This window comes from Podarcis vaucheri (genome assembly GCF_965113315.1).
Source record: "Podarcis vaucheri genome assembly, chromosome: 13".
NCBI classification, from domain to species: Eukaryota; Metazoa; Chordata; class Lepidosauria; order Squamata; family Lacertidae; genus Podarcis; species Podarcis vaucheri.
Genome location: NC_138751.1, coordinates 13,449,597 through 13,521,235, shown reverse-complemented (window position 1 = coordinate 13,521,235; position 71,639 = coordinate 13,449,597). Strand labels below are relative to the sequence as shown.

Below are 71,639 nucleotides of genomic sequence, written 5' to 3'. Positions count from 1 at the left end.
ACCTGAATAAGGGGAAAAGTTGTAATACCAGAAAAAATATATGTCACTCCCCGTGTCTGACATACACATCTACACCACTGATATCCCAAAGCCTCTGATGGGAGAGTGGGCTTCTACCTCACCAGCGGTTTTTAGTTATGTAGCAATTTCTGCTTAGTGAGGAGGGTATCCAAATTGAGTTGCTGTTGGAAACGGGAAATTGCTTGCAATTTTTACATAGCCAGATGATGTCTAGGCGATCTGCTGTTTGGGGCATGGTATGTAAGAGTAGTTAGCAGCTGATTCACTAGTGAAATAAATGTTCATAAATAAAATCTGAGAAGAATCAGCACAGTTTTGCTGTGTGATGGGGCATGTGCATCATGAAGAAGAAAGACGAAGTTCCAGAGAAGAAATGTGCATCTAACCCAAGTTGCAAATCTGACAAAGCCAGATAATGTCTAGGAAATCTGCTGTTGGGGGCATGGTATGTTCCCCCATTCAGTTTTATCTATTGTACAAGACCCTGCCAAATTTTACAATGACATAAAAAAAATCTTTGTTTTGTTTTTTAATAATAATAAAAATAATTTATGTATACCCCACTCATCTGGCTGGGTTTTCTCCAACCACTCTAGGCAGCTTCCAACAAAATATTAAAATACAATCATCCGTCAAACATTAAAAACTTCCCTAAACCATAAAATAGACACAATGACAATGCCCTGCTTTAGTCATCAAAGTGTTAACAAGATTTATAAATAAAATAAAACAAACCAAACACAGTGCCCCTCTCCAGTCATCAAATCAAAGGTTTGAAAACCAGAAATGGGAGATAATCCCAGTTTTCAGCCCATCTGCATGTTTGTGTTTTGTATATGTGAGAGAGAGCCACACAAACCCCAAAACATTGGCAAAGGCCATATTTGACTAACAGGGTTCTCCACATAATGATTATGAATACTGTGAAAGAACTCTTCTCTTCCTCCATTTACTTTTTAGCTCATTTATGGCTCTGCTCCAGTGATGAATGATAAAAGCCCAGGGCTTCCCTTCTACCAGATGGCAGCCTCAGAAGCCCTTCAGTATCAGGGAATTCTCTCTTTGCTTCTGCATTTCAGGTGGACGTGGATTGGAGTCATTGCAACGGACAATGAGAATGGAGAAAGATTTGTGCAAACTATTTCCCCCATGTTTACCAAGAGTGGTGTCTGCTTTGCATTCATAGAAAGAATCCCCGATTTCAGTTTTATTTCTGAAATGTATGGCTTGCTAGAACGGGCGGCCAATATACAAGACAAAATATTTAGCAGCAAAGCTAACGTAGTGGTGACCTCTGGAGAGTCTTATTCCATGGCAAATTTTAGATGGCTTCCATACCTATCAAAACATGATGACTTGATTAATAATGTAAAAAGTAAAGTATGGATAGTAACGGCCCAGGTTGAGTTCTCATCATTTGTCTTTCAAAGGAATTGGGATTCAGGAGTATTCAATGGTGCTATAGCCTTTGAAATTCACTTTAGAAACCCACCAGGATTTCATCAGTATGTTGTGCACAGAAACCCTTCCAGCACAGATGGGGACGGTTTTATCAGGGACTTCTGGCAACAGGCCTTTGGATGTGTATTTCCAGATATCACTACAGACAAAGTGGAGGGGAATATTTGCACCGGAGAAGAGAAGCTGGAGAACCTTCCTGGGTCATTTTTTGAAATGAGCATGACAGGGCACAGTTACAGCATCCACTGTGCTGTTTATGCCATGGCCCATGCTTTACATGCCATGTCCAGATCCAGACTCAGACACAGAGGAATGGTGTATGGAGGGAGAGGGAAGAAACTGAATCCACAGGTAAAGGTTGTACATCCTCAACAGTGAGAGCTCTGTTGCTTCCTCATAATCAGAATTGTGCCCAACACTGGGGGAGGAGGAGTGCATGACATCACAGTTGACCTATCATCCCCCCCCCTACGTCTTACCTCCATGAAAGGGATGCACTAGGGCAAAGATGCTTCATTCTGGATAGTTGGGGAGGTCTTGGTGTGATCAAAGCATGTGTCTGGGTAGAGCTAGGCTTGGTACGATTCTTGCCACTGGCCCCTCCCGCCCCAGAGCTCTTGGGCTTCTGGCCCTTCCTGCAGTTCTTCTGCAGGTAGCCTTCTTTCTCACACTTCCAGCAATTTCACTCCTCCGAGGCTGCATTTTGTGATTAGTGCAAATCACACAGTCTTTTTGTGAGGAAGCGTGAGAACTGGATAAAGCTGTATGTATTATGTGATGTACTTTCACGTTTGCCTGGATGAGAGAGAGTCCATGTCCATGTAATATAGTGTAAACAAATAGTAGTTTATAACTGTGATGCTTCAGTCTTCTTGCTGTGTTAAGCCAGAAGATTAGTGTGCATAAACCAAGCTGGTTTATGTCGCTGGAGCGCCATGGAGAGGAAGGGGGTGCCTTTTCCAGAGCAATGCTCACCGGAGGACACTCAGGGAAATGGGCGTGGGGGGCTGCTGATAGCCTGGAGGGTTCTCCCAACAGTCTTCAGTCTGGCACATCCTTTTGAGGATTACGGTTTTATTTTGGAAATATTATATGGCACTGGGCACCCACCCCACCCCACTCTGTTGAATATGTATGGGTTCACAAAATGCTGTCACCTTAGTCTTTCCTCTCAGAGTTCAAACATTTGGGCAGAGTCCAGAAATGAATCTATAATTCTGCTGACAGAGAAGAAGGCATTGATATGCAGAAGCTAGCAAGGCTGTTCCCAAGCCAGAACAGCGAGACAGAGGGCTCTGTCTCGCTGTTCTAGCTTGGGGACGGTTGCGCGCACAGCCTCTCCAGGGCAGCGGGGTGTCTTCACCCCGTTGTCCTGCAGAAGCTAGCAAGGCTGTTCCCAAGCCAGAACAGTGAGACGGAGGGCTCCATCTCGCTGTTCTAGCTTGGGGATGGCTGAGCGCAAACCTCTGCAGGGCAGCGGGGCGCTGCGCTCCAAAGGCTTCAGGGATCTTTGAGGCTGGCGGTGGGGGAAAGCAGCGCTTCGCTCCACCGCCAGCCCCACAAGCTCTGGTGATTGTACCTTGAACACACCTTGTTTTAGAGGGGGAGAACAAGAAAATTTTTTTCCTGTTCTCCCCCTCCTATGGTCCGGTGCGTCCTATGGTCCGGTGCGTCCAATGGAGCGGAAAATACGGTAAACGGTGCTTCCGTGCACTGCTCTGGTTCGCCAGAAGCGGCTTAGTCATGCTGGCCACATGACCCGGAAGCTGTACGCCGGCTCCCTCAGCCAATAAAGCGAGATGAGCGCCGCAACCCTAGAGTTGGTCATGACTGGACCTAATGGTCAGGGGTCCCTTTACCTTTACCTTTAGGCATATTGACAAATAAATCACATCTCTCAGAAATCATTTTCATCATATTTAGAAATATTTTGTTTGATAACACTTGTTTCAACTCATAATGTGCCAGAAAACGTTTGGTACATTTCTACAGCTACTTTGCAAAAGCCAGTACAGTGGTACCTGGGTTAAGAACTTAATTTGTTCTGGAGGTCCGTTCTTAACCTGAAACTGTTCTTAACCTGAGGTACCACTTTACCTAATGGGGCCTCCCACTGCTGCTGCACCGCTGCCACTGCAAGATTTCTGTTCTCATCCTGAAGCAAAGTTCTTAACCTGAGGTACTATTTCTGGGTTAGCAGAGTCTGTAACCTGAATGTCCAGTTTGCATGTCATTATAAAGTTTATAATGAATGTGGAGATTGCTCCAGCCTCACTCCTCTGTTAAGATGAGTAAACAAACCATGGTCCCTGACTTTGTGATAAATCCAAGCCAGTGATTTTCATTTGGTGTGCTCAAACAAACCACAGTTAGTAAGCCAAGAAGAAATTGTGGCTTCATAGTGTAGTTTGTTTGCTCCAGAATGAATTAAGTACTTAACCTGAGGTACCACTGTATACCCTGAATTTCCTTGGTAAAATTTGTCCTTTCCTAGTGAAACTTGTAATATTATTTAGGTTCCTTAATTAAAATGGGTCTGAGGAAAGCATAGTTGGAGACAACACTAAAGTTGTTGCCCTCTGTTATAGTTTCAAACAGTCTAGGAATGACCTCTGTTTTACACACTGCAAAGACATTTCTTAGCAACAGAGCAATTCCTGTGGATATTTCTTCTAAGTCTTAAAGGTAATGCAAAATAAAGCAATCCTAAAGACCAGGTGAAGAAGACAAAGCCACAGTCAACTTGATCATACAAGTCACATATTCTCAGTACAAAAAAATGAACTTGGGATGAAAGGTTTGTCCTTAAGATATGCCCAACAGAAAGCCACAAAAAGTGAAGATGCTTATTCCTCGTATCAGAGAATAAGCATGATTCCTTCACACTTCTCATATTTTCCTACAACTTGTTCTGAGGTGACTGGGGGGTAATGTCTGTGGGTCAGTCATGCATTAACAACAGTAGTATCAGCTGAATCCAGCATTACAAGGCTTAGGTAGCGTCAAAGTTTTCCAATACATTGTTTAAAATAGCAAAAGTTGGCAGGACTGAAAACTTCTGTCACCGTTTTTAAAAAATCACGGTATATTGTGAAGTTATGACATCATCAGTTAACCTCAAGAAAATGAACATGGAATTTAATATTTTGGTCCAATTCCCCATTCCATAACATTAAACAGTGGAAGCGGAGGTAGACAGGGAGAGAGAGACTATCAATAATTTGGGTAAGAAAAGGAGACTGGCATACTTGTGAAAGAAAATGGGATGGCTGTCTCCATGCTTGGACCTGACTCCACTCACAGTTGCCTAAATCACCACCCACCATTCACTGAGTGCTCTGCACACAGGAAAAAAGGTTGCTCGGCCCTGTATTAGACTGTAGTCTTTTCTAAATACCTGTCTTTTCTGTTTTCAATCCAGCTCCATCACTTTCTGAGAAGTATCTCATTTAACAATACTGCAGGAGATGTGGTCTTCATCAACCAGAATGGAGAGGCAGCATCTAGCTTGGATATTGTCAACTGGATCATATTCCCCAACCAAAGTTTGCACAGAGTGAGAGTTGGGAGGATAGATCCACAAGCTCCTCCAGACCAAAAATTAACCCTCGATGAAGACGCCATAATATGGCATAGATGGTTTAATCAGGTAGGTCCACATTCTTATCTACTGTAATTCAGAAGAGATTCAATATAGCTTAAGCAATATTTATCCCCCTGCCTTTCTAATCACTGTCTTTTGAACTGCAAGTTACTGATTAGTGGATGGCCAAAGCAGAGTCAACAACTTGAATAAAATATTGGGGAGGGGCAGGTAAGCCCACCACTGCTTCTATGTAACTTATGTCTCCAGCTTGTCTGCTCCCTCTATCTTCTCTATAGGCCCCATGTGGGATCCAGAAACATTCTGGAGAAAAGTTAAGGAGCCACTAGATGCCACTCTACAGTCACTTTGGCTCCATCTTCAGTTTAAAATGCAAAATTCATTTCATTAACAAAAATAATTGAAAATGGTAGAGGAGAGGGCCTGGGCATGCACCAATGAGCTGTATGAGGTTGCCATGGGAATCCCAGGCTTAAAGGTTTGGATAAAGCGCTTTATAAATAAACAAGCCAACTCACCATGTATATCCCTAGAACAGTGTTCCTTGTGGAACACCCTCCCTCCAGATGTCAAGGAGGAAAAAGACCTACACAACTTTTAGAAGACCTCCGAAGGCAGCCCTCTGTCGAAACAAGGAATAAAGGCAAATATTTCATTAAGGAGGTTACATAACAGAAGAACCCTTTTACTATAAAATACAGTTAAGCAAGACTAACAGTGTAAACTTACCTTGGGGAATCTGATTGAAACGAAAATAGCGAAAGCTAGGTCGTCTCACCCTAATCCCAACCCTTCACAGACCCCCACCACAAGCTTCATCCACACAAATGTGATTTTTACATCACACTATCTTCATCTGAATGTGGATCAGTAGGCCCAAGTCAAATACCAGTTTTTCTATGAAAAGGCCTAGACACAGGAGGGCATGTTTTCTTTCAGCCAATCACGGCCTTGGCATACACTTTCCATGCACTAGAGGGTGTACATCTGAAAGACCAATTAGCTATCCAGTGGATTTTTGCATGGTCATGTTGACCTTGAAACATTCTTACATCAAACAGTGCACACAGGAGGTCAGTTGGACTAATTAAATAGGTTCTTTTTTCCCCTCTGAAAGACTGCAACCAGAATCCTAAGTATATAAAGAAAATAATTGCAAAATAAACCAAAGAAATTGGGATTTCTTTATAAATATTAAATACTGGTTTTGAACTGAGTGAAAGACTATGTATGAATTGATAAGCCCCATGATTTTGCCTTTTTGCGAGAAAAGTGGAGAAATGAAGTGGTTGGGAAAAGGAGGGAAAAAGTGAAAACAGACAGCAGCAGCAGGTTCAGGATACCACTAGTCTTCTAAGGGAGCCAGTGGAAGAGGTGGAAGCAGGAAAAGTGGTGAAGATACAGAAAGTGAAGGAGGGGGCTGAGAGCAAAGGTGTGAAGAGCATAGGGAATGGATGCATCAGTCTGAAAAAAGAGAGGTATCTCAAAATATGTATTGTAAAGTATATTTTCCCCTTAACATGCTCAGTGCTAAATCTCTTGGATAGCATCATTCCAATTCATGTATTTGTCCATAATTTTTATTTTATTTCTGTATGAGAACTCATAAAGAACACATTCCTCAAAAACCCCTTATTTGGAACTATAAGGAACTCTTCCCCAGACAGCATCTGATGGGTCCAAGAATAGGTGTAGCCACCAACACCAAATCAATTCTAGAGATGTCTACCTAGTGGACAAAATACTAAGAAGTAACGGTTATAACAAGATTAAAAGGGACACTAGAGTAACTTCAAAATGTGCCTCCACAACCCAGAACAATAGAGGAGATATTACATCACGTCAAACATTACTACTACTAAAAAGAAAAGTAGCAATTGCTCTTAGTAGAGGCATTCTGTGTCAGTGTAGAAACATAGAGACGATCCTTAGAACCTGAAACATTCTGAAGTCATTATTCTCTCGATGATTCTTCTGCTCTTCCATTTATGCATTAGACTCAGCCTCTTTCTGTCTGTACTGAGAGATGTCTTCCAGGATCCAGCAAGAAAGTGAAGGAGGGACAGCCCCCTTGCTGCTATGATTGCATCCCATGTCCAGAGGGGAAGATTGCAAACCAGGATGGTAAGGGAAAGAATTTGATCAAATGGGTCCATTTGACTGAAAGGTGTCAGGATGGCTGAGGTTAAGTTTCAAAAGAAGATAGAAGTTATTGTATGTGTGTCCCTGCCTCATTGTCCTTCAGATATTGGTGGTAGTAGCAGTAGTAACAATAATTTATATTCAGTCTATGTGACTGGGTTGCCCCAACAATGCTGGACAGCTTCCAACAAATTAAAACATCAACCACAGTAAAACTTCAAACATTAAGGGCTTCCCTATATAGGGCTGCTGTCAGGTGTCTTCTAAAAGTCAGATTGTTGTTTATATACTTGACATCTGATGGTCAGACATTCTTAGGGTGGGCGCCACTACAAAGGAGGCCCTGTGCCCAGTTCCCTATAACCTCACATCTTGCAATGGGAGAACTGACAAAAGGCAATCAGAGCTTAATCTCAGCATACAGGCTGAACGATGCGGGTATGCAGGGTCAAAATTTAGAGAGAGAGTTGGAATATGTTAATCAAATGAGAATAAAATTGCATTGAGAGTAGCTAGGTGGTATGTGGTTCAAATCATATCCAGACTGGTCCTTGCCACTACTTCTAACTTACATAAGCTGCACCCAAGCTAGTGTGACAATACATTCAAATATCATGAGGAGGAATGGCCTTGCCTGTGTCGATTATAGGACACTCTGAACCACAAAACAGAGTACTGGACATATGTTTTATTTTGAGCTGAGCTCTTTTCTTCTCAGACAAAAAGTAAGCATTTCAGCAAGCTGGCGTTAGAGCTAAGGACCATATCCTTGTTTTTTCCAGATATGAATGACTGTTATAAATGCCCAGACAATGACTATCCAAGCAAGAACCGGAATGCATGTCTGCCCAAGGATATAAGCTTCTTGTCTTATGAAGAACCTTTGGGCATCAATTTGGCGTCTTTCTCTTTTTTCCTTTCCTTGATCACAGCCCTGGTACTAGGTATATTTATGAAACACCACAACACACCCATTGTCATTGCAAACAACCGAAACCTCACCTACACTCTCCTCATCTCTCTCCTGCTCTGCTTCCTTTGTGCTTTGCTCTTCATTGGCCGACCTGACAAGGTCACATGTCTCCTCCGGCAACCAGCTTTTGGTATCATCTTCTCAACCGCTGTTTCTTGTGTCTTGGCAAAAACCTTCATGGTAGTTTTGGCCTTCATGGCTACAAAACCAGAATCCAGGATGAGGAAATGGGTGGGGAAAGGACTAAGCCACTCCATTCTCCTTTTCTGCTCCATAGTTCAAGCAGGGATATGTACTGTGTGGCTGGCAACCTCACCCCCATACCCAGATGTGGACATGTACTCAATGACAGAAGAAATTATACTAGAATGTAATGAAGGGTCTGTAACAATGTTTTACTGTGTCCTCATCTACATGGGCTGCCTGGCCAGTGTAAGTTTTGCTGTGGCTTTCCTCGCCAGGAAGTTACCGGACAGTTTCAACGAAGCCAAGTTTATCACTTTCAGCATGTTGGTCTTCTGCAGTGTTTGGCTGTCCTTTATTCCTTCCTACCTGAGCACCAAGGGAAAATACATGGTAGCTGTGGAGATCTTCTCCATCTTAGCCTCCGGTGGTGGGTTGCTGGGTTGCATCTTTTCCCCCAAATGTTATATAATTATTCTGAGGCCTGAGCTGAACAATAGGGAACAGCTAATAAGGAAGAAAAATTAAAGAATTAATAAACCTGCCCTTTGCTGTCTTTCGTGCTTTTCTCTGTGAACAGTAGAATATTTGGAAATATAAGTTCAGCTGCTGCCTTTTATAATTTTTTCTAGAGTCCAGATTCCCATAGTTGAAAATTCATTTGTAAAATTGACTTATTTGCTTTGAGGAAAACAACCATACTTTTACACATACATTACTGTCTTGTAGCATGTGCTGACAAGAAGACTCAAAGCAATTCTTGTCAAAATATATGCAAGGAAATCTTTATCTGTCCTTAATTCTGAATGATCAAACTTGTCTTACAGCTTTCAGCATAATGGAATATACAAGTACTCATTTATGAATTATTGTTCTGTTCTGCTAACAGTCATATTTCACCATCAACCTTTCCATACCCAAGAACGTATAAATGGAAGATGATCCTCTTGAAGCAGGTCAATGGCTCATCTCATCCAGCAGCCTGTACTCTCACTGACCAACCAGATACCTGTGGGAAACCTTCAAGCCATACCCAACTGCAAATGCACTTTCCCCACCATTGTTTCCTGTGTCAGTGAGTTCCATAGTTTTTCAATGTACTGTAACATACTCACCATTGAATTGGGTTTCCCTCCCCACAAGATTGTTTCTGAATCATGAATTCTACCCTCTCATTCTTGGAAATGATGGCAGCAAAGGACCATGCAGACCTCACTGTGCAACGCATTTGACAGGTTAGTAAAGGTAAAGGGACCCCTGACCATTAGGTCCAGTCATGAACGACTCTGGGGTTGCGGTGCTCATTTCGCTTTATTGGCCGAAGGAGCTGGCGTACAGCTTCCGGGTCATGTGGCCAGCATGACTAAGCCACTTCTGGCGAACCAGAGCAGTGCACCAAAATGCCGTTTACCTTCCTGCCGGAGCGGTACCTATTTATCTACTTGCACTTTGACATGCTTTCGAACTGCTAGGTTGGCAGGAGCAGGGACCGAGCAACGGGAGCTCACTCTGTTGTGGGGATTCAAACCGCCGACCTTCTGATCGGCAAGTCCTAGGCTCTGTGGTTTAACCCACAGTGCCACTCGCATCCCGTTATTTGACAGATAGGGAGCTACAATTGAAAAGTTTTATCTGTGGAAAACCACGGGGCTGTCCCTGAATAAGTCTGGCCCAACCCATAGCCGTGGACATGCCTTGGACCTGGTGTTTACCTCTATGGATGTTGGTGATCTGACACTAAGTAAGAGTGAAACGAAAGAAGTGCCATGGTCAGATCACTTCCTGGTGCAACTGGACTTCTCTGCGACCCGTCCCCTCTGCAGGGAGGTGGGACCAATTCGGATGGTCCGCCCCGCCACTTAATGGATCCAAATGGTTTCCAGAGAGTGGTAGGGGATGCTTTATCCCATGTTGATGGCCTTTCAGCTGATTCCCTGGTGGCCCGCTGGAATGTGGAGTTAACCAGGGCTATTGACTGTTTGGCTCCGAAGCGCCCTCTCCGATTGCATGGAGCCTGGACAGCCCCGTGGTTTTCCACGGATCTGAGGGCAATGAAACAATCGTTGAGACGGCTAGAGCGCCGGTGGCGGATAACTCATTCCGAATCTGACCGGACACAGGTTAGAGCTCAACGTCGAGCCTACCAAGTGGCGATAGCGACGGCGAAGAAGAATTTCTTCACCGCCTCTATTGCATCTGCAGAAAACAGCAGCAGGAGACTTTTTCAGGTGGTTCCCAATTTAGTGGAACCACCTGCAACATCGGGGCCCAGTACGGGCCACATGTTCTCCTGCAATGATTTTGCAAAGTTTTTTGCAGATAAAATAGCTCAGATTCGGGAAGAAGTAGACTCCACCGTGGGAGCAGGGCCGGGGCGGGAGAGTGCTAGAGTTCTGTCTAGTCAAGTTGAGTGGGATCAATTCCAATCTGTTACCTCCGAGGATGTGGACAGCCTGCTTGGACGAGTGAAACCAACCACCTGTCTCCTGGATCCTTGCCCATCCTTGCTTATAAAAGCTAACCGGGAAGGACTGGGTGATGGGCTTCGTGGGGTGGTGAATGCTTCCCTCTGTGAGGGAGCCTTCCCAGACCCGCTGAAAGAGGTGGTTATTAAACCGCTTCTTAGTGCTCGCTTCGGCAGCACATATACTAAAAATATTAAACCGCTTCTTAAAAAAACATCTTTAGATGCGGCCACGATGGCCAATTATCGCCCAGTCTCAAATCTTCCATTCCTGGGCAAGGTGATTGAGTGAGCGGTTGCCGAACAACTCCAGGCACACCTGGAAGAAGCGGACCATTTGGATCCATTCCAGTCGGGATTCAGGCCTCATCATGGGACTGAAACTGCCTTGGTCGCACTGGTTGATGATCTCCGGCGGGCTAGGGACAAAGGTGAGACCTGTTTCCTAGTTCTGCTGGATCTCTCAGCGGCGTTTGATACCATCGACCATAGCATCCTTCTGGACCGTCTTGAGGGGCTGGGAGCTGGGGGCACTGTCATACAGTGGTTCCGCTCCTTCCTCCTGGGCCGTGTTCAGAAAGTGGTGGTGGGGGATGAGTGTTCAGACCCCTGGGCTCTCACTTGTGGGGTGCCTCAGGGTTCTGTACTCTCCCCCATGCTTTTCAACATTTACATGCAGCCGCTGGGAGAGATCATCAGGAGGTTTGGGCTGGGTGTTCATCAGTATGCCGATGATACCCAGCTCTACCTCTCTTTTAAATCAGAACCAGTGAAGGCGGTGAAGGTCCTGCGTGAGTGTCTGGAGGCGGTTGGAGGATGGATGGCGGCTAACAGATTGAGGTTGAATCCTGACAAGACAGAAGTACTGCTTTTGGGGGACAGGAGGCGGGCAGGTGTAGAGGATTCCCTGGCCCTGAATGGGGTAACTGTGCCCCTGAAGGACCAGGAACGCAGCCTGGGAGTAATTTTGGAATCATAGCTGTCCATGGAGGCACAGGTCAAATCTGTGTCCAGGGCAGCTGTTTACCAGCTCCATCTGGTACATAGGCTGAGACCCTATCTGCCTGCGGACTGTCTCGCCAGAGTGGTGCATGCTCTGGTTATCTCCCGCTTGGACTACTGCAATGCACTCTACGTGGGGCTACCTTTGAAGGTGACTCGGAAACTACAACTAATCCAGAATGCGGCAGCTAGACTGGTGACTGGGGCCGCCACCAAGACCATATAACACTGGTCTTGAAAGACCTACATTGGCTCCCAGTACGTTTCTGAGCACAATTCAAAGTGTTGGTGCTGACCTTTAAAGCCCTAAATGGCCTCGGTTCAGTATACCTGAAGGAGCGTCTCCACCCCCATCATTCTGCCCGGACGCTGAGGTCCAGCGCCGAGGGCCTTCTGGCGGTTCCCTCATTGCGAGAAGCAAAGCTACAGGGAACCAGGCAGAGGGCCTTTTCGGTAGTGGCGCCCGCCCTGTGGAACGCCCTTCCAGCAGATGTCAAAGCAATAAACAACTACCTGACATTCAGAAGACATCTTAAGGCAGCCCTGTTCAGGGAAGTTTTTAACGTGTGATATTTTACTGTATTTTTGGTTTTTATGGAAGCCGCCCAGAGTGGCTGGGGAGGCCCAGCAATATTATTATTATTATTATTTACCAATACTTGTGATGTATCAGAACACTCTATACTTAATACATATACGTATCATATATGTGACAAGTATATTGTTGGATATTCCACTGACTGTTGGAACCCTTCATCAAATGTTTGATGAGCAGATAAAATTGATTAGATCTAACCATGATGAATGGAGAATGCAAGTAAACCAGAATAAGCCCCATTAAACCTTAAAACATTTATTTCTCTGTGGACATCTGTGGACTATGCTTGTTAAGTATTGTCTGTAAGATTATGCCCTCCTTGCAGAAGGTCCAGGGTATTCAAGTGGAGACGGAAATGGAAGGAAGTAGGAATAATAATAATAATAATAATAATAATAATAATAATAATAATAATAATTTTATTATTTATAACCCACCCATCTGGCTGAGTTTCCCCGGCCACTTTGAGTGGCTTACAGCAGATATAAAAACAAAGGCAAACATATTATTTATTTTCTTATTATTTGCTTTTAATCCCCTAAAGTTTGGCTGGGAAGCCTATAGTCCTCCAGATATTGCTAGACTACAGCCCTCATCATTGCTGACCATTTTCCATACTGTCTGGGGTTGATTGGTTTTGGAAGTGCCACACATCCCCAACCCTTGCCCTAGTGGAAGTGAAGCAGAATACATATTTAAAAAATAAAATGCAGAAGTTTGCAGAAGTTTGCAGAAGAAGCCAGAGATATCAGCATCACTGAATGAAGGTGGACACTGAATTAAATTCACCCAAAAGGCTAGAAAGTCAGGATCAGCAACTTTGGGAATCATGACCACCCACAGCTGCACCTGGATGAACTGTGGGGTCTGAGAGATTTCAGGAATACTTTTTCTCCCTAAGTTTCTAGCTCATGGAGGCTGACAGAATCAAGAGAGATTTTACACAAGGCTCTATAAAAGGAGTCATACAGCAGGACCTGGAGCACCAACTCAACCTCTCCAGAATCACAGGGGCATTTGCCCTTGAGGGTTTGGGCAAACATGCATTCCCAAGGCACACGGGAAGGAGGCTGAGAGCCAGTGGACACAACTGTAATCCTACAGAACAGCAATGAGCAGCCATTCCAGTCATGCCAGATGCTCATGTGACTCCAGGTCCACTCAGCCAAATTCCAAGATGCTGACTGCACCATGCTACATGTTGGAGTCTCCATTGGCTATAAGGTCTTCTATTATGAGCTTCTAACTTCTAATTTCACCCATACACCACTGGTCTATTATTATCTAATGAAAGGGAAATTAAAATAACAGTTCTGAATATTTTCTTCAGCAATTTTCTTCAGCAATTCCACAGGGAATCCCGAGCATGGGATGAACAACTACACTCCTGCTTGGTTATTAACAGGGGTATAATTAATATGCTGCTCCTCAAAAATCCCTGTGTATTTTCTCTGGCCCCTGGCAACATAACACAAAGGATACTACAGCTTAACCAGAATTATATAAATAGTGTCTGGGATCAGCAAGTCTAATTTTGGATACTTCCGTATTGTGTCCCGTCAGGAAATTAATCTACCATTTAAATGAGACAATTTTTACCTATTTTAGTATTGCCAGAAAAAAACATAGTTTCTGCATAAAACAAAGAGTTGCCTTTGTATTAAGGATGGTGTTTTTAGTGTTCTTGCTGCTGGAACTGATTTCTTACAATGTATGTGAGGCTCACATAGCAAAATGCAGGCTCCAAGGTCCACACCATCCACTTCACACGTATCATCAGCCAGGAGAGTTCCTCATTGGTGGCATAGTTTTCCATGGTGGCTTCCTCGCCTCTCCAGCAACATTCACTGAGGAACCCCCACCAGCGCTGCCTGAAGAGCTCGTGTAAGAACTAAGCCACTCATTTTATTACATCAGAGGAATGATGAAACCTAGAGTTGCAGCCTCAGAATAATGAGTCAGGCAGCAAATGTTTACCTTTTTATCTGGGGGAATCCACTTTAGATATGAATGGGACTTATGCTGGGGCAAAAAAAAAGGAACAAATGCCTTGTGAATTAAGAGTATATAGGAGAAATTCCCATTTCTGGATAGAGAAATGAATATAAATGTATTGAAATGTATGTATGCATGTTTGTGTGTGTTTGGGAGAGGCCGTATAAGCAGCCCATTTTGCTAGACTTTATCTGAACTACTAGACTATTAGTAAGAATGTATTTTTAAAAACCTGTTCTGAGGCTGAATGTCCGTATGCTTTCATTTTCTGAACTTAGACTAAGCTTTGTTTCAGCACTGAAAGGTACTTATTATGAAGTATAGAATGACCAGCACTGACTCACGAAAAGGAAGTCACTGCAGAGAGAGACCAGAGAGACCAGAGACTTTGTAAGTGTCAGAAAAAGACCTCAGACATGTGAGGGAAGATGTCCCATGAGCCCCACATTAGCAACCCCTACTATAGATACTACTGAGTTTAAAATATTTAAAAACTTGGACAAAAGTAAGAGCGGTACCTACAAATACACAAATCTAAGATGATAATAACTTGGCTTGCCAGTAGTACATGTGGAAAGGGTCAAGAGATCTGCATCAGCAGAAGTATAGTGTCCTGATGAAAGGAAATAATAGTCCTGCTCTATTCTGCCTTGGTCACCTGAAGTCTGTGTCCAGTTCTGATCACCACAATTTAAGAAGGATATTGACAAGAAGAAGAAGAGTTTGGATTTGATATTCTGCCTTTCACTCCCCTTCAGGAGTCTCAAAGCGGCTAACATTCTCCTTTCACATCCTCCCCCACAACAAACACTCTGTGAGGTAAGTGGGGCTGAGAGACTTCACAGAAGTGTGACTGGCCCAAGGTCACCCAGCAGCTGCAAGTGGAGGAGCGGAGACACGAACCCAGTTTCCCAGATTACGTGACTACCGCTCTTAACCACTACACCACACTGGCTCTCAAACTGGAACATGTGCAGAGGAGGGCTACAAAGATGGTCTGGAAACCAAACCTTATGAGGAACGGATGAGGGGGTTTGGAATGTTTATCTATGATGAGATTGAGGAGAGGAATGATAGCCATTGTAAAATATCTCAAGAGCTGTCACCAGGAAGATGGAACACACTTGTTTTCTCTTGCTCCAAATCAGGGTATTCAATTGACAAGAAAGGAGATTTCAAATAAACATCAGAGAGAACCTTCTATTGATAATAGCTATTCAATAGTGGATCAGACTGAGAGTTAACCCCACTGAACTTCATATGATTAACTACTCTGTTGATATGTAAAAGAATACTTATTCTGAAGTTCCTGCTGATACATTTGCAACTCTTATTCTAGGGTGCTGCCTAAGAGTTACCAGCACATTATGGCCTTGGGATTTGCAGTCAAGCAGATCAACGAAGACCCTCACATCCTACCCAATCTCACCTTGGGCTTCCACTTATATGCCAGCTATATCAGTGCAAGGAGCACATATCTTGCCACACTGCTGCTTTTATCCATGGAGGAAAAAACTGTCCCTAACTATATATGTGATGTTGAAAATAGTCTGACTGGGGTCATTGGGGGACTGGATTCTGAAATCTCCTTTTATGTGGCAACTATTTTGGATATCTTTAAGATTCCGCAGGTAGGACACTCATGATCAATACCTCTATTAGCTTGCATAGAGAAGGAGGCAGGTTCCTCAGCATCAGTTCTGGGTGAAGATGAAATTGCAAGGAGAACCATGTACACCACCTTGAGTTCCTTTGAAAATAAAGGTGGTACATAATTGTAATATAAGCAAACAACAGACAGACAGACAGACAGACAGACAGACAGACAGACAGACAAACCTGAATAAAGGGGAAAGTTGCAATACCTGTGGGGGCGCGGGTGGCGCTTTGGGCTAAAGCACAGAGCCTAGCGCTTGCCAATCAGAAGGTCGTCGGTTCGAATCCCCATGATGGAGTGAGATCCCTTTGCTCTGTCCCAGCTTCTGCCAACCTAGCAGTCCAAAAGCACGTCAGAGTGCAAGTAGATAAATAGGTACCACTCCTGCGGGAAGGTAAATGGCGTTTCCGTGCGCTGCTCTGGTTTGCCAGAAGTGGCTTAGTCATGCTGGCCACATGACCCGGAAGCTGTACGCCGGCTCCCTCGGCCAATAAAGCAAGATGAGCGCCACAACCCCAGAGACGGTCACGACTGTACCTAATGGACAGGTGTCCCTTTACCTTTACTGCAATACCTGAAAAAAATATGTAACTCTAATGTCTTACACACAAATTTAGATCACTTACAGTATATAACAAATGCCTCTGATGGGAGAGTGGGCTTCTCTCTCACCAGCAGCTTTTGGTTATGCATCATTTTCTGCTTAGTTAGGAGGGTATCTGAATTGAGCTGCTGAGTAAAGGGGGGAATTGCTTACTGGATAAAAGAAATAAGACTTTAGGCGCCAGTGGAAAAATTAGTGAGGAGGGCATGTCAAATAAGCTGGGGAAGTGGGGAAAATGCTTACAGCTACAAAAAACTTACAGGTAGGAGCCAGTACAATAACTATTCCTCTTTAGCACACCCAACATAATTAAAGATACAGAGAAGTTATGTCAAACTGCAGATACAATCCAGTTCCGCAGGCGAACAGTGAAAGTAGTTAGCAGCTGATTCACAAGTGAAATAAATGCTCATAAATAAAGTCTGAGAAGAATCAGGACAGTTTTGCTGTGTGATGGGGCATGTGCATCATGAAGAAGAAAGACGAAGCTCCAGCGAAGAAATGTGCATCTAACCCAAGTTGCAATTCTGACAAAGCCAGATAATGTCCAGGAAATCTGCTGTTTGGGGCATGGTATGTTCCCCCATCCAGTTTTATCCATTGTACAAGACCCTGCCAAATTTTGCAATGACATAAAAAAACTTTTGTTTGTTTTTAAGTGAAGTAGACACAATGCCCTGCTCCAGACATCAAGTGTTAACAAGATTCATAAAAATAGTAAAAAACAGACACAGTGCCCCTCTCCATTCAGCAAAGCACAGGTTTCCAAATCACAAATGGGAGATGATCCCAGTTTTCAGCCCATCTGCATTTATGTCTTTTGTATAACTGAGAGAGATGCACCAAACCCTGAAATGTTGACAAAGGGCATAATTGACTAACAGGGTTCACCACATAATGTATATGAATACTGTGAAAGGAATCTACTTTGTCTCTTCTCTTCCTCCACTTACTTTTTAGCTCATTTATGGCTCTGCTCCAGTGATGAATGATAAAAGCCCAGGGCTTCCCTTCTACCAGATGGCAGCCTCAGAAGCCCTTCAGTATGAGGGAATTCTCTCTTTGCTTCTGCATTTCAGGTGGACATGGATTGGAGTCGTTGCAATGGACAATGACAATGGAGAAAGATTTCTGCAAACCATCTCTCCAATATTTACCAAGAGTGGTGTCTGCTTTGCATTCCTAGAAAGAATCCCCAGTTTAAGTTTTATTTCTGAAATTTATGGCTTGCTACAGCAGGAGGCAATTATAATTCATAAAATTTTTAGCAGTACAGCTAATATAATAATTGCCTATGGAGAATCTTATTACATGACAATTTTGAGATGGCTTCCATACCTATCAGTACATGATGACATGATATACAATATAAAAAGTAAAGTATGGATAATAACGGCCCAGGTTGAGTTCGCTTCATTAGTCATTCAAAGGAACTGGGATGCAGGAATATTCAATGGTGCTATATCCTTTGAAATTCACTTCAGAAACCCACCAGGATTTCATCAATATGTTGTGCACAGAAACCCTTCCAGTACAGATGGGGACGGTTTTATCAGGGACTTCTGGCAGCAGGCCTTTGAATGTGTGTTCCCGGATATGACTGCAGACAAGGTGGAGGGGAATATTTGCACCGGAGAAGAGAAGCTGGAGAGCCTTCCTGGATCATTTTTTGAAATGAGCATGACAGGCCACAGTTACAGTATCCACTGTGCTGTCTATGCCATGGCCCATGCTTTACATACCATGTCCACATCCAGACTGAGGCACAGAGAAATGGCATACAGAGGGAGAAGGAAGAATCGGAATCAACAGTTTTGGCAGGTAATAGGCTAAACATCCTCATCTGGAAGAGGCCTGTTATTCCCCCACAAGATATGGGTTTCCAAAATGTTGTCAACTTGCTCATTCATCTCAGACAAGGAAAATCACTTCCATGGTAGAAGTTTGCAGACCACTAATATGTTACTGCATTCACAGATAATAAGCAGCGGTAATGATCGAGAGAGATGTTCAGCATTCTCTTTATCCCATATACACAAAATCCTCCCTCAGAGCATGTGGTTGCACACCACTGTGGTGTCTCATGAGATGAAGAAGGACAGAGGGAAAGTGGTGTGGGGAGGGGGAGATAAAGAAAGGTTGTTAAAGCGAAGTGAGGGATGTGGGAGAGAGAAAATTGGTGGTCTCTCCATCCTTGGACCTGACTCCACACACAGTTGACTGTATCACCACCCACCACTTGCTGTAGGTCCTGCCCACAGGATAAAGATACCTTAGCCATGTATTAGAACTGCAGCCTTTTACAAACATGCTTTGTCTGTTTTCAATCTAGCTCCATCACTTTCTGAGAAGTATCTCATTTAACAATACAGCTGGAGATGTGGTCTTCATCAACCAGAATGGTGAGGTGGTATCTAGCTTGAATATTGTCAATTGGATTATATTCTCCAACCAAAGTTTGCAAAGAGTGAGTGTTGGGACGATAGATCCACAGGCTTCTCCAGAACCATCATTCATCATTGATGAAGATGCCATAACATGGAACAGTTGGTTTAATCAGGTAGGATTGTATAATTAGATAATTCCAAGGAGATTCATTCTTGCATACGCAATGAATATTCACCTGCATGTCTACTCATTGTCTTTTAAACTACATGTTACTTCAAAGGAACCCACTAACGGGCTCCGGAGCGAAGGGGGGGAAGTGGCGCGGTGCTGAGAGTCAACTGCTTCTTCCGTGGAGTGAAGCCGCACTGCCGTTGCCGGAGAGCGCTGCCTTTTTCCTGGGACAATTTAGCTTCTAAAATAATCACCTGTGAGTACTTAAATCTCGGACAATTGGACTTTAAATAAGGACTTGCGAGCAGAAAGGAAAATTGGACTTAAAAGTTTACTTCAGTTTGGCACTGAAACGGGAAGGTCTAAACAGGAAGTCAGCCTTCTGTTTCTTTGTAGATAGATTGATGCAAAGACATGGCAAACTAGAGCTCAGAAAATCGCTTGTAAAAGGTTAACTTTCATCATTTAAAATTGTTGAACCCCCTTCGGAAGCAGGAGAAGAGGGGGGATTTCTTTCGGACTGTTTAAACCTGCAGAAGTGAGTGGAAAATAAAGTAACTTTCCACCGTCTTGATTCTGGAGTGGGGTGTCAGGACTGACTTTTTTGAAGCTCATTGACCAGAGACAAACGTCTTTGACAGATAGCTAAAAGAAGAGAAACATAGTGATTCCATTGTTCCCGTTCACATTTTAAAGGAACAAATATTGACAAAATATCTGAAAAAGGAAACTTTGTTGTCAGACTTGTCTTTAAAAGAAAGAACAAATAGAAGTTTCCCCCCTAGAGGGAGACTGTGAAACTGTAACCAGCTTGCAGCTGCTACTGATTACAATCGTGGGAATAGACTCTTAACCTGCAGGACAATGTATTCAGAAGCTCTGTTGTGTGCTCTCTGTAAAACAAATGCCCTACTGGAACAGCTACATGAGAAGACTGACTTGATGACTGATGCGATCAGAAATTTTGAACAGGCAATGGGAAATTATATGGAGCCCACCCAGGAATTAAATCAGGAGTATGCCCTGACAGAACAGATGAGGGAAGAGGATGTTGCTGAATCTGGGGCGCCAGAGATGGAGGGAGCTGTGGCCCAGCAGGATCATGAGCTTTTGGATTTGACAAATGAACTTGGAAAAAGCCAGATTTGGAAAGATAAAGTTTGGTTTTGTTTGGAAATGGGGGGTTGGATAGACCCCCCCCCCCATGCAGGGATATTTGGACTTTTCAAGTCTGGCAATGGGTCATGAGATGTTTGGGGTTGTGGGGGCTCTTAACTTTGGAGGGACTTTGAAACATGTTCTTAAATACCATATGGAGTTTAGTGTGGACTATGGAAAAGGGGCTGATTTGTCGAGAAGGGTCAAAAACATTGTTAAGCTGGAGTTCCCACGAGTGAAAGGAGCAGGAGACAAAGGAAAATACAGTTATAAATATGAAGAAGAGCCGCGGAAGGGACATGGAAGAGACTTAAGGGCCTCAGATTCAAGATTGCCAGGTTAACACGCTAGATTGATGAGATAAAAAGGACTGACAAAACCCGGGACCAGGAGGAAGGGACGTTGGATGAAGATTGGATTGTCTTTATTTTCTTTTTATTACTAGGATTGTCTCATAAAATGGATGAATGTTAGAAAAATGTTGGAACGAAATTACTTGGCTTTGGCAAAAATGTTTCAAGAATTATGTAAGAATATCATGGTTATGAGAAGTTGGTAAAAACAAGACTTAAGTTTTAAACTTTAAGATTTTTTATAATAAGATAAGATTAAAATAGATTAAGGTAATGTAATGACAGAATATTATGAAATATGGAAAGGATTTGCTGCGACAATTAATAAGCAGAATACAAAAAAAGGGAGGAGGAGGAGGTCAAAGAAAGAAGGTAATGACAGTTGAGGATTTGAGAATGATGGATTTGTTTTTGAGTGTTTGTGGTGTATTTCTGTTTTTTGAATTCGTATTGTTTGATGTGGTTTGTTTTTTCTTGTTTTTTCTTTCTCTTTTTCTGCCTTGTTTTCTATTGTAATTCTAAAAAAAAAATTCAATAAATATCATAATAAAAAATAAATAAACTACATGTCACTGTGTAGAATATGACCAAAGCATCCAAGTACCACATAAAGAGCAAAAAGCTTACTGCTTGAAGTCACTCAAGGAATAAAGGCAAATATTTTATTTTATTATATTTATGAATATTTTATAAATATTTCTTAACATTATAAATTCTGATTTTAACTGAAGAAAAGAGGATTGATAAGCCCCAAGATTTTGCCTTTCTTGCTAAAAAGTGGGGAACTGCTATGTAATCACAAAACCTACACATCCCAGAAGAATAGAGGGAGTATGACATCACTTCAACCATTACTACTACTAAAAAAATATAGCCATTCTACGTATTGCTGAAAGGCTGACTCAGCTTTGCATCATAGAGAGGGGCCCAGGAACATGAAGATTTCCAAACTCATTGTTCTCTTGCTGATCCTTCTGCTCTTTCATTTACGTAATAGACTCGGCCTCTTTCTCTCTGTACTGAGACATGTCTTCCAGGATCCAGCAAGAAAGTGAAGGAGGGACAGCCACCTTGTTGCTACGATTGCATCCCATGTGCAGAGGGGAAGATTGCAAACCAATATGGTAGGGAAAATAAATAGATTAAATAGATCCAGACTCAAAAGTAATAATTGAAAGGTGTTGTAAGGACAGTTGAGTTTACGTTTCAAAATAGATGATCTACTGTGTGTGTGATCCTGCCTCTTTCTGATCATTGCCTTTCATATAGTTTGAATATGCTAATCAAATGAGAATGACCATGCATTCAGAGTAGTTGGATGGTATTTGGTTCAAAGCATTTCTTCTTCTTCTTCTTCTTCTTCTTCTTCTTCTTCTTCTTCTTCTTCTTCTTCCATCACTCATAGCTGAATAAGATTGTCTTCCATAAACACAGTTTTAACAATGAGTCTGTAAGTGACTGTGGAGGTCAGTTCTGGATCCACACGTCCTTCCACAGTGGGGACATTGGTTTCCGGAACAGAGTTGATCATTATGTGGATTGGCCAAGCGTGCCTTTCTCTTTGCACATTTCTATCTTGCGTCCTGAGCATATCTAGAGTGGGCCTTGGCACTCCTTCTGACTTGCACAGGCTGCACCCAGGCTAGTGTGCATAAACATTCAGATGGCAATGGCACTGGCTGTAGCCATTGTTAATTTGTTCTGGTGTCCGTTCTTAACCTAAAACTGTTCTTCACCTGAGGTACCACTATTGCTAATTGGGCCTCCCGCTGCTGCCATGCTGCTGCCGCACAATTTCTGTTCTCATTCTGAAGCAAAGTTATTATCCTGAGGTACTATTTCTGGGTTAGCGGAGTCTGTAACCTGAAGCATCTGTAACCTGAAGCATCTGTAACCCAAGGTACCACTGTACAGAGAATCATACCATATAAGGTTTTGACATACTGAGTATGCTCGGACTGTGGTCAGACTATAATCAGTAACTGGAGTGAAATACAATACTGAGGTGAAATCTAATCCTGAAATAAAATTTTAGCAGACCTTGAGGAAACTCCTTTGTTTAAACTGTGATTTGGACCAATCATAAGGAGACAACAAAGTGCATTAGGAGGAAATGGGGTGAGGGAAACAAAGTGTTTCGATTGGTTAGGAAATAAAACTTGTGGATCGAGGGCCCCGACCCCGCTAAGTGAAATAAATACACAAGGACACGTGATATAAGGTTAATGGGCAAGAAAAGGCCACAACTTGATTGATTACAGCAGTGAAATGGTATTGGCTTAGGCATTGGATGCCTATAGGTGGTGGGTTTATTCAACAGTAGGTGGAGCCTGTTGATGCTCATCCAACTATAGGCTCACCCCCTGATGTCACCGAGGGTCGTGCCATGGCCTCCCGTCAAGCAGGCATCGGACGGAATACACGACCGCCAGATTCCTTTAATGGAATAACCCACAGTAGATAGCATAGGCGACGGCCACACATGAATCCAATGCCTAACCTACCCACCAATACCACAAAGGTTGTGACGATTGCTACGAGGTAGGCGAAAAACCAAAAAGCCTAATGCCAAATGGAATAATTCCTACCAGGCCCCCCAGACAACCGGGGCAACCAACCTAAGGTCCATAGAAATGCCAAAAACCTAGACCCTGAACTAAATGGGAGTGGAGGGTGGGTGACTCGCTGCAGGACGACGAGGACTGAGGGGTAGGAGAAGGTAAGGAGGGGCAGCGGCTAAGGCCCCTGCCAGGGCGGAGTCCGGGCTCCCGCCCACAACCACTCCCCTCTCTTGCAGGGAGGAGAGTCTTTAATGGAATGTGTGGAATTTATGCCAAACGTAAAAAACTGTTTGAAACTCTTTGTATGATGTTTAGTTGTTTTAGGGAGTTATCCCCAGCTAAACCTTTTGTGCAGAATTAAACACTTTGGACTACTTTTCCCCTCACGGTCTCATGTGCTTTATTCGCATATCAATGAGACAGAGAAAGCTTAGATTGCAACAATACCATATTACAGAGCATCAGACATGTGCTTTAAATTAAATAGAGCTCTTTTCTTCTCAGACAGAAAATAAACTTTTCAGCAAGCTGAAAAGTATCACCTAATATATTTATTTTCCCCCAGATATGAATGACTGTAATAAATGCTCAGACAAACACTATCCAAGCAAGAACCGGGATGCATGTCTACCCAAGGATATCAGCTTCTTGTCTTATGAAGAACCTTTGGGCATCAGTTTCGCCTGCTTCTCTCTTTTCCTTTCCCTGATCACAGTTCTGGTACTAGGTACATTTATAAAACACCATGACACACCCATTGTCATTGCAAACAACCGAAACCTCACCTACACTCTCCTCATCTCTCTCCTGCTCTGCTTCCTTTGTGCTTTGCTCTTCATTGGCCGACCTGAGAAGGTCACATGTCTCCTCCGGCAACCAGCTTTTGGTATCATCTTCTCAACCGCTGTTTCTTGTGTCCTGGCAAAAACCTTCACAGTAGTTTTGGCCTTCATGGCTACAAAACCAGAATCCAGGATGAGGAAATGGGTGGGGAAAGGACTAGGCCACTCCATTCTCCTTTTCTGCTCCATAGTTCAGGCAGGCATATGCACTGTGTGGCTGGCAACCTCTCCCCCATACCCAGATATGGACATGCACTCTGTGATGGAACTAATTATACTAGAATGTAATGAAGGGTCTGTAACAATGTTTTACTGTGTCCTCATCTACATGGGCTGCCTGGCCAGTGTAAGTTTTGCTGTGGCTTTCCTCGCCAGGAAGTTACCGGACAGTTTCAACGAAGCCAAGTTCATCACTTTCAGCATGTTGGTGTTCTGCAGTGTTTGGCTGTCCTTTACTCCTTCCTACCTGAGCACCAAGGGAAAATACATGGTAGCTGTGGAGATCTTCTCCATCTTAGCCTCCGGTGGTGGGTTGCTGGGTTGCATCTTTTCCCCCAAATGTTATATAATTATTTTGAGGCCAGAGCTGAATAATAGGGAACATCTAATAAGGAAGAAAAATTAAAGAAATAATAAACCTGCCCTTTGCTGTCTTTCATGCTTTTTTCTGTGTGTACAGTAGAATATTTGGAAATATATGTTCCCCTGCTTCCTTTTATATATATCTATTTTTAATGTACTCCAAATTTCCATAATTGAAAATTCATTTGTAAAATTGACTTATTTGCTTTGAAAAAACAATCATACGTTTACACATACATTATTCTCTTGTAGCATGTGCTAATAAGAAGACTCAAAGCAATTCTTGTCAAAATATATGCAAGTAAATCTTTATCTGGCCTTAATTCTCAGTGATCAAACTTGTTTCACAGCTTTCAGCATAGTAGGATCTGTGAAACTGTACTATTGCAGGCCATGGAATATTGGAATATTACTTTATGAATTATTGTTCTGTTCTGCTAACAGATTTTGCCATCAACCTGTCCATACCCAAGATCGTAGAAATGGAAGATGATCCTCTTGAAGCAGGTCAATGCACCATCTGGTCCAGCAGCCTGTACTCTCACTGACCAACCAGATACCTGTGGGAAACCTTCAAGCCATACCCAACTGCAAATGCACTGTCCCCACCATTGTTTCCTGTGTCAGTGAGTTCCATAGTTTATCAATGTACTGTAACATACTGGCCATTGAATTGGGTTTCCCTCCCCACAAGATTTTTACTGAATCATGTCTCCTTGAAGAAATTCAGAGTCCTAGGTAAGAAAATGTAAAGGATTTCTGCCCTCTGGTCCTTGGAAAAGATGGCAGCAAAGGACCATGCAAAACTCACTGTGCAACACATTTGACAGATAAGTAAAGGTAAAGGGACCCCTGAGCATTAGGTCCAGTCATGAACGACTCTGGGGTTGCGGTGCTCATTTCGCTTTATTGGCCGAAGGAGCCGGCGTACAGCTTCCGGGTCATGTGGCCAGCATGACTAACCCACTTCTGGTGAACCAGAGCAACGCACAGAAACGCCGTTTACCTTCCCGCAGGAGTGGTACCTATTTATCTACTTGCACTTTGACATGCTTTCAAACTGCTAGGTTGGCAGGAGCAGGGACCGAGCAACGGGAGCTCACCCCATCACGGGGATTTGAACCGACGACCTTCTGATCGGCCAATACTAGGCTCTGTGGTTTAACCCACAGTGCCACCCGCATCCCGTTATTTGACAGATAGGGAGCTACAATTGAAAAGTTTTATTTCACCAATACTTGTGATGTATCAGAACACTGTATACTTAATACATATACGTATCATATATGTGACAAGTATATTGTTGGAAATTCCTCTGACTGTTGGCACCCTTCATCAAATGTTTGATGAGCAGATAAAATTGATTAGATCTAACCATGATGAATGGAGAATGCAAGTAAACCAGAGTAAGCCCAATTAAACCTTAAAAAATTTATTTCTGAGTAAACATCTGTACTGTTATACAGCAAGCTAACTATGCTTGTTAATGATTGTCTGTACGATTATGGTCCCCTGACAGAAGGTTCAGATATTCAAGTGGAGACAGAAATGGAAGGAAGTAGGACTAATAATAATAATAATAATAATAATTTATTATTTAAAACCCACCCATCTGGCTGCATTTCCCCAGCCACTTTAGGTGGCTTATAGCAGATATAAAAACACAGTAAAACATATTTCTTTTGTTGTTATCTGCTTTTAATCCCCCTAGAGTATGGATGGGAAGCCTATAGCTCTCCAGATATTGCTAGACTACAGCCCTCATCATTGCTGACCACTTTCCATACTGGCTGGGGTTGGTTTTTTCTGCTCCATAGTTCAAGCAGGGATATGTACTCTGTGGCTTGCAACCTCACCCCCATACCCAGATGTGGACATGCACTCAATGACAGAAGAAATCATACTAGAATGTAATGAGGGTCTGTGGCCATGTTTTACTGTATCCTCATCTACATGAGCTGCCTGGCCACTGTAAGTTTTGCTGTGGCTTTCCTTGCCAGGAAGTTACCAGACAGTTTCAACGAAGCCATGTTTATCACTTTCAGCATGTTGGTCTTCTGCAGTGTTTGGCTGTCCTTTATTCCCTCCTACCTGAGCACCAAGGGAAAATACATGGTAGCTGTGGAGATCTTCTCCATCTTAGCCTCTAGTGGTAGGTTGCTGGGTTGCATCTTCTTCCTCAAATGTTACATTGTCATTCTGAGGCCTTAGCTGAACAATAGGGAACAGCTAATAAGGAAGAAAATTTAAAGAAGTGAGAAACCTGTCATTTCTGGTATTTTGTGTTTTTCTCTGTGTTTACAGTAGAACATTTGGAAATATATGTTCAGCTGCTGCCTTATATAATTTTTTCTATGGTTCAAATTTCCATAGTTGAAAATTCATTGTAAAATTGACTAACTTGCTTTGAGGAAAACAATCATACATTTCCACATACATTATTCTCTTGTAGCATGTGTTGACAAGAAGATTCAGAGCAATTCTTATAAAAATATACATGTAAATAAATCTGTATCTAGCCTTAATTCTCAATGATCAAACTTGTCTCACAGCTTTCAGCATAATAGCATCTCCAAAATTGTACTATTGCAGGCCATGGAATATTTGAGTATTCATTTATGGTCTATTGTTCTGTACTGCTCACAGTCAGATTTCATAATCAACCTATCCATACTCAATATCATAGAGATATACGATGATCCTCTTGAGTCAGGCCAATGGCCCATCTCATAAGGCAGCCTGTACTCACACTGACCAACTAGATTCCTGTAGGAAATAGAAATACTTTATTGTCAGTGTACCACTTGTTTACAGTGAGATTAAACCTTCAAGCTGCATCCAAAAGCAAATGCACTGTCTCCACCATTGTTTCCTATGGCAGTGAGTTCTATAGATTATCTATGTACTGGGAAATAATTTACCCCCCACTGAATTGGGTTCCCTCCCCCCAAGATCTTGTCTGAATCAGGTCTCCTTGGTGAAATTCAGAGAACTAGATAAGAAAGTGTGAATGATTTCTGCCCTGGTGCTTGGGAAAGATGGCAAGAAAGAACCATGCACAGTTCATAGCATTCAACAAAGCCAGAACTGAAAAGTGATGGATCAGAACACTGTATTCTTAATACAAATATGTACAGTGGTACCTAGTGTTACAGAGGCTTCAGTTTACAGGCTCCACTAACCCAGACATAGTACCTCGGGTCAAGAACTTTGCTTCAGGATTAGAACAGAAATCGTGTGGCAGCATGGTGGCAGCAGGAGGATCCATTAGCTAAAGTGGTACCTAACGTTAAGAAAAGTTTCAGGTTAAGAACGGACCTCCAGAAAGAATTAAGTTCTTAAGCAAAGGTACCACGGTATTATATTTGTGGCAAGTATATTGTTGGACTTTCCATTGACTGTTGGCATCCTTCAGCCAATGTTTGATGAGCAGATAAAATTGATTAGACCTAACCATGATGAATGGAGAATACAAGTAAACCAGAGCTTAATCAGATTGAAAGTGGAATCAAAGAGGACAGAGAGACTTAAGGTTGTATGTGTATTCCCATAACGGACCTCAGCTTTCTAGAATCCAGGCTTAACCTCTAAATTATACTTCCTGTTATACAGCTCTTAAGGGCACAAAGCCACTGCTTTCTCTTAGTTTCTACCATAAACCACAGCCTACATTGCCAGCTTGTACTCACTTATCTGGGAGTAAGGCCCATTAAATCTTAAAACACTTGTTTCTGAGTAGACATCTGTACTGTTATACAGCAAGCTAACTATGCTTGTTAATGAGTATCTGTAAGATTATGTCCCCCTTGCAGAAGGTCCAGGTATTCAAGTGGAGACAGGAATGGAAGGAAGTAGAACTAATAATAATGATAATGATAGTAATAATTTTGTTATTTATAGCCCACCCATATGGCTGTGTTCCCCACCCACTTTAACACAGTAAAACATATTATTTCTTTTCTTGTTATCTGCTTTCAATCCCCCTAGTGCAGGGATGGGAAGCCTATAGCCCTCCAGATATTGCTAGACTACAGCCCCCATCATTGCTGACCATTTTCCATACTGACTGAGGTTGGTGGGTTTTGGAATCCCTCAACATCTGGAGTGCCACACATCCCCAACCCCTGCCCTAGCCAAAGTGAAGCAGAACACATATTTAAAAAATAAAATGCATAGGTTTGCAGATGAAGGCAGAGACATCAGCATCACTGAATGTATTTGGACACAATTAAAATTCACCAAAAAGCAGGAAAGTCAGACTCAGCAACTTTGTGAATCTTGACCCACTCACCTGGGTGTGGATGAACTGTGGGGTCTGAGAGATTTCAAGAATCCTCTTAATCCCTACGGTACCAGCTGACATAGGATGACAGAATTAGGAGAGAGTTTACATAAGCCACTATAAAAGGTGTCATACAGGAGGGCATGGGGCACCAACTCAACCTCTCCAGAGTCATCAAGTTGGCTTGCATTGACACAAATCCCTTGGAGGTCATGATGGTCACCAACAGTGGAATTTTGTCACTAGTTTCTTTTATTGGCCTGCTCATCTCATATGGATTCATTCTCTAAACAATCTGCTCCCAGAGTCCCTCTGAAGGGACCACCAAGGCTGCCTCCCCATGCACCTCTCACCTCATTGTGGACACCATGTATTTAGGCTCTGTTTGTTTAATTACCTGCCTCCATCAGCCCAGTTCATGATCTGTAAAGTGTTTTCTGTCTTCCATATCTGTGTCACCCCCTTGCAAAACCCAGCCATTTATGCTTTGAAGAAGAAGGAGGTAAAGGCTGCAATCAGAAGCCTTTCAACAAGGCTTTCTGGGCAGGTTTCCACTCAGGGCCCTCCCCACCATTAGACAGCATGACGTAGCCACCTCTAGTAGCTGATTTTGGCTGTCTCAGAATGGTCAGTTATTTAATTCACTGTTTCAATGCATTTACACATGGTGGAAAAAGTGAAAAAGGAGAAGTGAATAAGGAGAGGTTTTTCCCTCTCCTGATTGTATAACCCAGGCTCATTCAATGAAGCTGAAAAGAAAGTAATTCTTTATATTGCACACTTTGGAACAATAGACTTTGCTTGGGCCAAGTTCAGGAAAGACAGGCACAGATTGTCCCATTATGGGGTGGGATACGCAGAGTGATCTGGAATTTTCAGGGTTTGAGCGGTGGGTGGAAAGGCTGCCAGGGTCTATTTCACCACCATGTTCCCTGCAGAAATTTCTGCTTAGCAGCTGGTTTGGGGGAGAATTTGATTCAGCTGGTTTCAGGGTGCTCCTATGCAAGCAGCACCCATCAGGATTCAATTCCTGTTCTCAGTTGGGAGTCGAGGAAGGGGACACATCATCTCCTTTTTTAATACATGAAATAAGACAAAAAATATAAATTAAACTTTGATTGCTGTGCACAGATTGCATTTTTAGTATAGATGTGTGTGTTATGCTATAATCAGGTTTCTAGGTCCCAGGCTGTACAGAGCTTTAGGCACCAGTGGCTGGTGAAGTCATTTGGGTAAAGGGGGCAGAAAATTGAACAAATATGACCAACTGGTTCCTTCAGATGGAGGATGAATGACACCCTGTTCAGAGATCAAGAGGTGATTAAGAAGGCCCAAAAAACCTTGAGAGACTATTTTGAGATAAATTTGAAAACTACTGTGGAAAAAAGAGTAATCTGGGACACAAGCAAAGCAGTCATGAGGGGGTTTCTGATTCAACAGAATTCATTTAAGAAGAGAGCCCAAAATGAGAAGAAGGAAAATTTTTTGGAAAAAATAAAAGAGGGCGAGAAGAAATTGAGAGTGAAACCCAATTCACAAGAGATTCTGAGAGAAATAAAGTTACATCAAGTGCAATATATGAAGATGATAAATCCTGAAATTGAATGGAAAATTAAACAAATGAGACAAAGGACTTTTGAATCGGCAAATAAATGTGGGAAATTGTTGGCCTGGCAGATGAAGAAAAGACAAAAACTTAATACCATTACTAATTTGGAAGTGGAAGGGAAAAACATTCAGAATCCAGTGGAAATCAGAAAATGCTTCCAGAGGTACTTTAAACAATTATACACACAAGGGCCCCAGAAAGAGTTTGATATAGACCAGTATTTGAAAACAAATGGATTGCAAAAATTTCCTCAAGAAAATAAGATAATGTTGAATCACAAAATTACGGAACAGGACGTAGAAGGTGCCATTCAGAATATGCAGTTGGGAAAATCTCCAGGGCCGGACGGTGTAACCTCAAAATACTACAGAACTTTGAAAGATTGGATAATTCAACCACTAAAGGAGGTTTTGTAATGAAATTTTGCAGGGGGGAAAAGCGCCAGAGTCGTGGAAAGAAGCATTTATTACACTTATACCGAAAACTGAGTCTGAAAAGACAGAACTTAAGAACTACAGACCCATATCCCTGCTGAATGTGGATTACAAAATATTTGCTGATATTTTGGCTAAAAAGCCAAAAAAGGTATTAGGGGAAGTGATACACAAGGACCAAGCTGGCTTTCTCCCAGGTTAATAATAATAATAATAATAATAATAATAATAATAATAATAATAATAAATTTTATTTATATCCCGCCCACCCCAGCCGAAGCTGGGCTCAGGGCGGCTAACAACAATCAAAATAGTTCAACAGTCTAAAACATTCATTATAAAATTAATTAAATCAAATTAAAATCAAATTAATGGCAACCATCAAGCAAAATTTTGTGCAGATTGCCAGAGGAGGGGGTCAGGCTGCGCCCTGACAAAAGGCCTGGTGGAACAGCTCTGTCTTGCAGGCCCTGTGGAAGGATGTCAGGTCCTGCAGGGCCCTTGTCTCTTGTGACAGAGCGTTCCACCAGATTGGAGCCGCGGCCGAGAAGGCCCTGGCTCTAGTTGAGGCCAGCCTAACCTCTCTGAGGCCTGGGATCTTTAGGGTGTTTTTATTTGCAGACCGTAAATTTCTCTGTGGGACATACCAGGAGAGGCGGTCTCGTAGGTACGAGGGTCCTAGGCCGTATAGGGCTTTAAACGTTAAAACCAGACCTTAAACCTGATCCTGTACTCCACCGGGAGCCAGTGCAGCTGGTACAGCACCGGATGGATATGATCTCACAGCGAGGACCCCGTAAGGAGTCTCGCCGCGGCATTCTGCACCCGCTGGAGTTTCTGGGTCAGTCTCAAGGGCTGCCCCACGTAGAGCGAGTTACAATAATCCAGTCTGGAGGTGACCGTCACATGGATCACAGTGGCTAGGTCAGGGCGAGAGAGATAAGGAGCCAACTGCTTAGCTTGGCGGAGATGAAAAAATGCCGCCTTTGTTATAGCTGTAATCTGCACCTCCATAGAGAGGGAGGTATCGAAGATTACACCCAAACTCTTCACGGATGATGCTGGCACTAATTGCACCCCCGCAAGAGACGGGAGTTGCCCCCTCAATCCCATATCGCTCCGTCCCAGCCAGAGGACCTCTGTCTTCGAAGGATTTAACTTCAACCGGCTCCCACGTAACCATCCAGCCACAGCTTCCAGGCATCTGGTCAGTGTATCTGGGGCCGAGTCAGGATGGCCATCCATCAACAGATAGAGTTGGGTGTCATCGGCATACTGATGGCAACCCAGCCCAAAACTCCGGACAAGCTGGGCGAGGGGGCGCATAAAGATGTTAAAAAGCATCGGGGAGAGAATCGCACCCTGAGGCACTCCACACACCAAGGAGTGGCGCGATGACAATTCCCCCCCAAGCGCCACCCTCTGTCCCCGACCGGAGAGAAACGAGCGCAGCCATTGAAGGACTGTGCCCTGGATCCCCACGTCGGCAAGGCGGCGGTCCAGGAGTTCGTGATCGACCATGTCGAAGGCTGCTGACAGGTCTAGAAGAATCAGCAGCCCCGACCCGCCTCGATCCAGCTGCAGGTTGACATTTGTCTGATAATACGAGGAATATAATCAACATTTTGGAGAAGTTACAAGAAGATATTAATACTAACACAGTTTTGATCTTTGTGGACGCCGAGAAAGCCTTTGACAATATTTATTGGAGTTTTATGAAGAAAAATCTTCAGGGGATGGGGGTTGGTCAAGAATTTGAAAACGGTATAAGTGCAATGTATTCAGAAGAAAAAGCTAAGCTAATAGTGAATAACGTGGTGACAGAGGAATTTAAGATAGAGAAAGGGACGTGGTGACAGAGGAATTTAAGATAGAGAAAGGGACACGACAAGGCTGCCCAATTTCCCCATTACTTTTTATTTCGGTCCTGGAGGTTCTGTTTAATATGATTAGAAGGGACCGTTTGATTAAAGGCATAATGGTCGGAGCTAAACAATATAAACTGAAAGCCTTTGCAGATGACCTAGTATTGACATTACAGGAGCCAGAATCTACTACTAAAAGAGTATTAGAATTGATTCATGAATTTGGTCATGTGGCAGGATTTAAGTTGAATAAGCTAAAAACGAAAGTTTTGAAGAAAAACTTAACAATGATTGATGCTTAAGACTAACACAGGAACACCACAGGGATGCGTACTCAGTCCGCTCCTTTATATTCTCTACACGTATGATTGGATTGTGTCGCTACTCACCCTAGTAATAGGGTTGTCAAATTTGCAGATGACACAACTGTGATTGGGCTCATCCCTGTATTCTTTTTTTTCTGTTTTTATAATTTTTCTTGGCTTTTGTATTTTGTGTTGTACATTTTAACCGCTCCTTCAGGAAAGATAATTGGAGCGTAAAGGGAAACGCCATTGAACAGACTAAGACCTTCCAATACTTAGGCATTACTTTTTCTTATAATGCCAAATTGTCAACACACTTGACCACATCAGCTATATCAGCAGGAAGAAGTGCAAATGCTATCCTTAGACTATTCAGAAGGAAAGGAGCTGGCTTCCTCCCGATGGCCCTAACAGTCTTTCAGGCAAAATCTTTAGCCCAACTCCTATATGGCTCTCAAATTAGCCCCCACTGCCAACCTTAAGACCCTTGAAACAGTACAATCTAAATTTTTAAGATCACTATTTGCTACCCCTAAGTGTACACCTAATGCAGTCTTAAGGCAAGAGGCAGGACTGCCCAGAGTGGAATTAAAAGTCTGGGAACAAGCAATATCCCTCTGGCTGAAAATCCATTTCAATCCTAAGGGACTATTACCCTGCTTCCTGGCCGCAGTTCCCTATCCTCCTTGGCTCATGCAAATAACTAACAAGATCAAACAAATTGGCCTAAACCCTGAAAATCTTTTTATTGGAACCTTGAACAAGGCAAAAGCAATTATCACTAGGAGACTTTATGATATTGAACTGCAACAAGAAGGCGCCCTACTCCTGGAGACGTATAAATGTTTAAAAGCTTTGCCTAATTTTGCAGCTGCCCCTTACTTAACTAACATTACTAACGAAGCCTATAGATGGGCTTTCTCTAGAGCCCGCTTTGAGACAATGCCCTCAGCAGTGCTGTACGGCAAATTCACGCGGGTCCCAATGCATGCGCGTCTCTGCCCCTGTATGTCTAATAAGGTAGAATCTGTCACACACATTCTTCTATTTTGCGAATTTTATAGTGAAGAACGAGTTCAACTTATTTTACCGCTTCTATCAAAATTTATACCCCTTCAATATTATTTGGAATCCTCCCCCGAAATTCTTCGAAAATACCTCCTGGAAGATTCCTCAAGCTCAATATCATATGAGGTGGCTAAATTTTGCACTTTAGTAATTAGGAAGCGTAAATCTCTTCTGTTGAATGGCACACTGCGAAGTTCCCTTGTGTAACCTTTTTTTCTTCTTCTGGGGTTGCTGTTGATTTCTTGTTGTTTGATGTCACTGGCTTTGGCCGCAATAAAACTTGACTGACTGGTATTTTGTGTTTGGACCTCGAAGTTTTTGACTGTTTGTGAAACTTTAATAAATATTATTTTTTTTTAAAAAATGAACAAATATGAGGGCTTTGCGCAGTTCCATCACCCTCAACCTGGGGTGACCCAATCAGGACTCAAGGTAATCTTGGGTGCAGGTAGAGCTAATGGGGTACCCAGAATACATCGCTCATTCGGTCCTTGGTGAGGTGCTACTTCACCCAACGCTTGAAGACTGGGATTGCACCTGTGGCGATCACACAGGGCCCCCGGACGTTTCACGGGCTATTGACCCTGTCCCGCCACTGCGGTTGCTTTCTTCGCTGCCACCACCCCGCTGCCACCACCCCGTCCAGACAGTTGTTAACGTAAACTAATAATCAAGTTTATTTTTATGTGCAGGAATAAGCGTATGGTGTCGGGTTTTTTTGCTCGTCAGTTTCTTAAATCTTAGTTCCTACAACTTCAAACTGAATTATTCCCAACTATCTATCTAACTCCCTAACAATTCCTCTCACTCCCTCACAATACAACTCAACCAATCCACTGCGTATTCCACCCTCTTCCTTCTCCAACGCCCAAGCCTCAACTCCCAACTGACAAACGTCAACTCACAACTCCCAAACCTCCTTTCAAAACCTCCCACTCTATCTTTTACTCCCCCCTTGCATTCTCACTGGCCAATCACATCACACCCATTTTAACCCTTTCCTTGACCCATCCTGGGAGGCAAACGCCACAGCAACCAATGACTTAACCACCAAAAGTTTTGAAGTTTTGCTACAATGAAGGCAAAACCTATGGCCAATTTGTCTACAGGCAAATTCCTCCCCATCTCCGAATATGGCAACCGTAAGCAACCATAGTAAGGTCAGCAGGTAGAAGAAAAATAAAGTGGTTAAACGGAATGACGCTTAGGGAGAAAACCTATTTTAGATAATGACCTGAAAAGGAAAATACATTTTACAAGAACGATAATTAATTGACCTGAATTGTGAATGGAAATCAAAAGGGAGGGTGGGAGGGTGTTGCTCTTCACCCAGCCGTGCTGCGAGAGCCTCCTGCAACCACCCTTTTAAGCCTCACTGCCAGGCCAGACAAGGCAGCAGCCAATAGCCACAGCCAGCAAGGGATTGTGCTCCAGGAGGCACCACTGACTGGCCCATTTATGGTGCCTTTTGGGTTGGAAAGACCCCTCCCTTTTGAGATCCAATGGCAAAGAATAATTCCTCTCCAAAGGCCAGCATATGTGTGTGCCTAGGCCATCGGGGAAGGAGGGTGAGAGTGAGGTTATGAAACTGTCACCCTGTGGGAAAGTGGTGAGCAGCCATTGTTCTCATGCCACATGGTTGATGTGGATCCAGGTCCACTCAACCAAATTCCAAGATGCTGAAAACACCATAAAACATTTTGAAGTCTCCATTTTTTACAAGGTCTTCTATTATGAACTTCAAAATTCACCAATACACCACTGGTCCCTTATTATCTATTGAAAGGGAATTAAACACAACAGTTCTGAATCTGTCACAAACACATTTTCTTCTGCAATTCCAAAGGGGTTCACAAGCATTGAATAAATAACTATATTCCAGCTTGGTTATTAACAGGGCTATAATTAAATCTGCTGCTTCTCAAAAAACCCTGTGGACTTTCAGTGGCCACTTGCAGAAGTAACATAAAAGATACCCAAATTAACCAGAATGATTTAAATAGGGTCTGGGATCCACAAGTCTGTTCTTACATAGTCCCAGATTGCATCATCTCAGGAAGCGTTACTACCATTCAAATGATACTATTTTAAACTGGAGAAGCTAATTATAATATTGCTTGAGAAATCATGGGTTCTGTGTAGAACAAACAGTTGGTTTTTTAGTGAGAATGTTTGTTTTAGTGTTCTTCCTGCTGGAACTGATTTCTTATAATGTATGTCAGGCTCACGTAGCAAAATGTAGGCTCCAAGGTCCACACGATCCACTTCACACGTATCATCAGCCAGGAGATTTTATCATTGGGGGCATTGTTTTCCATGGTGGCTTCATCTCGTCTGCAGCAACATTCACTGAGGAGCCCCCACCAGCGCTGCCTGAAGAGCTTGTGTAAGAACTAAGCCACTCATTTATTACATCCGTGGAATGATCAAACGTAGAGTTGCAGCCTCAAAATAATGACTAAGGCTGCAAACTTCGGCCCATTTACCAAGGAATAACAACTTTGCAAATCAGTGGGACATAGGCTGATGTAAAAATTCATAAGAATGTCTTGTGAATTAAGAGAATACTGAAGAAGCTCCCATTTCTCAATAGGAAAAATAAATATAAGTGTATTGAAATGTATGAATGTTTATGTGTCTGGGAGAACCATTTGATCAGCTAACTTTTATAGACCTTATCTGAACTAGAGTGCTAGTAAGAACACATTTTTGAAAAACCTGATCTGTTGCTGAATATCCTTATGCTTTCATTTTCTGAACTTAGACTAAGCTTTGTTTCAGCACTGAAAGGTACTTATTATGAAGTATACAATTCAGTGAATTCCACGACCATCACTGACTCATGAAAAAGAAGTCACTGCAGGGAGAGACCAGAGACTTTGTAAGTGTCAGAAAAAGACCTCAGTCATGTAAGGGAAGATGTCCCATGGGCCCCCCATTAGCAACCCCTGCTCTAGATACACCTTAAAATATTGGAAAACTGGGACAAAAATGACACAAGAGTTCCATTAGGGACAAATGCAGAAATCTAAGATGAGGAACACTTATGATGAGAATGAGGGGAGGAATGATAGCCATTTTCAAATATCTCAAGGGCTGTCACCAGGAAGATGTAACACTCTTGTTTTCTCTTGCTCCGGAGGTTAGGAATCAAATTAGCTTCTTCAAGTTACAAGAGAGGAGATTTCAACTAAACATCAGGAAGAATTTTTCATTGATAAGAGCTGTTGAATAGTAGAATGGACTGTGAGTTAATCCAAATGAACACAATATAATTAATTGCTGTGTTGTTATGTAAAAGGATAGATCTGCTGAAGTTCCTGCTGATACCATTTGCAACTCTCATTCTAGGGTGGTGCCTAAGATTTACCAGCACATCGTGGCCTTGGCATTTGCAGTCAAGGAGGTCAACGAAGACCCTCACATCTTACCCAATATCACCTTGGGCTTCCACTTATATGACAGCTATAACAATGCAAGGAGCACATATCTTGCCACACTGCTGCTTCTATCCATGGTGAAGAAATTTGTCCCTAACTATATATGTGATGTTGAAAATAATCTGACTGGGGTCATTGGGGGACTGGATTCTGAAATTTCCATTTATGTGGCCACTGTTTTGGATATCTTTAAGATTCCGCAGGTAGGACACCTATGTACAATACCTCTATTAGCTTGCATAGAGAAGGCGGCAGGTTCCTCAGCATCAGTTCAGGGTGTATCACCAGTTCAGGGTGAAGATGAAATTGGGAGCAGAACCATGTACACCACCTTGAGACCCTTGGAAAATAAAGTTGGTACATAATTATAATATAAACAAACAAACGTCAATAAGGGGAAATGTGCAATACCAGATAAAAATGTCACCCCCCCCATCTTACACACACATCTAAAACACTGTTATCCCAGAGGCCAGTGATGGGAAAGTGGGCTTCTCCCTCACCAGCTGCTTTTTGGTTATGCAGTATTTTCTGCTTAGTGCGGAGGGTATTTGAATTGAATAACTGGGGTAAAGGGGAAATTGTTTACAGGATAAAAGCTGACAGGTAGGTGCCAATAGTAAAATTAGTGATCAGGGCATCTCAAAAAAGCTACTGGGGAAGAGGGGGGGGGGAATTGCTTACAGCTAAAACAACTGACAGGTAGGTGCCAGTACCATAATTCTTCTTCTTTATTGCACCAAACACAAATAAGTTATGGAAAATTGAAGATACAATCCAGTTCTGCAGAAGAACAATAATAATAGAAAGCAGTTGAGTTAGAAGTGAAATAAATGTTCATAAATAAAGTCTGAGAAGAATCAGCACAGTTTTGCTGTGGGGTGGGTTATGTGCATCATGAAGAAGAAAGAAGCTCCAGAGAAGAAATATGTATCTGATCCAACTTGCGATTTTGACAAAGCCAGATAATGTTTAGGTAATCTGCTGCTTGGGGCATGGTATGTTCCCCATTCAGTTTTATCCATTGTAGAAGACCTTGTCGAATTTTGCAACTACTCAAAAAATGTTTGTTTTTTTAAAAGTAAAATAGACACAATGCCCTTCTCCAGTCATCAAAGTGTTAACAAAATTTGCAAAACTAAAACATACACAGTCCCCTCTCCAGTCATCAAGTGAAAGGTTGAAAAATGAGAAAAGGGAGATGATCCCAGTTTTCAGCCCATCTGCATGGGTCTTTTTTGTAAAACTGAGAGAGAGGCAAACAAACACTGAAAAATTGGGAAAGGGCATATTTGATTAAAAGGGATCTCCACAAAATGATTATGAATACTGTGAAAGGAATCTACTTTGTCTCTTCTCTTCCTCCATTTACTTTTTAGCTCATTTATGGCTCTGCTCCAGTGATGAATGAGAAAAGCCCAGGACTTCCCTTCTACCAGATGGCAGCCTCAGAAGCCCTTCAGTATGAGGGAATTCTCTCTTTGCTTCTGCATTTCAGGTGGACGTGGATTGGAGTCATTGCAATGGACAATGACAACGGAGAAAGATTTGTGCAAACCATTTTCCCAATGTTTACCAAGAGTGGTGTGTGTTTTGCATTCCTAGAAAGAATCCCTGATTTTAGTTTTATTTCTGAAATTAATGGCATGCTACAACAGGGAGCAATTATAAACCATAAAATTCTTAGCAGCAAAGCTAATGTCATGGTGGCAAATGGAGAATCTTATTCCATGGCAACTTTTAGATGGCTTCCATACCTATCAGAACATGATGACATGATAAACAATATAAAAAGCAAAGTATGGATAACAACAGCCCAGATTGAGTTTGCTTCATTTGTCTTTCAAAGGAATTGGGATTCAAGAGTATTCAATGGTGCTATAGCCTTTGAAATTCACTTTAGAAACCCACCAGGATTTAATCAGTATGTTCTGCACAGAAACCCTTCCAGCACAGATGGGGACGGTTTTATCAGGGACTTCTGGCAACAGGCCTTTGAATGTGTATTCCCAGATATTACTGCAGACAAGGTGGAGGGGAATATTTGCACCGGAGAAGAGAAGCTGGAGAACCTTCCTGGATCATTTTTTGAAATGAGCATGACAGGCCACAGTTACGGTATCCACAGTGCTGTCTACGCCATGGCCCATGCTTTACATGCCATGTTCGCATCCAGACTCAGACACAGAGGAATGGCGTACAGAGGGAGAGGGAACGATCAGAATCTACAGTTTTGGCAGGTAATAGGCTGAACATCCTCAACTGGAAGAGACCTGTTATTCTCTGATAAAGTATGGGTTTCCAAATGTTGCTCATTGCTCTCAGAGAAAAAAAGGTTTTGTGTGACAGAAGTTGGGAGGTCTCTGAGATGCCACTGTATTCACAGATAACAAGCAGTAGTCATGGCCGAGAGAGATGCTCAGCATTCTCTCTATCCCATATACACCAAATCCTCCCTCAGAGCATGTGGTCACATACCACTGTTGTGTCCCCTGAGATGCAGAGGGACAGAGGGAAATTGGTGTGGGGCAGGGGAGATAAAGAAAGGTTGTAAATAAGGGGAGAGGGAGAGAGAGGGATGTGGAAGAGAGAAAATTGGTGGTCTCTCCATCCTTGGACCTGACTCTACTTACAGTTGACTGTATCACCACCCACCTCTTGCTCCAGGTCCTGCCCACAGGAAAAAAGATACCTCAGTCTTGTATTAGAACTGCAGTCTTTTCCAAACAATTGCCTCTTCTGTATTCAATCTAGCTCCATCACTTTCTGAGAAGTATCTCATTTAACAATACGGCAGGAGATGTGGTCTTCATCAACCAGAATGGAGAGGCAGCATCTAGCTTGGATATTGTCAACTGGATTATATTCTCCAACCAAAGTTTGCACAGAGTGAGAGTTGGGAGGATAGATCCACAGGCTCCTCCAGGCCAATCATTCATCCTTGATCAAGATGCCATAACATGGCACAGTTGGTTTAATGAGGTAGGGCCGAATTGTTAGATAATTCCAAAGAGATTCAATCTTGCATAAGCAATGATCATTCACCTGCATGTCTATTCACTGTCTTTTCAACTGCAAGTTACTGTGTAGAACATGACGAATGCATCCAAGTACCAGATTAAGAGCCAAAAGCTTGCTGCTAGAAGCCACAAAATGAGTAAAGGAAAATATTTTATTAAGGATGATACAAAACAGAACACAGAGAGACTTCGTGTGAATATGGTTGCTTTGATCTAGGTCAAATACCAGTTTTTCTATGAAAAGGCCTGGAGATAGGAGTGCAGGGTTTTTTCCCAGCCAATCAGGGCCTCTGCATTTATTTTGCCTGCACAAGAGGGTGTACGTGGTGAAAGACCAGGAAACTATGAAGTGGATGATCTGTTTGACCTTGAAGCAATCTTACATCAGAGAGTGCACATAAGTGGTTAGTTGGAGTAACTAATGGGTTTTCCTTTCCTCTGGAAGACTGCAATGTGAATTTTAAGTAAAAATAGAAATCTATATTAATATAAACATAAGAATTAGGATATCTTTACATTTACAAAATACTGATTTTAAACTTAGTTAAAGAGGATTCATTAATAGATAAGCCCCAAGATTTCACCTTTCTTACTAAAAGGTGGAGGAATGAGCTGGTTGGGAAAGGGAGTTATAATAATACCAGAGCAAGAAAATGGGAACCGACAGCAGCAGGTACAGGAGACAGCTAGTCTTCTAAGTTCATAAGTGGAAGAGGAGGAAGCAAGAGAAGTGGTCAAGACTGAGAGAGTGAAGGAGAGAGCTGAGAAGAAAGGTGTAAAGAGCAAGTGACTGGGCATTAGGAATGGATACATTAGTCTTTAAAAAAGAGTTATCTTCTTAAAGTTTAAAAAAGAGTTACCTTCTGCTTTTTCATTTATGGTATAGACTCAGCCTCTTTCTGTCTGTACTGAGAGATGCCTTCCAGGATCCAGCAAGAAAGTGAAGGAGGGACAGCCCCCTTGCTGCTATGATTGCATCCCATGTGCAGAGGGGAAGATTGCAAACCAGGATGGTAAGAGAAATAAATAGATTAAATAGATCCAGACTCAGCAGTAATAATTGAAAGGTGTTGTAAGGATAGCTGAGTTTACGTTTCAAAATAGATAATCTACTGTATGCATTATCCTGCCTCTTTGTGATCATTGCCTTTCAGTGGTACCTCAGGTTACATACGCTTCAGGTTACACACTCCGCTAACCCAGAAATAGTGCTTCAGGTTAAGAACTTTGCTTCAGGATAAGAACAGAAATTGGGGTCTGGTGGCGCGGCAGCAGCAGGAGGCCCCATTAGCTAAAGTGGTGCTTCAGATTAAGAACAGTTTAAGGTTAAGAACGGACCTCAGGAACGAATTAAGTACTTAACCTGAGGTACCACTGTAGTTTAAATATGCCAATCAAATGACAATGACTATGCATTGAGAGTAATTGGATGGTATGTAGTTCAAATCATATCTAGAGGGGGCCTTGTTACTCCTTCTGACTTACACAGGCTGCATCAAGGATAGGGTGAATAAAGATTTATATGTTAGTGGCTCTGGCTGTGGCACCACACAGCTCTGAACCGATTAAAATCAGTAATAGCACTTTGCAGAGCACCAGACAGTTCCAGAGATGTGTTTTGATTAAAAGAGAGCTCTTTTCTTCTCAGACAGAAAGTAAACATTTCAGAAAGTTGACATGATATGAGCTAATTTCTTTATTTCCCCCCAGATATGAATAACTGCCATAAATGCCCAGACAAAGACTATCCAAGCAGAAACCGGGATGCATGCCTACCGAAGGATATCAGCTTCTTGTCTTATGAAGAACCTTTGGGCAGCAGTTTAGCCTCATTTTCTCTTTTCCTTTCCTTGATCACAGCTCTGGTACTAGGGACATTTATGAAACACCACGACACACCCATTGTCATTGCAAACAACCGAAACCTCACCTACACTCTCCTCATCTCTCTCCTGCTCTGCTTCCTTTGTGCATTGCTCTTCATTGGCCAACCTGAGAAGGTCACATGTCTCCTCCGGCAAACAGCTTTTGGCATCATCTTCTCAACTGCTGTTTCTTGTGTCCTGGCAAAAACCTTCACAGTGGTTTTGGCCTTCATGGCTACAAAACCAGAATCCAGGATGAGGAAATGGGTGGGGAAAGGACTAGGCCACTCCATTCTCCTTTCCTGCTCCATAGTTCAAGCAGGGATATGTACTGTGTGGCTGGCAACCTCTCCCCCATACCCTGATGTAGACATGCATTCAATAACAGAACAAATGATACTAGAATGTAATGAAGGGTCTGTGGCCATGTTTTACTGTGTCCTCATCTACATGAGCTGCCTGGCCACTGTAAGTTTTGCTGTGGCTTTCCTTGCCAGGAAGTTACCAGACAGTTTCAACGAAGCCAAGTTTATCACTTTCAGCATGTTGGTCTTCTGCAGTGTTTGGCTGTCCTTTATTCCCTCCTACCTGAGCACCAAGGGAAAATATATGGTAGCTGTGGAGATCTTCTCCATCTTAGCCTCTGGTGGTGGGTTGCTGGGTTGCATCTTCTTCCCCAAATGTTACATTATCATTCTGAGGCCTGAGCTGAACAATAGGGAACAGCTAATAAGGAAGAAAAAGTAAAGAAATGAGAAACCTGTCATCTGCTGTATTTTGTGTTTTTCTATGTGTTTACAGTAGAATAGTTGGAAATATAATTTCAGCTGCTCCCTTTTACAATTTTTTCTAGACTCCAGATTCCCATAGTTGAAATTTTCTTTGTAAAATTCGCTGCTTTGAGGAATACATTTCCACATACATTATTCTTGTGTGTTGACAAGAAGACTCAGAGCAATTTTTGTCAAAATATACATGTAAGCAAATCTGTATCTAGCCTTAATTCTCACAGCTTTCAGCATAATGTGAAACTGTACTATTGCAGGTCATGGAATTTGTAAGTATTCATTTATCGTCTATTGTTCTCTACTGCTCACCGTCAGATTTCATCATCAACCTATCCATACTCAAGATCGCAGAAATATAAGATGATTCTCTTGAGTCAGGCCAATGGCCCATCTTGTACGACAGCCTGTACTCACACTGACCAACCAGATTCCTGTGGGAAATAGAAATACTTTATTGTCACTGTACCACTTGTTTACAGCGAGATTAAACCTTCCAGTCGTATCCAAAAGCAAATGCACTGTCTCCACCATTGTTTCCTATGCCAGTGAGTTCCATAAATTATCTATGTACTGTGAAATAATTTCTCCCCCATTGAATTGGGTTCCCTGCCTGGAAGATTCTGTCTGAATCAGGTGTCCTTGGTGAAATTCAGAGAACTAGATAAGAAAGTGTGAATGATTTCTGCCCTGGTGCTTGGAAAAGATGGCAGCAAAGAACCATGCACAGTTCACTGGGCAAAGCATCCAACAAAGCCACAACTGAAAAGTTTTATTTTCACCAACACAAGTGATGGATCAGAACCCTATATTCTTAATACAAATATGTATTATATTTCTGGCAAGTATATTGTTGGACTTTCCACTGACTGTTGGCATCCTTCAGCCAATGTTTGATGAGTAGATAAAATTGATTAGACCTAACCATGATGAAGGGAGAATACAAGTAAACCAGAGCTTAATCAGATTGAAAGTGGAATCAAAGAGGACAGAGAGACTTCAGGTTGTATGTGTATTCCCATAACGGACCTCAGCTTTCTGGAATCCAGGCTTAACCTCTGAATTATACCTCCTGTTATACAGCTCTTAAGGGCACAAAGCCACTGCTTTCTCTTAGTTTCTACCATAAACCACAGCCTACATTGCCAGCTTGTACTCACTTATCTGGGAGTAAGGCCCATTAAATCTTAAAACACTTTTTTCTGAGTAGACATCTGTACTGTTATACAGCAAGCTAACTATGCTTGTTAATGAGTGTCTGTAAGATTATGTCCCCCTTGCAGAATGTCCAGGTATTCAAGTGGAGACAGGAATGGAAGGAAGTAGAACTAATAATAATGATAATGATAGTAATAATTTTATTATTTATAGCCCACCCATCTGGCTGCGTTTCCCCAACCACTATGGACGGCTTGCAGCAGATATAGAAAAACAGTAAAACATATTATTTCTTTTCTTGTTATATGCTTTCAATCCCCCTAGAGCAGATATTGATAGACTCCAGATATTGCTAGACTACAGCCCCCATCATTGCTGACCATTTTCGATACTGACTGAGGTTGGTGGGTTTTGGAATCCATCAACATCTGGAGTGCCACACATCCCCAACCCATGCCCTAGCCGAAGTGAAGCAGAATACATATTTAAAAAATAAAATGCATAGGTTTGCAGATGAAGGCAGAGACATCAGCATCACTGAATGTATTTGGACACAATTAAAATTCACCAAAAAGCAGGAAAGTCAGACTCAGCAACTTTGTGAATCTTGACCCCCTCACCTGGGTGTGGATGAACTGTGGGGTCTGAGAGATTTCAAGAATCCTCTTTCTCCCTACGGTACCAGCTGACATAGGCTGACAGAATTGGGAGAGAGTTTACATAAGCCACTATAAAAGGAGTCATACAGGAGGGCATGGGGCACCAACTCAACGTCTCCAGAGTCATCAAGTTGGCTTGCATTGACACAAATCCCTCGGAGGTCATGATGGTCACCAACAGTGGAATTTTGTCACTAGTTTCTTTTATTGGCCTGCTCATCTCATATGGATTCATTCTCTAAACCATCTGCTCCCAGGGTCCCTCTGAAGGGACCACAAAGGCTGCCTCCACAGGCACCTCTCACCTCATTGTGGTCACCATGTATTTAGGCTCTGTTTGTTTAATTACCTGCCTCCATCAGCCCAGCTCATGATCTGTAAAGTGTTTTCTGTCTTCCATATCTGTGTCACCCCCTTGCAAAACCCAGCCATTTATGCTTTGAAGAAGAAGGAGGTAAAGGCTGCAATCAGAAGCCTTTCAACAAGGCTTTCTGGGCAGGTTTCCACTCAGGGCCATCCCCACCATTAGTCAGCATGACGTAGCCACCTCTAGCAGCTGATTTTGCCTGTCTCAGAATGGTCAGTTATTTAATTCACTGTTTCAATGCATTTACACATGGTGGGAAAGTATATAGGAGAAGTGAATAAGGAGAAATGAATAAGGAGAAGTTTTTCCCTCTCCTGATTGTATAAGGTAATTTTGGGTGCAGGTAGAGCTAATGGGGTACCCAGAATACATCGCTCATTCGGTACTTGGTGGGGCGCTACTTCAACCAATGCTTGAAGACTGGGGTTACACCCAATGGCTTAACCACCAAAAGTTTTGAAGTTTTGCTACAATGAAGGCAAAACCTATGGCCAATTTGTCTACAGGCAAATTCCTCCCCATCTCCAAATATGGCAATTGTTAGAAACCACAACAAGGTCAGCAGGAAGAAGAAAAATGAAGTGGTTAAATGGAATGACACTTAGGAAGAAAAGCTATGTTAGATCATGACCTGAAAAGGAAAATACATTTTACAAGCACAAAAATTAATTGACCTGAATTGTGAATGGAAGTAAAAAGGGTGGGAGGTTGTCACTCTTCACCCAGCCATGCTGTGAGAGCCTCCTGCAACCACCCTTTTAAACCTCACTGCCAGGCCAGACAAGGCAGCAGCCAATAGCCACAGCCAGCAAGGCATGGGGCTCCAGGAGGCACCACTGAAGGGCCCATTGATGGTGCCTTTTGGGTTGGAAAGACCCCTCCCCTTTGATATCCACTAGCCAAGGAGAATTCCCCTCCGAAGGCCAGCAAATTTGTGTGCCTAGGCCATAGGGGAAGGAGGCTCTGAGTGAGGGAACACAACAGTCCCCCCTAGAAAAGTGGTGAGGGGTCATTGCCACATGGGTGATATGGATCGAGGTCCACTCAGTCAAAATTCAAGATGCTGAAAACACCGTACTACATGTTGGAGACCTCATTGTTTACAAGGTCTTCTATTATGAACTTCTAACTTCACCAATACATCACGGGCCCCTTATTATCCACTGAAAGGGAATTTAACACAATAGTTCTGAATATGTGACAAACACATTTTCTTCAGCAATTCCACAGGGGTTCACAAGCATTGAATAAATAACTAAATTCCAGCTTGGTTATCAACAGGGCTATAATTAAATCTGCTGCTGCTCAAAAATCCCTCTGGACTTTCAGGGGCCACTTGCAAAAGTAACGGAAAGGATACTAACATTATCCAGAATAATTTAAATAGGGTCTGGGATCCACAAGTCTGATCTTACATCCTGCCAGATTGCATCGTCTCAGGAAACTTAACTACCATTCAAATGAGACAATTTTTATTTTGGAGAAGCTAATTATAATATTGCCAGAGAAATCATGGGTTCCATGTAGAACAGACAGTTGCCTTTGTATTGAGAATGGTGGTTTTAGTGTTCTTGCTGCTGGAAGTGATTTCTTACAATGTATGTCTGGCACACATAGCGAAATGCATCCTCCAAGGTCCACACCACCCACTTCACACATATCATCAGCCAGGAGACTTCCTCATTGGTGGCATTGTTTCCCATGGTGGCTTCCTCGCCTCTCCAGCAACATTCACTGAGGAACCCCCACCAGCGCTGCCTGAAGAGCTTGTGTAAGAACTAAGCCACTCATTTATTACATCCACGGAATGATCAAACCTAGAGTTGCAGCCTCAGAATAGTGAGTCAGGCAGCAAATGTTTACACTTTTACCTGGGGAAATCCACTTTAGATATGAATGGGACTTATGCTGGGGCAAAAAACTGGAAGGAATCTCGTCTGAATTAAGAGAATACAGGAGAAATTCCATTTCTGGATAGAGAAATGAATATAAATGTATTGAAATATATGCACGTTTGTGTGTCTGGGAGAGGCCTTTTGAACAGCAAATTTGATAGACTTTATCTGAACTACGAGAGTGTGAGTAAGAACGAATTTTTAAAAACCTGCAATGAAACTGAAGGTTCTGATGCTTTCATTTTCTGAACTTAGACGAAAGTTTGTTTCAGCACTGAAAGGTACTTATTATGAAGTATAGAATTTAGTGAATTCCAGCGACCATCACTGACTCATGAAAATGAAGTCACTGAAGAGAGAGACCAGAGAGACCAGAGACTTTGTAAGTGTCAGAAAAAGACCTCAGACATGTAAGGGAAGACGTCCCATGAGCCCCACATTCGCAACCCCTGCTCTAGATACTATAAACCTTAAACAATTAGAAATTTGGGACAAAAGTAACAACATGAATTCCAATAGGGACAAATGCACAAATCTAAGATGAGGAACACTTAGATTGTCAGTAGTTCATGTGGAAAGGTTCAAGGGATCTACATAAACAGAAGTATAGTGTCCTGATCAAAGAAAGCAATCGTACTGCTCTAATCTGCCTTGGTCACCTGGAGTCCTGTATCCAGTTCTGGATACGTATTAGCAAGCTGAAACATATGCAGAGGAGGGCAACAAAGATGGTCTGGAAACCAAGCCTTATGAAGAATGGATGAGGGGGTTTAGTATGTTTATCTAAGATGAGACGGAGGGGAGGAATGATAGCCATTTTCAAATATCCCAAGATCTGTTACCAGGATGATGGAACACACTTGATTTCTCTTGCTCCAAATCAGGGTATTCAAGTTACAAGAAAGGAAATTTCAACTAAACATCAGAAAGAACTTTCTACTGATAAGATCTATTCAACAGTAGAATGCGCAGAGTGTAAACCCCCCTGAACTCAGTATGATTAACTATTGTGTAAAAGGAAAGATCTGTTGAAGTTTCTGCTGATACAGTTTGCAACTCTCATTTTAGGGTGGTGCCTAAGGGTTACCAGCACATCGTGGCCTTGGCATTTGCAGTCAAGCAGATCAACGAAGACCCCCACATCCTACCCAATATCACCTTGGGCTTCCACTTATATGACAGCTATATCAGTGCAAGGAGCACATATTTTGCCACACTGCTGCTTTTATCCATGGTGAAGAAATTTGTCCCTAACTATATATGTGATGTCGAAAATAATCTGACTGGGGTCATTGGGGGACTGGATTCTAAAATCTCCTTTTATGTGGCCACTGTTTTGGATATCTATAAGATTCCACAGGTAGGACACCTATGTACAATACCTCTATTAGATTGCATAGAGGAAGAGGCAGGTTCCTCGGCATCAGTTCAGGGTGAAGATGAAATTGAAGGACAACCATGTACACCACCTTGAGTTCCTTTGAAAATAAAGGTGGTACATAATTGTAATATAAGCAAACAAACAAACAGACAGACAAACCTGAATAAAGGGAAAGTTTGCAATACCTGAAAAAATATGTAACTTTCCCCTGTCTTACACACACACACATTTAGATCACTTATAGTATATACCAAAGGCCAATGATGGGAGAGTGGGCTTCTCTCTCACCAACATTTTAACATATTGCATCATTTCCTGCTGAATTAGGAGGGTATCTGAAATGAGTTGCTGATGGAAAGGGGGAATTGCTTACAGGATAAAATCAATAAGATCTTAGGTGCCAATGGAAAAATTAGTGCAGGAGGGCATGTCAAATAAGCTGCTGGGAAAGTAGGGGAAATGCTTACAGCTACAAAAACCTTACAGATAGGAGCCTATTTTATTCCTCTTTAGCACACCCGACATTATGAAAGACACAGAGAGGTTATGGGAAATTGCAGATAGAAACCAGTTCTGCAGGAGGAAAATGATAGTAGTTAGCAGCTGATTCACAAGTGAAATAAATGCTCATAAATAAAGTCTGAGAAGAATCAGGACAGTTTTGCTGTGTGATGCGGCATGTGCATCATGAAGAAGAAAGACGAAGCTGCAGAGAAGAAATGTGCATCTAACCCAAGTTGCAATTCTGACAAAGCCAGATAATGTCCAGGAAATCTGCTGTTTGGGGCATGGTATGTACCCCCATCCAGTTTTATCCATTGTACAAGACCCTGCCAAATTTTGCAATGACATAAAAAAGTTTCTTTTTAAGTGAAGTAGACACAATGCCCTGCTCCAGACAGCAATATGTTAAAAAGATTCATAAAAATAATAAAAAACAGACACAGTTCCCTTTCCAGTCATCAAATCAAAGGTTGAAAAATGAGAAAAGGGAGATGATCCCAGTTTTCAGCTCATCTGCATATGTGTCTTTTGTAAAACTGAGAGAGAGGCAAACAAACCCTGAAACATTAGCAAAGGGCATATTTGACTAACATAATTTATATGAATACTGCGAAAGGAATCTACTTTGTCTCTTCTCTTCTTCCATTTACTTTTTAGCTCATTTATGGCTCTGCTCCGGTGATGAATGATAAAAGCCCAGGGCTTCCCTTCTACCAGATGGCAGCCTCAGAAGCCCTTCAGTATGAGGGAATTCTCTCTTTGCTTCTGCATTTCAGGTGGACGTGGATTGGAGTCGCTGCAATGGACAATGAGAATGGAGAAAGATTTCTGCAAACCATCTCTCCAATATTTACCAAGAGTGGTGTCTGCTTTGCATTCCTGGAAAAAGTCCCCACTTTAAGTTTTATTTCTGAAATAGATGGCATGCTGCAACAGGGGGCAATTATAAATCATAAAATTTTTAGCAGCACAGTTAATGTAATAGTTGTCTATGGAGAATCTTATTCCATGGCAACTATGAGATTTCTTCCATACCTATCAGAACATGATGACATGACATACAATATAAAAAGTAAAGTATGGATAATAACAGCCCAGGTTGAGTTCACTTCATTTGTCTATCAAAGGAATTGGGATTCAGGAGTATTCAATGGTGCTATATCCTTTGAAATTCACTTCAGAAACCCACCAGGATTTCATCAGTATGTTGTGCACAGAAACCCTTCCAGCACAGATGGGGACGGTTTTATCAGGGACTTCTGGCAACAGGCTTTTGGATGTTTATTCCCAGATATCACTTCAGACAAGGTGGAGGGGAATATTTGCACTGGAGAAGAGAAGCTGGAGAACCTTCCTGGATCATTTTTTGAAATGAGCATGACAGGCCACAGTTACAGTATCCACAATGCTGTATATGCCATGGCCCATGCTTTACATGTCATGTCCTCATCCGGACTCAGGCACAGAGGAATGGCATACAGAGGGAGAGGGAAGAATCCGAATCCACACTTTTGGCAGGTAATAGGCTAAACATCTTCAACTTGAAGAGGCCTGTTATTCTCCCACAAGGTATGGGTTTCCAAAGTGTTGTCATCTTGCTCATTCATCTCAGACATGAAAAAGCGCTTTTATGAAAGAAGTTGCAGACCACTGATATGTTACTGCATTCACAGGTATGAAGCGTCAGTAATGGTCGAGAGAGATGTTCAGCATTCTCTCTATCCCATATACACAAAATCCTCCCTCAGAGCAAGTGGTTGCACACCACTGTGGCGTCTCCAGAGATGAAGAGGGACAGAGGAAAAGAGGTGTGGGGAGGGTAGATAAAGAAAGGTTGTAAAAAAATGGAGAGGGAGAGAGAGGGATGTGGAAGAGAGAAAATTGATGGTCTCTCCATGCTTGGACCTGAATCCACTAACACTTGACTGAATCACCCCCACCAATTGCTGTAGGTTTTTCCTACAGGAAGAGGGGGGAAAATGCTCCACCCTGCCTTTTCCAAACAATTGCCTTTTCTCTTTTCTATCTAGCTCCATCACTTTCTGAGAAGTATCTCATTTAATAATACGGCCGGAGATGTGGTCTTCATCAACCGGAATGGAGAGGTGGTATCTAGCTTAGATATTGTCAATTGGATTATATTCTCCAACCAATGTTTGCACAGAGTGAGCGTTGGGAGGATAGATCCGCAAACTTCTGGAGACCAATCATTCATCCTTGATGAAGATGCCATAACATGGCACAGTTGGTTTAATCAGGTAGGACCACATTATTAGATAATTCCAAAGAAATTCAATATTACCTAAGCAATGATCATACACCTGCATGTCTACTCACTGTCTTTTAAACTGCATGTTCCTGTGTAGAACATGACCAATGCATACAGAGAGCCAGTGTGGTGTAGTGGTTAAGAGTGGTAGACTCGTAATCTGGTGAACCGGGTTTGCATCCCCGCTCTTTCACATAAAGTTGCTGGGTGACCTTGGGCTAGTCACACTTCTCTGAAGTCTCTCAGCCTCACTCACCTCACAGAGTGCTTGTTGTGTGGGAGGAAGGGAAAGGAGATTGTTAGCCGCTTTGTGACTCCTTAGGGTAGTGATAAAATGGGATTTCAAATTAAAACTCCTCCTCCTCCTCTTCTTCTTCTTCATCCAAGTAGATTAAGAGCCAAAAGCTTACTGCTAGAAGTCACTAACGGAATAAAGGCAAATATTTTATTTTATTATATTTATAAATATTTTATATTATATTATTAATATTTTATAAATATTTCTTAACAATTATAAAATACTGAAGAAAAGAGGATAGATAAGCCCCAAGATTTCACCTTTCTGGCTAACAGGTGGGGAACAATACCTTCACATACAAGAACAATAGAGGGGTATCAAGTTACAGTGGTGTCTCGCAAGACGAAATTAATCCGTTCCGCGAGTCTCTTCATCTTGCGGTTTTTTCGTCTTGTGAAGCACGGCTATTAGCAGCTTAGCAGCTATTAGCGGTTTAGCGGCTTAGCGGCTATTAACGGCTTAGCGGCTTTAAGAAAAAGGAAACAAACTCGCAAGAACTCGAAAGACGTTTCGTCTTGCAAAGCAAGCCCATAGGGAAATTCATCTTGCGGAACGACTCAAAAAACGGAAAACTCTTCCGTCTTGCGCGTTTTTCGTCTTGCGAGGCATTCGTCTTGCGAGGTACCACTGTACTTCAAACATTTCTACTACTAAAAAAAAAATAGCCATTCTACATATTGCTGAAATGCTGACTCAGTTTAGTAACATAGAGAGGGGCCCAGGAACATGAAGATTTCCAAACTCATTGTTCTCTTGCTGATCCTTCTGCTCTTTAATTTACGGAATAGACTCGGCCTCTTTCTCTCTGTACTGAGAGATGTCTTCCAGGATCCAGCAAGAAAGTGAAGGAGGGACAGCCACCTTGCTGCTACGATTGCATCCCATGTGCAGAGGGGAAGATTGCAAACCAGTATGGTAGGGAAAATAAATAGATTAAATAGATCCAGACCCAAAAGTAATAATTGAAAGGTGTTGTAAGGACAGTTGAGTTTACTTTTCAAAATAGTGTGTGCGTGCGTGCATGATCCTGCCTCTTTGTGATCATTGCCTTCAAGATAGTCTAAATATGCCAATCAAATGGAAATGACCATGCACTGAGAGTAGTTGGATGGTATGTGGTTCAAAACATTTCTTCTTCTTCTTCTTCTTCTTCTTCTTCTTCTTCTTCTTCTTCTTCTTCTTCTTCTTCTTCTTCCTCTATCACTCATAGCCGAGTAAGATTGTCTTCCATAAACACGGTTTTAACAATGAGTCTGTAAGTGACTGTGGAGGCCAATTCTGGATCCACACGTCCTTCCACAGTGGGGACATTGATTTCCTGATGAGAGTTTACCATGATGTGATTTGCCAAGCATGCTTCTTTGCACATTTCTACCTTGCGTCCTGAGCATATCTAGAGGGGGCCTTGCCACTCCTTCTGACTTACACAGGCTGCACCCAGGCTAGTGTGAATAAACATTCAGATGGCAATGGCCCTGGCTGTGGCACTTACAGGACCACATAGCCCTGAACCAATTAAATTCAAGAATACTGTAGTAATGAAATACAATGGACCTTGGGTTAAGAACTTAATTCGTTTTTGAGGTCCGTTCTTAACCTGAAACTGTTCTTAACCTGAGGTACCACTTTAGCCTCCCGCTGCTGTTGTGCTGCCGGTGCTGTGAGATTTCTGTTCTCATCCTGAAGCAAAGTTCTTAACCTCAGCTACTACTTCTGGGTTAGCGGAGTCTGTAACCTGAAGCATCTATAACCTGAAGTACTACTGTACAGAGAACCATATAAGGTTTTGACATACTGAGCATGCTAAGACTGTGCTCAGACTATTCTCGGTAACTAGAGTGAAATACAGTGGTACATCGGGTTAAGTACTTAATTTGTTCTGGAGGTCAGTTCTTAACCTGAAGCAAACCTTTAGCTAATAGGGCCTCCTGCTGCTGCCATGCCACAGGAACATTTTTGTTCTCATCCTGAAGCAAAGTTCTTAACCTGAAGCACTATTTCTGGGTTAGCGGTGTCTGTAACCTGAAGTGTATGTAACCTGAAGCGTATGTAACCCAAGGTACCACTGGACAATACTAAAGTGAAATCTAATCCTTTAGCAGAGCACGAGAAAGCTCAATTGTTTAAACTGTAATTTGGACCAATCATAAGGAGACAACAAAGTTCCTTAAGAGAAATAGGGTGAGTGAAACAAAGCATTTCAATTGGATAGGAAATTTAAACTTAATGGAATGTTTGGAATTTGTGCCAAATGTATAAAACTGTGTGAAACTCTTTGTATGACATTTAGCTGTTTTAGGGAGTTATTCCCAGCTGAACCTTCTGCGCAGAAAGAAACACTTTGGACTACTTTTCCCCTCACGGTCTCATGTGGGTCCTCCCACTGCGACTGCGCCGCCGCGTGATTTCTGTTCTCATCCTGAATCAAAGTTCTTAACGTGAGGCATTATTTCTGGGTTAGCGGAGTCTGTGACCTGAAGTGTATGTAACCTGAAGCGTATGTAACCCGAGGTACCACTGTACTTTTCCCCGCACGGTCTCATGTGGTTTAATGGCATATCCTTGGCATAGAGAAAGCTTAGATTACAACAATACTACATTGCATAGCATAAAACAGCACTAAACATGTCCTTTATTTAAACAGAGCTCTTTTCTTCTCAGACAGAAAGTAAACATTTCACCAAATTGAAATGTAAGACCTAATATATTTGTTTCCCCCCCAGATATGAATGACTGTAATAAATGCCCAGACAAAGACTATCCAAGCAAATACCGTGATGCCTGTCTACCCAAGGATATCAGCTTCTTGTCTTATGAAGAACCTTTGGGCATCAGTTTAGCCTCATTTTCTCTTTTCCTTTCCTTGATCACAGCTCTGGTACTAGGTACATTTATGAAACACCATGACACACCCATTGTCATTGCAAACAACCGAAACCTCACCTACACTCTCCTCATCTCTCTCCTGCTCTGCTTCCTTTGTGCATTGCTCTTCATTGGCCGACCTGAGAAGGTGACATGCCTCCTCCGGCAAACAGCTTTTGGCATCATCTTCTCAACTGCTGTTTCTTGTGTCCTGGCAAAAACCTTCACAGTGGTTTTGGCCTTCATGGCTAAAAAACCAGAATCCAGGATGAGGAAATAGGTGGGGAAAGGACTAGGCCACTCCATTCTCCTTTCCTGCTCCATAGTTCAAGCAGGGATATGTACTGTGTGGCTGGCAACCTCTCCCCCATACCCTGATGTAGACATGCATTCAATAACAGAACAAATGATACTAGAATGTAATGAAGGGTCTGTGGCCATGTTTTACTGTGTCCTCATCTACATGAGCTGCCTGGCCACTGTAAGTTTTGCTGTGGCTTTCCTTGCCAGGAAGTTACCAGACAGTTTCAACGAAGCCAAGTTTATCACTTTCAGCATGTTGGTCTTCTGCAGTGTTTGGCTGTCCTTTATTCCCTCCTACCTGAGCACCAAGGGAAAATATATGGTAGCTGTGGAGATCTTCTCCATCTTAGCCTCCGGTGGTGGGTTGCTGGGTTGCATCTTCTTCCCCAAATGTTACATTATCATTCTGAGGCCTGAGCTGAACAATAGGGAACAGCTAATAAGGAAGAAAAAGTAAAGAAATGAGAAACCTGTCATCTGCTGTATTTTGTGTTTTTCTATGTGTTTACAGTAGAATAGTTGGAAATATAATTTCAGCTGCTCCCTTTTACAATTTTTTCTAGACTCCAGATTCCCATAGTTGAAATTTTCTTTGTAAAATTCGCTGCTTTGAGGAATACATTTCCACATACATTATTCTTGTGTGTTGACAAGAAGACTCAGAGCAATTCCTGTCAAAATATACATGTAAGCAAATCTGTATCTAGCCTTAATTCTCACAGCTTTCAGCATAATGTGAAATTGTACTATTGCAGGTCATGGAATTTGTAAGTATTCATTTATGGTCTATTGTTCTCTACTGCTCACCGTCAGATTTCATCATCAACCTATCCATACTCAAGATCGCAGAAATATAAGATGATTCTCTTGAGTCAGGCCAATGGCCCATCTTGTACGACAGCCTGTACTCACACTGACCAACCAGATTCCTGTGGGAAATAGAAATACTTTATTGTCACTGTACCACTTGTTTACAGCGAGATTAAACCTTCCAGTCGTATCCAAAAGCAAATGCACTGTCTCCACCATTGTTTCCTATGCCAGTGAGTTCCATAAATTATCTATGTACTGTGAAATAATTTCTCCCCCATTGAATTGGGTTCCCTCCCTGGAAGATTCTGTCTGAATCAGGTGTCCTTGGTGAAATTCAGAGAACTAGATAAGAAAGTGTGAATGATTTCTGCCCTGGTGCTTGGAAAAGATGGCAGCAAAGAACCATGCACAGTTCACTGGGCAAAGCATCCAACAAAGCCACAACTGAAAAGTTTTATTTTCACCAACACAAGTGATGGATCAGAACCCTATATTCTTAATACAAATATGTATTATATTTCTGGCAAGTATATTGTTGGACTTTCCACTGACTGTTGGCATCCTTCAGCCAATGTTTGATGAGTAGATAAAATTGATTAGACCTAACCATGATGAAGGGAGAATACAAGTAAACCAGAGCTTAATCAGATTGAAAGTGGAATCAAAGAGGACAGAGAGACTTCAGGTTGTATGTGTATTCCCATAACGGACCTCAGCTTTCTGGAATCCAGGCTTAACCTCTGAATTATACCTCCTGTTATACAGCTCTTAAGGGCACAAAGCCACTGCTTTCTCTTAGTTTCTACCATAAACCACAGCCTACATTGCCAGCTTGTACTCACTTATCTGGGAGTAAGGCCCATTAAATCTTAAAACACTTTTTTCTGAGTAGACATCTGTACTGTTATACAGCAAGCTAACTATGCTTGTTAATGAGTGTCTGTAAGATTATGTCCCCCTTGCAGAATGTCCAGGTATTCAAGTGGAGACAGGAATGGAAGGAAGTAGAACTAATAATAATGATAATGATAGTAATAATTTTATTATTTATAGCCCACCCATCTGGCTGCGTTTCCCCAACCACTATGGACGGCTTGCAGCAGATATAGAAAAACAGTAAAACATATTATTTCTTTTCTTGTTATATGCTTTCAATCCCCCTAGAGCAGATATTGATAGACTCCAGATATTGCTAGACTACAGCCCCCATCATTGCTGACCATTTTCGATACTGACTGAGGTTGGTGGGTTTTGGAATCCATCAACATCTGGAGTGCCACACATCCCCAACCCATGCCCTAGCCGAAGTGAAGCAGAATACATATTTAAAAAATAAAATGCATAGGTTTGCAGATGAAGGCAGAGACATCAGCATCACTGAATGTATTTGGACACAATTAAAATTCACCAAAAAGCAGGAAAGTCAGACTCAGCAACTTTGTGAATCTTGACCCCCTCACCTGGGTGTGGATGAACTGTGGGGTCTGAGAGATTTCAAGAATCCTCTTTCTCCCTACGGTACCAGCTGACATAGGCTGACAGAATTAGGAGAGAGTTTACATAAGCCACTATAAAAGGAGTCATACAGGAGGGCATGGGGCACCAACTCAACCTCTCCAGAGTCATCAAGTTGGCTTGCATTGACACAAATCCCTCGGAGGTCATGATGGTCACCAACAGTGGAATTTTGTCACAAGTTTCTTTTATTGGCCTGCTCATCTCATATGGATTCATTCTCTAAACCATCTGCTCCCAGGGTCCCTCTGAAGGGACCACAAAGGCTGCCTCCACAGGCACCTCTCACCTCATTGTGGTCACCATGTATTTAGGCTCTGTTTGTTTAATTACCTGCCTCCATCAGCCCAGCTCATGATCTGTAAAGTGTTTTCTGTCTTCCATATCTGTGTCACCCCCTTGCAAAACCCAGCCATTTATGCTTTGAAGAAGAAGGAGGTAAAGGCTGCAATCAGAAGCCTTTCAACAAGGCTTTCTGGGCAGGTTTCCACTCAGGGCCATCCCCACCATTAGTCAGCATGACGTAGCCACCTCTAGCAGCTGATTTTGCCTGTCTCAGAATGGTCAGTTATTTAATTCACTGTTTCAATGCATTTACACATGGTGGGAAAGTATATAGGAGAAGTGAATAAGGAGAAATGAATAAGGAGAAGTTTTTCCCTCTCCTGATTGTATAAGGTAATTTTGGGTGCAGGTAGAGCTAATGGGGTACCCAGAATACATCGCTCATTCGGTACTTGGTGGGGCGCTACTTCAACCAATGCTTGAAGACTGGGGTTACACCCAATGGCTTAACCACCAAAAGTTTTGAAGTTTTGCTACAATGAAGGCAAAACCTATGACCAATTTGTCTACAGGCAAATTCCTACCCATCTCCAAATATGGCAATTGTTAGAAACCACAACAAGGTCAGCAGGAAGAAGAAAAATGAAGTGGTTAAATGGAATGACACTTAGGAAGAAAAGCTATGTTAGATCATGACCTGAAAAGGAAAATACATTTTACAAGCACGAAAATTAATTGACCTGAATTGTGAATGGAAGTAAAAAGGGTGGGAGGTTGTCGCTCTTCACCCAGCCATGCTGTGAGAGCCTCCTGCAACCACCCTTTTAAACCTCACTGCCAGGCCAGACAAGGCAGCAGCCAATAGCCACAGCCAGCAAGGCATGGGGCTCCAGGAGGCACCACTGAAGGGCCCATTGATTGTGCCTTTTGGGTTGGAAACACCCCTCCCCTTTGATATCCACTGGCCAAGGAGAATTCCCCTCCGAAGGCCAGCAAATTTGTGTGCCTAGGCCATAGGGGAAGGAGGCTCAGAGTGAGGGAACACAACAGTCCCCCCTAGAAAAGTGGTGAGGGGTCATTGCCACATGGGTGATATGGATCGAGGTCCACTCAGTCAAAATTCAAGATGCTGAAAACACCGTACTACATGTTGGAGACCTCATTGTTTACAAGGTCTTCTATTATGAACTTCTAACTTCACCAATACATCACGGGCCCCTTATTATCCACTGAAAGGGAATTTAACACAATAGTTCTGAATATGTGACAAACACATTTTCTTCAGCAATTCCACAGGGGTTCACAAGCATTGAATAAATAACTAAATTCCAGCTTGGTTATCAACAGGGCTATAATTAAATCTGCTGCTGCTCAAAAATCCCTCTGGACTTTCAGGGGCCACTTGCAAAAGTAACGGAAAGGATACTAACATTATCCAGAATAATTTAAATAGGGTCTGGGATCCACAAGTCTGATCTTACATCCTGCCAGATTGCATCGTCTCAGGAAACTTAACTACCATTCAAATGAGACAATTTTTATTTTGGAGAAGCTAATTATAATATTGCCAGAGAAATCATGGGTTCCATGTAGAACAGACAGTTGCCTTTGTATTGAGAATGGTGGTTTTAGTGTTCTTGCTGCTGGAAGTGATTTCTTACAATGTATGTCTGGCACACATAGCAAAATGCATCCTCCAAGGTCCACACCACCCACTTCACACATATCATCAGCCAGGAGACTTCCTCATTGGTGGCATTGTTTCCCATGGTGGCTTCCTCGCCTCTCCAGCAACATTCACTGACGAACCCCCACCAGCGCTGCCTGAAGAACTTGTGTAAGAACTAAGCCACTCATTTATTACATCCACGGAATGATCAAACCTAGAGTTGCAGCCTCAGAATAGTGAGTCAGGCAGCAAATGTTTACACTTTTACCTGGGGAAATCCACTTTAGATATGAATGGGACTTATGCTGGGGCAAAAAACTGGAAGGAATCTCGTCTGAATTAAGAGAATACAGGAGAAATTCCATTTCTGGATAGAGAAATGAATATAAATGTATTGAAATATATGCACGTTTGTGTGTCTGGGAGAGGCCTTTTGAACAGCAAATTTGATAGACTTTATCTGAACTACGAGAGTGTGAGTAAGAACGAATTTTTAAAAACCTGCAATGAAACTGAAGGTTCTGATGCTTTCATTTTCTGAACTTAGACGAAAGTTTGTTTCAGCACTGAAAGGTACTTATTATGAAGTATAGAATTTAGTGAATTCCAGCGACCATCACTGACTCATGAAAATGAAGTCACTGAAGAGAGAGACCAGAGAGACCAGAGACTTTGTAAGTGTCAGAAAAAGACCTCAGACATGTAAGGGAAGACGTCCCATGAGCCCCACATTCGCAACCCCTGCTCTAGATACTATAAACCTTAAACAATTAGAAATTTGGGACAAAAGTAACAACATGAATTCCAATAGGGACAAATGCACAAATCTAAGATGAGGAACACTTAGATTGTAAGTAGTTCATGTGGAAAGGTTCAAGGGATCTACATAAACAGAAGTATAGTGTCCTGATCAAAGAAAGCAATCGTACTGCTCTAATCTGCCTTGGTCACCTGGAGTCCTGTATCCAGTTCTGGATACGTATTAGCAAGCTGAAACATATGCAGAGGAGGGCAACAAAGATGGTCTGGAAACCAAGCCTTATGAAGAATGGATGAGGGGGTTTAGTATGTTTATCTAAGATGAGACGGAGGGGAGGAATGATAGCCATTTTCAAATATCCCAAGATCTGTCACCAGGATGATGGAACACACTTGATTTCTCTTGCTCCAAATCAGGGTATTCAAGTTACAAGAAAGGAAATTTCAACTAAACATCAGAAAGAACTTTCTACTGATAAGATCTATTCAACAGTAGAATGCGCAGAGTGTAAACCCCCCTGAACTCAGTATGATTAACTATTGTGTAAAAGGAAAGATCTGTTGAAGTTTCTGCTGATACAGTTTGCAACTCTCATTTTAGGGTGGTGCCTAAGGGTTACCAGCACATCGTGGCCTTGGCATTTGCAGTCAAGCAGATCAACGAAGACCCCCACATCCTACCCAATATCACCTTGGGCTTCCACTTATATGACAGCTATATCAGTGCAAGGAGCACATATTTTGCCACACTGCTGCTTTTATCCATGGTGAAGAAATTTGTCCCTAACTATATATGTGATGTCGAAAATAATCTGACTGGGGTCATTGGGGGACTGGATTCTAAAATTTCCTTTTATGTGGCCACTGTTTTGGATATCTATAAGATTCCACAGGTAGGACACCTATGTACAATACCTCTATTAGATTGCATAGAGGAAGAGGCAGGTTCCTTGGCATCAGTTCAGGGTGAAGATGAAATTGAAGGACAACCATGTACACCACCTTGAGTTCCTTTGAAAATAAAGGTGGTACATAATTGTAATATAAGCAAACAAACAAACAGACAGACAAACCTGAATAAAGGGAAAGTTTGCAATACCTGAAAAAATATGTAACTTTCCCCTGTCTTACACACACACACATTTAGATCACTTATAGTATATACCAAAGGCCAATGATGGGAGAGTGGGCTTCTCTCTCACCAACATTTTAACATATTGCATCATTTCCTGCTGAATTAGGAGGGTATCTGAAATGAGTTGCTGATGGAAAGGGGGAATTGCTTACAGGATAAAATCAATAAGATCTTAGGTGCCAATGGAAAAATTAGTGCAGGAGGGCATGTCAAATAAGCTGCTGGGAAAGTAGGGGAAATGCTTACAGCTACAAAAACCTTACAGATAGGAGCCTATTCTATTCCTCTTTAGCACACCCGACATTATGAAAGACACAGAGAGGTTATGGGAAATTGCAGATAGAAACCAGTTCTGCAGGAGGAAAATGATAGTAGTTAGCAGCTGATTCACAAGTGAAATAAATGCTCATAAATAAAGTCTGAGAAGAATCAGGACAGTTTTGCTGTGTGATGCGGCATGTGCATCATGAAGAAGAAAGACGAAGCTGCAGAGAAGAAATGTGCATCTAACCCAAGTTGCAATTCTGACAAAGCCAGATAATGTCCAGGAAATCTGCTGTTTGGGGCATGGTATGTACCCCCATCCAGTTTTATCCATTGTACAAGACCCTGCCAAATTTTGCAATGACATAAAAAAGTTTCTTTTTAAGTGAAGTAGACACAATGCCCTGCTCCAGACAGCAATATGTTAAAAAGATTCATAAAAATAATAAAAAACAGACACAGTTCCCTTTCCAGTCATCAAATCAAAGGTTGAAAAATGAGAAAAGGGAGATGATCCCAGTTTTCAGCTCATCTGCATATGTGTCTTTTGTAAAACTGAGAGAGAGGCAAACAAACCCTGAAACATTAGCAAAGGGCATATTTGACTAACATAATTTATATGAATACTGCGAAAGGAATCTACTTTGTCTCTTCTCTTCTTCCATTTACTTTTTAGCTCATTTATGGCTCTGCTCCGGTGATGAATGATAAAAGCCCAGGGCTTCCCTTCTACCAGATGGCAGCCTCAGAAGCCCTTCAGTATGAGGGAATTCTCTCTTTGCTTCTGCATTTCAGGTGGACGTGGATTGGAGTCGCTGCAATGGACAATGAGAATGGAGAAAGATTTCTGCAAACCATCTCTCCAATATTTACCAAGAGTGGTGTCTGCTTTGCATTCCTGGAAAAAGTCCCCACTTTAAGTTTTATTTCTGAAATAGATGGCATGCTGCAACAGGGGGCAATTATAAATCATAAAATTTTTAGCAGCACAGTTAATGTAATAGTTGTCTATGGAGAATCTTATTCCATGGCAACTATGAGATTTCTTCCATACCTATCAGAACATGATGACATGACATACAATATAAAAAGTAAAGTATGGATAATAACAGCCCAGGTTGAGTTCACTTCATTTGTCTATCAAAGGAATTGGGATTCAGGAGTATTCAATGGTGCTATATCCTTTGAAATTCACTTCAGAAACCCACCAGGATTTCATCAGTATGTTGTGCACAGAAACCCTTCCAGCACAGATGGGGACGGTTTTATCAGGGACTTCTGGCAAGAGGCTTTTGGATGTTTATTCCCAGATATCACTTCAGACAAGGTGGAGGGGAATATTTGCACTGGAGAAGAGAAGCTGGAGAACCTTCCTGGATCATTTTTTGAAATGAGCATGACAGGCCACAGTTACAGTATCCACAATGCTGTATATGCCATGGCCCATGCTTTACATGTCATGTCCTCATCCGGACTCAGGCACAGAGGAATGGCATACAGAGGGAGAGGGAAGAATCCGAATCCACACTTTTGGCAGGTAATAGGCTAAACATCTTCAACTTGAAGAGGCCTGTTATTCTCCCACAAGGTATGGGTTTCCAAAGTGTTGTCATCTTGCTCATTCATCTCAGACATGAAAAAGCGCTTTTATGAAAGAAGTTGCAGACCACTGATATGTTACTGCATTCACAGGTATGAAGCGTCAGTAATGGTCGAGAGAGATGTTCAGCATTCTCTCTATCCCATATACACAAAATCCTCCCTCAGAGCAAGTGGTTGCACACCACTGTGGCGTCTCCAGAGATGAAGAGGGACAGAGGAAAAGAGGTGTGGGGAGGGTAGATAAAGAAAGGTTGTAAAAAAATGGAGAGGGAGAGAGAGGGATGTGGAAGAGAGAAAATTGATGGTCTCTCCATGCTTGGACCTGAATCCACTAACACTTGACTGAATCACCCCCACCAATTGCTGTAGGTTTTTCCTACAGGAAGAGGGGGGAAAATGCTCCACCCTGCCTTTTCCAAACAATTGCCTTTTCTCTTTTCTATCTAGCTCCATCACTTTCTGAGAAGTATCTCATTTAATAATACGGCCGGAGATGTGGTCTTCATCAACCGGAATGGAGAGGTGGTATCTAGCTTAGATATTGTCAATTGGATTATATTCTCCAACCAATGTTTGCACAGAGTGAGCGTTGGGAGGATAGATCCGCAAACTTCTGGAGACCAATCATTCATCCTTGATGAAGATGCCATAACATGGCACAGTTGGTTTAATCAGGTAGGACCACATTATTAGATAATTCCAAAGAAATTCAATATTACCTAAGCAATGATCATACACCTGCATGTCTACTCACTGTCTTTTAAACTGCATGTTCCTGTGTAGAACATGACCAATGCATACAGAGAGCCAGTGTGGTGTAGTGGTTAAGAGTGGTAGACTCGTAATCTGGTGAACCGGGTTTGCATCCCCGCTCTTTCACATAAAGTTGCTGGGTGACCTTGGGCTAGTCACACTTCTCTGAAGTCTCTCAGCCTCACTCACCTCACAGAGTGCTTGTTGTGTGGGAGGAAGGGAAAGGAGATTGTTAGCCGCTTTGTGACTCCTTAGGGTAGTGATAAAATGGGATTTCAAATTAAAACTCCTCCTCCTCCTCTTCTTCTTCTTCATCCAAGTAGATTAAGAGCCAAAAGCTTACTGCTAGAAGTCACTAACGGAATAAAGGCAAATATTTTATTTTATTATATTTATAAATATTTTATATTATATTATTAATATTTTATAAATATTTCTTAACAATTATAAAATACTGAAGAAAAGAGGATAGATAAGCCCCAAGATTTCACCTTTCTGGCTAACAGGTGGGGAACAATACCTTCACATACAAGAACAATAGAGGGGTATCAAGTTACAGTGGTGTCTCGCAAGACGAAATTAATCCGTTCCGCGAGTCTCTTCATCTTGCGGTTTTTTCGTCTTGTGAAGCACGGCTATTAGCAGCTTAGCAGCTATTAGCGGTTTAGCGGCTTAGCGGCTATTAACGGCTTAGCGGCTTTAAGAAAAAGGAAACAAACTCGCAAGAACTCGAAAGACGTTTCGTCTTGCAAAGCAAGCCCATAGGGAAATTCATCTTGCGGAACGACTCAAAAAACGGAAAACTCTTCCGTCTTGCGCGTTTTTCGTCTTGCGAGGCATTCGTCTTGCGAGGTACCACTGTACTTCAAACATTTCTACTACTAAAAAAAAAATAGCCATTCTACATATTGCTGAAATGCTGACTCAGTTTAGTAACATAGAGAGGGGCCCAGGAACATGAAGATTTCCAAACTCATTGTTCTCTTGCTGATCCTTCTGCTCTTTAATTTACGGAATAGACTCGGCCTCTTTCTCTCTGTACTGAGAGATGTCTTCCAGGATCCAGCAAGAAAGTGAAGGAGGGACAGCCACCTTGCTGCTACGATTGCATCCCATGTGCAGAGGGGAAGATTGCAAACCAGTATGGTAGGGAAAATAAATAGATTAAATAGATCCAGACCCAAAAGTAATAATTGAAAGGTGTTGTAAGGACAGTTGAGTTTACTTTTCAAAATAGTGTGTGCGTGCGTGCATGATCCTGCCTCTTTGTGATCATTGCCTTCAAGATAGTCTAAATATGCCAATCAAATGGAAATGACCATGCACTGAGAGTAGTTGGATGGTATGTGGTTCAAAACATTTCTTCTTCTTCTTCTTCTTCTTCTTCTTCTTCTTCTTCTTCTTCTTCTTCTTCTTCTTCTTCTTCCTCTATCACTCATAGCCGAGTAAGATTGTCTTCCATAAACACGGTTTTAACAATGAGTCTGTAAGTGACTGTGGAGGCCAATTCTGGATCCACACGTCCTTCCACAGTGGGGACATTGATTTCCTGATGAGAGTTTACCATGATGTGATTTGCCAAGCATGCTTCTTTGCACATTTCTACCTTGCGTCCTGAGCATATCTAGAGGGGGCCTTGCCACTCCTTCTGACTTACACAGGCTGCACCCAGGCTAGTGTGAATAAACATTCAGATGGCAATGGCCCTGGCTGTGGCACTTACAGGACCACATAGCCCTGAACCAATTAAATTCAAGAATACTGTAGTAATGAAATACAATGGACCTTGGGTTAAGAACTTAATTCGTTTTTGAGGTCCGTTCTTAACCTGAAACTGTTCTTAACCTGAGGTACCACTTTAGCCTCCCGCTGCTGTTGTGCTGCCGGTGCTGTGAGATTTCTGTTCTCATCCTGAAGCAAAGTTCTTAACCTCAGCTACTACTTCTGGGTTAGCGGAGTCTGTAACCTGAAGCATCTATAACCTGAAGTACTACTGTACAGAGAACCATATAAGGTTTTGACATACTGAGCATGCTAAGACTGTGCTCAGACTATTCTCGGTAACTAGAGTGAAATACAGTGGTACATCGGGTTAAGTACTTAATTTGTTCTGGAGGTCAGTTCTTAACCTGAAGCAAACCTTTAGCTAATAGGGCCTCCTGCTGCTGCCATGCCACAGGAACATTTTTGTTCTCATCCTGAAGCAAAGTTCTTAACCTGAAGCACTATTTCTGGGTTAGCGGTGTCTGTAACCTGAAGTGTATGTAACCTGAAGCGTATGTAACCCAAGGTACCACTGGACAATACTAAAGTGAAATCTAATCCTTTAGCAGAGCACGAGAAAGCTCAATTGTTTAAACTGTAATTTGGACCAATCATAAGGAGACAACAAAGTTCCTTAAGAGAAATAGGGTGAGTGAAACAAAGCATTTCAATTGGATAGGAAATTTAAACTTAATGGAATGTTTGGAATTTGTGCCAAATGTATAAAACTGTGTGAAACTCTTTGTATGACATTTAGCTGTTTTAGGGAGTTATTCCCAGCTGAACCTTCTGCGCAGAAAGAAACACTTTGGACTACTTTTCCCCTCACGGTCTCATGTGGGTCCTCCCACTGCGACTGCGCCGCCGCGTGATTTCTGTTCTCATCCTGAATCAAAGTTCTTAACGTGAGGCATTATTTCTGGGTTAGCGGAGTCTGTGACCTGAAGTGTATGTAACCTGAAGCGTATGTAACCCGAGGTACCACTGTACTTTTCCCCGCACGGTCTCATGTGGTTTAATGGCATATCCTTGGCATAGAGAAAGCTTAGATTACAACAATACTACATTGCATAGCATAAAACAGCACTAAACATGTCCTTTATTTAAACAGAGCTCTTTTCTTCTCAGACAGAAAGTAAACATTTCACCAAATTGAAATGTAAGACCTAATATATTTGTTTCCCCCCCAGATATGAATGACTGTAATAAATGCCCAGACAAAGACTATCCAAGCAAATACCGTGATGCCTGTCTACCCAAGGATATCAGCTTCTTGTCTTATGAAGAACCTTTGGGCATCAGTTTAGCCTCATTTTCTCTTTTCCTTTCCTTGATCACAGCTCTGGTACTAGGTACATTTATGAAACACCATGACACACCCATTGTCATTGCAAACAACCGAAACCTCACCTACACTCTCCTCATCTCTCTCCTGCTCTGCTTCCTTTGTGCATTGCTCTTCATTGGCCGACCTGAGAAGGTGACATGCCTCCTCCGACAAACAGCTTTTGGCATCATCTTCTCCACTGCTGTTTCATGCATCCTGTCAAAAACCTTCATGGTGGTTTTGGCCTTCATGGCTACAAAACCAGAATCCAGGATGAGGAAATGGGTGGGCAAAGGACTAGGCCACTCCATTCTCCTTTCCTGTTCCATTGTTCAAGCAGGCATATGCACTGTGTGGCTGGCAACCTCTCCCCCATACCCAGATGTGGACATGCACTCAATGACAGAAGAAATTATACTAGAATGTAATGAAGGGTCGGTAACAATGTTTTACTGTGTCCTCATCTACATGAGCTGCCTGGCCACTGTAAGTTTTGCTGTGGCTTTCCTCGCCAGGAAGTTACCGGACAGTTTCAACGAAGCCAAGTTTATCACTTTCAGCATGTTGGTCTTCTGCAGTGTTTGGCTGTCCTTTATTCCTTCCTACCTGAGCACCAAGGGAAAATACATGGTAGCTGTGGAGATCTTCTCCATCTTAGCCTCTGGTGGTGGGTTGCTGGGTTGCATCTTCTTCCCCAAATGTTACATAATCATTCTGAGGCCTGAGCTGAACAATAGGGAACAGCTAATAAGGAAGAAAAATTAAAGAAATAATAAACCTGCCCTTTGCTGTCTTTCGTGCTTTTCTCTGTAAATAGTAGAATATTTGAAAATATAAGTTCAGCTGCTGCCTTTTATATATATATATATTTAAAATAATATTTATTAAAAGTTTCAGAATTACAGGAAAGAAAAAAAAGGTTCCAGCCCAAAATTATCTCCATCTCCCTTCATCAAACCAGCCCATTCCCCACAGTCCCACTCCCCACAGTCATCAATGTAATCCAAAAAATATTTAAGAGCATATTTCAAAGTCCCTCCGAAGTCAAGTCAAGTCAAGTTAAGAACCTCCTCGCTCCAGACTCCCCCTGGCCCACTCCAACTTCAATCTTCAAAAGCAGCGGCTTATGCTCCTGCAGGGCCTCGGATCTCTCCATTTGTATTATTTGAGATGCAACCGCAACCTCCTCCATTATCTTCTGCACTTGCCCAATCAATACAGGTTCCTGAGTTGGTCCCTGAATGGTTTCTGTATCAATATTCCCTGTTTGTCCACAGTTATTGAGCACAACAGTCATCAAATCCGTTTTCTCATTCATCAAATCCATCTTCTCATGCATCTGTTCCAACAAAGCAGTTGTCTTGCATAAAGCAAGCACCAAAACTTCCTCCCAGCTCATTTTTATTCAAGGTCAAAAGGACTGGTCCCACGATCTTAATCTCACAGCTGTAGAGTCCTCAAGTAGACTGCAGCAACAATTTAACAAGCTCCCTCTAGAGGAGACAGTTTCTATTTGTATCCATCTTTTTAAGGCAAGTCCAACAAAGGAAAATTACTTTCATTTTTCAGATATTTTGTTTCTTTAGAATGCAAAAGGCAACATTGGAATCAGTTTATTTCTCTTCTTTAGCTATCTGTCAAAGTATTCCATTCACAATCAGTGAACCTCTCCAACAATTTCTGTCTCTGACACCCCGTTCCCAGGTTTGAGACGGTGGAAACTTATCTTTCTTCACTCCCTCTCCTGCAGGCTTAAACAAAGTCCCACCCCCCTTTTCTCCTGCTTCCAAGGGGGTTTTAGTGGTTATAAATGAAGGAAATTTAGACTTTTTAAACGACTTTCCAGACTTTAGCTTACAAGGTTTTTGCTTCAGTCTATATAGAAAAAGCGGAAGGCGGACTTCCTGTTTGAACCTTCCCGCTTTGGTGCCAAATTAGGATATTTCTTGATCCAATTTTCCGTTTCTACTCACGGGTACTTGTTTTAAATCCAATTGTCCACAGGAAAAAGTCAGCGCTCTCCGGCAATGGCTGTGCGGCTTCACTCCGTGAAAGTAGAAATCAGTTCGCAGCACCGCGCCGCTCACCCCACTTCACTCCGGAACCCCGAAATGGGGTTCCCTGTGAGTAGGGGAGGCGCTCCTGGTGCCCTGCCGAACCCCACGTTCCCAGGCTTCCTCCGCCTGGGATTTCTAGCGGGTCCCCACCTTCGCCGCGGCGGGAAGACCCAGTTTCCACGGAGCCAGTTCCTCCGATCGGAGGAAATCCGCCATTCGCCGATGGCGCTAACCCGGAAGTGCCTTTTATAATTTTTTCTAGAGTCCAAATTCCCATAGTTGAAAATTCATTTGTAAAATTGACTTATTTGCTTTGAGGAAAACAACCATACGTTTACACATACATTATTCTCTTGTAGCATGTGCTGACAAGAAGACTCAAAGCAATTCTTGTCAAAATATATGCAAGGAAATCTTTATCTGTCCTTAATTCTGAATGATCAAACTTGTCTTACAGCTTTCAGCATATTGGAATATACGAGTACTCATTTATGAATTATTGTTCTGTTCTGCTAACAGTCATATTTCACCATCAACCTTTTCTTTATTTTAAATGATATTTATTGAAATTTTTTTAGAATTACAAAAGAAAACAAGGTAGAAAAAAAGAAAGAAAAAACCAAGAAAAAACAAACCACATCAAACAATACAAATTAATCAAAATCAAAATCCAAAAATAACACAACAATATACCCCAAACATTTAAAAAACAAATCCAATATTTTCAAATCCTTAACTGTCATTATCTTCTTTCTTTGACCTCCTCCTCCTCCCTTTTTTTGTATCCTAGTTGTTAATTGTCGCAGCAAATCCTTTCCATATTTCATAATATTCTGTCATTACATTACCTTAATCTATTTTAATCTTATCTTACTATAAAAAACCTTAAAGCTTAAAACTTAAATCTTTTACCAATTTCTCATAACCATAATATTCTTACATAATTCTTTAAATATTTTTACTAAAGCCAAATAATTTTGTTCCAGCATTTTTCTAACATTCATCTATTTTGTAAAACACTCCTAATAGAAAAAAAAAATCCAATCTTCATCCAGCGTCTCTTCCTCCTGGTACTGGGTTTTGTCAGTCCTTTCTATCCCATCAATCTAGTGCATTAACCTGGTAATCTTATATCCGAGGCCCTTAAGTCCCTTCCATGTCCCTTCCGCGGCTCTTCTTCATATTTATAGCTATATTTTCCTTTGTCTCCTGCTCCTTTCACTTGTGGGAACTCCAGCTTAACAATGTTTTTGACCCTTCTCGACAAATCAGCCCCTTTTCCATAGTCTACACTAAACTCCATGTGGTATTTAAGAACCTGTTTCAAAGTCCCTCCAAAATTAAGAGCCCCCACAACCCCAAACATCTCACGGCCCATTACCAGACTTGAAAAGTCCAAACATCCCTGCATAGACCCCCCCCCATTTCCAAGACCAACCAAACTTTATCTTTCTAAATCAGGCTTTTTCCAAGCTCATTTGTCAAATCCAAAAACTCATGTTCCTGCTGGGCCGCAGCTCCCTCCATCTCTGGCGCCCAAGATTCAGCAACATCCTCTTCCCTCATCTGTTCTGTCAGGGCACACTCCTGATTTGATTCCTGGGTGGGCACCATATAATTTCCCACTGCCTGTTCAAAATTTCTGGTCGCATCAGTCATCAAGTCTGTCTTCTCTCTTTTTTTTAATAGATATTTATTGCAGTTTCAGAAATTATATACAAAAGAAAAACAAACAAAACACAGACAAAAAAGAACAAGTATAATTTCAATCCCTTATTTTCTTATGCCTAACTTCGCTGACCTCCTCCTTCCTCCCCTTTCTGTATTCCAATTTCAAAATATTTATTCAGCAAGTCCTCTCCCTTAATTTCATTTAGTTTTAACCTTTCTTTTCTTTTAACTTGAACATTATTGCTATAAACCACCTAGCTTCTAAGCCGTCATCGTTCTAACATTCATTAATTTTGCAGTGTTTCTCATCCCTTTCTTCAGTTTATTTTTGATAACTGTCAGGGAACTGACATCGGAGCAGAGTGGAGAGGCTAGGCTCCCAGATTCTGCAGGAGAGGGAACTAGTAAGGGAAGAGAGAGAACGTCCTCTGGGGAAAGAAGTCCCGGTGACACCAGGAAGAAGGGAGAGGCAGAGAGCACTTCGGAGGGGAGGCTCCGAGACTCTTCCAGTGAAGTCAGTGAGGAGAGTGGAGGAACACCGCTTGGCACGCCCACTCTGCGCAGAAGGCTTCCGCGCAGAGAGGCGAGGCGAAGGTTGTCCGTTAAGGAATTCTTATGCTGGAGGATATTTAGGAGACACCCACTGACGGATTCTGCCAGCGACTGAGCAGCAGCGCAGAAGGGCTGCTCAGCCGGGGAAAGACGCAACCACCCCAAGCAGTTGGGAACGGCTGGAGGTTTACCCACAAGCAACCCCAATTCCCATGATAATAACCTTATCTTCATTTAGTTTAGTTCATTTACAAAATCCAGTTTTACCTTATCCAAACTTAATCATCGAACTTATACATCAGTTCTTATTCTTAAACCATTTTTTCTAAGGCCGACCAAGGT

At 42.2% G+C, this 71,639-nt stretch overlaps 4 protein-coding genes and 1 pseudogene across 6 annotated transcripts; all 5 read left to right on the top strand.

Moving 5' to 3' along the window:
- Window positions 1–968: 968 nt before the first annotated feature.
- On the top strand, window positions 969–8,912 carry LOC309516846 (vomeronasal type-2 receptor 26-like; the record flags this gene model as incomplete). Its single annotated transcript, XM_082195794.1, has 4 exons — window positions 969–1,842; window positions 4,904–5,131; window positions 7,084–7,210; window positions 8,011–8,912. Exons 1-4 carry the CDS (start codon window positions 1,006–1,008, stop codon window positions 8,910–8,912), a joined length of 2,094 nt encoding a protein of 697 aa, XP_082051920.1. The 5' UTR covers window positions 969–1,005.
- Window positions 8,913–17,600: 8,688 nt separating this feature from the next.
- Window positions 17,601–24,802, top strand: LOC309516847 (vomeronasal type-2 receptor 26-like; the record flags this gene model as incomplete). The annotated part of the gene is made up of 4 exons (XM_082195795.1): window positions 17,601–18,525; window positions 19,037–19,264; window positions 21,772–21,898; window positions 23,901–24,802. The coding sequence occupies exons 1-4, from the start codon at window positions 17,689–17,691 to the stop codon at window positions 24,800–24,802; spliced, it is 2,094 nt and encodes a 697-aa protein (XP_082051921.1). The 5' UTR covers window positions 17,601–17,688.
- A 10,419-nt stretch (window positions 24,803–35,221) lies between these two features.
- Window positions 35,222–43,411, top strand: LOC309516836 (vomeronasal type-2 receptor 26-like). 2 transcript variants are annotated; one of them, XM_082195785.1, is made up of 6 exons: window positions 35,222–35,464; window positions 37,674–37,965; window positions 39,142–40,002; window positions 40,517–40,744; window positions 41,669–41,795; window positions 42,493–43,411. In XM_082195785.1, the coding sequence occupies exons 2-6, from the start codon at window positions 37,837–37,839 to the stop codon at window positions 43,392–43,394; spliced, it is 2,247 nt and encodes a 748-aa protein (XP_082051911.1). In that variant the 5' UTR covers window positions 35,222–35,464; window positions 37,674–37,836; the 3' UTR covers window positions 43,395–43,411. The 2 variants fall into 2 exon arrangements, with proteins under 2 accessions (XP_082051911.1, XP_082051910.1); XM_082195784.1 differs by having other exon boundaries at window positions 35,222–35,482.
- A 5,344-nt stretch (window positions 43,412–48,755) lies between these two features.
- On the top strand, window positions 48,756–55,650 carry LOC309516842 (vomeronasal type-2 receptor 26-like; annotated as a pseudogene). Its single transcript, XR_014224594.1, has 5 exons — window positions 48,756–48,871; window positions 50,054–50,914; window positions 51,427–51,654; window positions 52,752–52,878; window positions 54,687–55,650. The product of XR_014224594.1 is annotated as a vomeronasal type-2 receptor 26-like (transcript).
- A 5,366-nt stretch (window positions 55,651–61,016) lies between these two features.
- LOC309516843 (vomeronasal type-2 receptor 26-like) lies at window positions 61,017–67,798 on the top strand. The gene is made up of 5 exons (XM_082195791.1): window positions 61,017–61,065; window positions 62,248–63,108; window positions 63,621–63,848; window positions 64,946–65,072; window positions 66,881–67,798. Exons 2-5 carry the CDS (start codon window positions 62,272–62,274, stop codon window positions 67,780–67,782), a joined length of 2,094 nt encoding a protein of 697 aa, XP_082051917.1. The 5' UTR covers window positions 61,017–61,065; window positions 62,248–62,271; the 3' UTR covers window positions 67,783–67,798.
- Window positions 67,799–71,639: the final 3,841 nt, after the last annotated feature.

Coding starts and splice junctions, on each gene's coding strand:
- LOC309516843 (XM_082195791.1), top strand. CDS start 62,272: ATGAATGATAAAAGCCCAGGGCTTCCCTTCTACCAGATGGCAGCCTCA. Junction 63,849..64,945: donor GGCACAGTTGGTTTAATCAG/GTAGGACCACAT, acceptor TTTACGGAATAG/ACTCGGCCTCTTTCTCTCTG. Junction 65,073..66,880: donor GAAGATTGCAAACCAGTATG/GTAGGGAAAATA, acceptor TTTCCCCCCCAG/ATATGAATGACTGTAATAAA.
- LOC309516836 (XM_082195785.1), top strand. CDS start 37,837: ATGGTGAAGAAATTTGTCCCTAACTATATATGTGATGTTGAAAATAAT. Junction 40,003..40,516: donor AGAATCTACAGTTTTGGCAG/GTAATAGGCTGA, acceptor TATTCAATCTAG/CTCCATCACTTTCTGAGAAG. Junction 41,796..42,492: donor GAAGATTGCAAACCAGGATG/GTAAGAGAAATA, acceptor ATTTCCCCCCAG/ATATGAATAACTGCCATAAA.